The 60,948-nt window shown below is 47.4% G+C and overlaps 1 protein-coding gene across 1 annotated transcript; it reads right to left on the bottom strand.

The window, feature by feature from the left end:
* Positions 1–385: 385 nt before the first annotated feature.
* TGM3 (transglutaminase 3) lies at positions 386–40,654 on the bottom strand. Its single transcript, XM_055301897.1, has 13 exons — positions 40,586–40,654; positions 29,617–29,790; positions 28,979–29,221; positions 28,034–28,152; positions 26,632–26,760; positions 23,676–23,853; positions 23,452–23,587; positions 14,220–14,323; positions 11,378–11,623; positions 7,905–8,213; positions 5,656–5,813; positions 1,332–1,465; positions 386–994 (listed from the first exon to the last, which is right to left on the bottom strand). Exons 1-13 carry the CDS (start codon positions 40,590–40,592, stop codon positions 847–849), a joined length of 2,085 nt encoding a protein of 694 aa, XP_055157872.1. The 5' UTR covers positions 40,593–40,654; the 3' UTR covers positions 386–846.
* Between the last annotated feature and the right edge of the window lie 20,294 nt (positions 40,655–60,948).

The raw sequence follows: 60,948 nt of genomic DNA, 5'->3' as shown, positions 1-60,948 counted from the left end.
TCCTGGCTGCAGGAGGGGCCATGTGGCACGAGGAGGGAAGAGCCCAGCGTGAACAGAGGCTGGGCCACCACGGGAGCCTGCTCAGCCAAAAGGTTCCAGGAAAGACTTTGAAGTCCCTTCCCACTCTGACACCCGTAGAGCTGGCCCAGCAGCCACACGGAACTAGGCGCTCCCTCTCCAGGCAGCCTAATCTATGTTTGGACATCATATTAGAGAATGTTTTCCTTCTGCACCCGGAGCCACACAGAACGAACCCGCTCCCTTTGGACTTTAGGATGTGGGGAGCACAGTCCCTTTGGGTCATCCCTTCTCCAGGAGAACACGGCCCCCGCCCCGTTTTCTCCTCCACCTCTTCGGCAAAGCAGCAGTCTTGGAGAGCCTGTGCTGATTGTGTTCTTTTTAACCTTTATTTTGAGTGTAAAGACGTGAGTGCCACGTCAGAGAGCCAATCATCCCCATCCCTCCGCTGTGGCCCGAGGGAGGAGTAGGAATGTCCCAACTGCAGGCTTGGGATCAGCAAACAGTCCAGACTGTCCTCTCCCCGGATCCATTCCGAGAGCCGCTGGGTCAGGTGCCACTCTGTTCTGCAGCACTGATGCGCTGGGGGGCTGAGGGGGCCATGGGGCTTATGGGAATGTGCAAAAGTAAAGTCCCAGGCCCCGGTGGAGCCAGCCGGGCCTGGGAGTGCGGGCGAGGGCATGTGCCAGAGGCTGGGCGTCCAGGCCAGGCCACCGAGGGGATGTTGTGGGTTTCCCAGGCTGGACAGCATGGGCAGGGGGCTCACTCCACAGGTGCGCCCTGCCTGCTCCGTGTTACCCAAGTTTGTACGGGGGCCACGCAGGCCCTTCACTCGGCCACGTCAATGGACAGCATGGCCTTGATCGCAGGGAACTTGTTGCAGGAGAAATCGGCGAGCAGCTGCTTGGTGCCGCTCCGAGTAGGCAGGATCTCGAAACGTACCCGAGACCGCTCCTTGGGGCGCAGGGTTGGCACGCTGGTGGGGAAGGGCATAGGTCAGTGTTGATGAGGGGGTTCCCGGACCTCAGGCTAGGCAGGCCCTCTGTGGCCCTTGAGTCCTGCACTGGTGAGGTGGCTCCCTCTGGCTCCCTCCCTGGATTATGGGGCCCCTCAGCAGGGGAGGGAGGAGTTCCATGATCTCTCACATCTGCTAAGCCCTTGAGGACCAGCTCCAAGCTCTGGTGATCTGGACTTCCCGGGGGTTCAAGCCTGGCAAACCCCCAAGCCAGGTGCAAATGTGCCTCCCCACCTGCAGGTTCTCCCAGCAGCACCCCTCCAAGCATCCCACACAAGGGCCCTAGGCTGGGACTCACTCAATCCTGAGGCTTCCCAGCAGCAGACCGCTGCCCTCCACCATCAGGACGCAGTCTTTCACCGGCTCGTCCAGCGGGTTGGAGAAGAGCATCTGGACATTCACGGGCTTTTGCACTTGGGCCTGGTCCAGCACCTGTGGGGAGAATGGGTTGACGGAGTCAGAGTGCAGCTGCTCATCTCACCTGCCTCTTGCTGAGATCCCACCAGGCTGGGCAGGCCACTTGGTGATGGGAAGGCGTCTGTGCGGGGGGTTCCCGGGAAACTGTTGTCATCCCCATGCTTCGAACAGGACACCAGGCTCAGTGGGAGAGGCGGTACATTGTAGTGGCTGAGAGCACTTTACCTTCTCCCCTGGGCTCCCAGGACCTCCTGCCTGGTCATCCTGGGAAGGGAAGCTCCACCTCCCAGGGCTGCCGAGTTCCACGCGGGCAGCTCAGAGGGCTGGAGACTATTTCATTCTGAACTTAGTGGCAGTACTTTCCTTGAGGCTCTTACTCACTGGTCCTGTCTCTTTCCTCCTAGCCTAGATGTGCCCTCCTCGGGAGGCCTGACCCTGCTCAGACCTCCACCCCTGCTCAGAGCTTCAGGCTCCTGTCCAGAGGACAAGGCATTGGGCCCCCACCTCAATTCAGGCCACTCTCCTCTGATGACACCCCAGTCTATCAATGTCCTTCGATACCTCAGGGGCCCAAGGATTCTCTGTGTGCCACGTGTGGTCTAGACAGGGCTCCTGCACCCCACCTGCACCCCTCTGACTCTGGTCAGAGACCGGAGAAAAGCCACCTGGACTCTTTGCTGTCAAAGAAAAAGCTGTGCTTTTGCCAAGCAATAGTCGTGACTGAGCAGACACATCACCTCTCCTGGCCGAGCATCTGCTAACGAGGGCTCACCATCCCTCCCTGCCTTGCACGGGAGGAACTAAATGAGATCATGAGTGTAGAAGAAAACGTCTGAGAAATAGGTCTGGAAACGGTGTGGCTGCTGGCTTTCTTTTGTCCTTCTTTGGAGGATCATCTGTTGTTAGCATGGTTTTTCTTTTCTTGCCCCTCATCCACACAGCAACCCATTTGACAGCAATAAAGCTTTAGATAAATGCAACAACCAAGGCCTCTCTGGTTCTGGAGCCTTTGCTCTTTGCATCCTGGGATGTCTACCAATACTTTGTGCAAACCTAAAGCATTGAGACCATGATCTCTTTGTTAATTCTTCCCCTGGAACTCATGTACAGGTGTGACAGGATGTGAAGCACGAAGCATAATTTTATGCCACTGGGATACAACAAGGCTACGGTAATAATGCCGTATTTTTCACATTGATATTCAATTTGAGGTTTTTGTGGATTTGTTCTTTCGTTATTGCTGCTCACCGCCCTGGCCCATTGACCCAAATCTGTATATGCACCCAAAAGAGAGGGTAAGAGCCACCAGAAATCTGTGTCTGATTATCAGTGGTTCATGGGCCAACATGAAGGACATCACCCTATGGAACAAAGTTCAGATTTCATGGTCTGATTCTACAGTGTAACATCCTCAATGTCTGCTGCCAATCAGTGCCAGATAAGGTCATGGGATTTCACCTGAATTATTATCTTCTCATACAGATTACCCTCATGAGTTTTGAAATCTGTGCCCACTCTGAGTGAGCTACACATTGATTCTTTCATCAAGACAAGACTGCATTGATGCTCTCAAGGCTGAAGGTGACATTGGATTAGAAGGAGATTCACACAAAGATGTCCAAAAGAAGAAGGATCAGATGCCCTCTTTAGAGGTGGGGAGAAGGGCAGAAGGTGAGGGAGAGAGAATCTTAAGCAGATTCCACACCCAATGTGGAGCCCGATCTCACAACCCTGAGATCATGACCTGACTTGAAATCAAGAGTCAGATGCTGAACTGACTGAGCCACCCAGGTGCCCTCAGATGCCTTTTTAAAAGATTAAGCAAGAAAGTTCTTGGTGGCACCTTTTCAGCCTGTTTATATTCTGATCTTCTTTTTAAAGATATAGGCTTTTTAGAGACAAAGCTGACTTGATATGGAAATCCAAAAGGTGTAGAGCAAGTGTTGAATAAAAGATAAAGCTATAAGAATGTTTGAGGATAAAGGAATGTCATAGGGAAAAACTACCCTCATTTAAACACTGATCATTGTAACATGGAATGTCTTCATAACTGAACTGGCTGCTACTCAGCATCACCTCCCAGTCTCACGCAGGAAGCAGCTCTCCGCTGCCCATCACGTCTGCAGGGAGGAGGTGCGGGTCTAGGAAATGTCTTGGGAGGCAGGAAGAGGCTTCAGCACACAGAGGACAAGCACTGAGTGACAATGAAGATTCTTGTGAGTGGGGCAGATGCGTGCCTGGAGCCCAGTGCTCTCAGCTTACCAATTCTGATTAGCTTCTATGATATCATACGGACAACGCCCAGAACAGGGGCGGCACCTCCCCTGGTGGAGTTGACAGTCCGACAGAGGACCAAACAAGTGCACAAAAAAGGTATAAGTTCAGGGCATCTGGGTAGCTCAGGGGTTGAGCATCTGCCTTTGGCTCAGGGTGTGATCCCAGGGTCCTGGGATCAAGTTCGGCATCGGGCTCCCCACAGGGAGCCTGCTTCTCCCTCTGCCTGTCTCTCTGTGTCTCTCTCTCTGTGTCCCTCACAAATAAACAAAATCTTAAAAAATAAAAATAAAAAAGGTATAAGTTCAACCAGAGCAAATGTCACAAAATGAGAGGACACAGGCTCTCCAGGGCATATAGCTGGAGACCCTGCCTCATTTGGATGGGCAGGGAGGGGGCGCTCCAGGAAAGGCTTCTCTGAGGACATGGCACCTGCAAGGAAAGTATTCTGTTAGCCCCGTAACAGAGTTGGAACACCTGACACACAGAGATCAAGGTTTACTCAGTGTGGCTGTTGATACATGATGGGGCCTGGATACAAGGTCAGGTCCAAGGGCTGAACTGCTGCTCCTCTCTGCTCTTCCTCAAACTGCCTGTCCACTCACTGGCTCCCCCTCTGAGGTAGGGGACCGATTCCCATTCTGGAGCCCAGTCCAGACCCACCAGAAGAGCAAAAGAGCTCAGGAACAGGCAAGTGGCTCGGGAGTGGGCACCCCTTGGTCCCTGTCCTCTGAGGTCAGGAATCCTGGAGGCTAGGGTGCAGATTAGGGAAGGCTGGCACTGGGGCAGCCACAATCATCTGGCCCCTCTAGAAGCTCAGAATGCTGCTGGCACTGTGACAGGACAGAAAAGGCCAGTGTCGTCTAGGCAGCCAGGGCAGACAGTAAGTACAGGAGATGTGGGTGGACCTGACCTGTGACCTGTGAGGCTCTCTGTGGGACCCCATTGGAAGAGCCATCTCCTCTGCCATCCATCTGGCCATCCTTGCCTGCCAGCACCTCATCTCTCAGATCTGTGCTGTCTGGTTCTACTGTCTTCCACCATGGGCTAGGGGGAGGGTGCCAGCTAGGCTGGACAGGAAGAGACAGGCTTGGAGTCAGTACAAGGACGGGCCCTAGTGCTGAGAAAGGGATAGAGTGGTCCCAGGTGTTTCAGTACACCGGCAAGCCCCCCTCCCCCAACCTGGGCTCCTGGGAAGGACCCTGGGAGCCAATCAGAGCCAAAAGCAAGCCCTAAAAGCAGAGACCGAGACCCCTCATCCTCAACCACCATGAAGATGCTGTTACTGGCTGAGGACACACCCAGACACCTGGAAATGGTCCTGGGATTCCCAGCCCTGGAGGACCCCTGAGGTCTAGCCCTGGCTCTGGCAGTGATGGCAGTTCCCTTTTCTTCTCTGGGCCTCGGTTTACTCATGTGTGAAGAGGCGGGGTATGGGAGCATGAGAGTGGGCTCCTAAGAGTCCATGATTCTGTAACTCTGGCATCTTGAATGTGGAGAGATGCAAGTGAGTGGGCCTAATTCTGAAATGCTCCACAGACATGGCCAGGGGCTGGGCTGTAGGCTCCTTGCGGGCAGGACCCACCCCTTGTGACTCCTTGTGATTCCTGAGCCTGGTGGAACCCAGACCATAGCAGGTGCTCAGAGCTGACTGGGTGAGTGAGCCAAGGAGTCTCTCCAGCTGCTTCTCAGCTGACACCCCCCAGTGTATCTGGAGCCAGAACCAAAGGAGCCTGTGGGGAAATGTGCCTGTTTATCATAAGGAGCAAGGACACTGGTGTGAGTGGGAATCTTGCCAATCCATTTGGCAGAGGCTGGACCTGAGCTATGCCCAATAACCTGCCCCCTCAGCAGGGAAGGAGCTTCCTTGTGGTTTGGGGGTGCTAGCAGGGCTGGGATGGCTGGGAAGGCACCCCTTCACCCTTCTTTACCTCCAGGGTCAGGCTGGGGTTGTCCAGAATGATGTCCCTTTCTACCAACACCTCTGCCTCCTCAGAGACCTGGCACACAGCTGTAGTCCGGATCATGTTATCTGCCTTCAGGTACTTCTCATATTGAGCATATGTGATCTTCACGGGATGCTGTATTTCTGGAAGGAGAAGCCAGGGAGGGCAGAGTGAGAGGGAATGGGGTTGACTTCTGAAACCTTCAGAGCTGATGCCAAACCAAGGTGGCGGGAGCTGGCCAGGAATGTCTGCAGCCAGAGCTTGACTGAACCCTCCCTGCTGGGCTCTGTGGGAAACGTGCCCCCATTCTGTGCAGCCTCCAGAGCAGGGGCCAGGGAGGCACCAGGACGCTGACTGGCTGGGTAGCTTCCTAGGAAACTGGGCTGGTAGGGACTGAAGCTTCCTCCCATCCTGGAAAATGTCAGAGGGCAGGAAAGAATACAAATGCTAACTGATTGCTTAACGATGACAACACAGTAATAACTGGGAAGGGAAGCCAGGGATTAGCTCAATGAGAGCTCAGGATCCTCCCAGACCCACTAATGGCCTGGGATTCTGTTGTGGCAGCACCCTGAACCACTTGCCCACCTCTGGTCTCCCCTGCTTCCCAGTCACCCCCACAACCAGGCAGACATGGCTTCAGAAGCATACCACCCCCCAACATCTTACTCCCCTTCTTCCCTGTCACTTCAAAATTTTTTCTATGGCTCCTTGCTGCCTCAGAAATAAAGTTCAGACTGCTCAATCTGGCCCTGCATCACTGAAGCTAACTCAGCTCTCCCTTGAAAGTGCCCTTGGTGTTTCTCATTGGTCCTTGGACAACATGGGCACATTGTCACCTCCGTGCTTGGACACACATGGTTCCCTCAGGTGGCAATTCCTTCCCAGCTTCTGTCTCTTTACCTGGCTCCTCCCAAGACTCAGGGGCCCTCTCCCTCCTCTGTGGTCCAGGTCACTCCCACCTCTCTCTTAGTGGTCATGCTGGGTGGCCTGGGTGCCCTGATACCCACAGGGTCATATGCTCTTTGAGGAGGAAGGTGCCTCTGCTGTTTGCACTGGAGGAATTTGCCTGGCCTGCCCTGAATGGGCAGATGAATGTGCAGAATGGGTTGGCTTTTTGTTTTTGTTTGTTTTAATCATTACCCTCATGTGAACTATTTTTGACGTGCAAAAAAAGCTCTCCCCTTGGGCTTTGAAGGTAGCTAGCAGCCTGACGGTTGCTTCTGGTGTGGGGATGATTTCGGCTAAAATTCCACCAGAAGATAGACTTAGCTAGGGATGCTGCCTTCTGACAGTTATAAAACACCTGTTTCCCTACAGACAGAGCTCTTTCAAGACGGGCTGTATAATTAATCAGTTTTTATTTATGTGAAGCCAATAGCCACCCCACCCTTGTTAATCTGCTTTGTAAGGACCAACTTTTCATAACAGCTTGGAGGATTTTGCCAATGTGGACACACCTGCGTGCTAATCCTCCCAGAGCACCAGCCTCTTTCTGCTCCACCTGGCTCCCTCCCTGTCTGTGCTACCTATCTGCCTCTGTTCCTCCCAAATTCTCAGGCTTCCGAGAAAAGCCATCTCTGCCCTCGGGAATCAGGAGACTCCCCACCTGGCAGCTATGCGGGGAGGAACACAAGACAAGGGTTTAAGACCCTGCTGTATATTGCCACCTTTCCAGGGTCAAACCTGGAAGTGAAAAGTGATTCACTGTGGGATGGGGGGTGGGGAGCCCTGGGGTGAGGGCAGGTGGTGGGGAGTGACAGAGATAGAATCTAGTAGATGGGGAGTGGGCCTGGATGTAGCATTAGGAGATCCCAGTCTTGCCACTTACTAGCTATGACACTCAATCTGTTATGCAAGTCATGATCTCTCCAAGCCTCAGTTTCTGCCTCTGTAAAAGGTGATTCTAAAATCTGTCCTTTTTAGAAGGCTAAATGAGAGAGGATCTAAGGCAGCTCTCTGCGGGCTGAGCGAAGTGCTACATACTTCGGTGTGGCTAACTGCCAAAGGCTCCCTCCTTCCTCTCCCCAGGATGTCGAAGGATTTTGGTTGGCACCAACCTGATTTGCACTGTTCCCCATGACTTGCAAACCTTCAAAGCCCAAGCCTTAACCACAGCCACCATGTGTTGTTCCTGTGTAAGCTGAATCCATTCCAACAGGAACTCTCCAACCCCAAAAGAACATCGGCCACCTCGGATGCGCAGCCTCCCCACGCACCACAGGATGAGTTACCTTCATTGGGATCCAGGGATATTGTGACAGAGTCCTTCCACACCTCGTGTACCAGTGTGCCGTTGTAGACGATGGTCCAGGCCGTCATGTTCACGGTCACTGTCTTCATGTCGCTTGTCAGGTTTTTGAGTATCAGGGCCATGTTGACTTCTTTGCCCACTTCCAGTATGCCAGTGACCTTGAACTTCCCAGAAATGCTGGGTTCCCTTTCATCTTCTGCCAAGTGCCTTGCAGATGTTGCACCAAATGATGCATGGGGTTTAAGTTTCCCCAAAGCCTTTTCAAACACTTGCCTCTCCTGACTGGAACCTGTGTGGTGGGAAAAGAGGGAACCTTCTCAGGGAGGGGGTGGCAGCCCGGGTGAAGGACAGCGCTCTACCTGGAAAGGCAGCCTGGGACTAATTGGCTCTGCGGCCACGCAACGATTCTGATCCGAGCAAGTGACCACACTCTCTGGGTCTCTCCATTTCATCCTCCTTAACACGAGGCTCACAGACCAGCCAGTCTGTGCGCTTTCCCAGTCAGCTCTGCATTTCCAGCTGTAGGGAAGGCTTTACCAGCACCTGCACAAAATTACCATATGGCCTGATATTTGTCTCAGGCTAATTAGGTTAGGTTTCTTCCTTTTCTGTTTGATTGATTGATTGATTGATAAAAGTTTCCTTGTAAGAACAGATACTTTAAAAATAAGTAACAAAAATTGAATTAGAAAAAAGATTAGAATGAGTTCATTCTAAAAAGGTTATGATTTAGAATTGGCTTCACTAAAAAAATTTTTTTTCAAAACACTTTACTATGTTATTCTGCTTTGTTTTTAAGGTGCTTTGAAGTCACATAGTGGCACTTCTGGTCCTCATCAAGGAAGAACTTCCCATGGTTGGTTCAGTTCCATGTTAGGACTAGTTTAATTTGTCGAGAGACTTCAGGATTTAAAAACACAAAGGACAGATTTTCTGATGGTGGCTCAGCTTGTGAGTGCTGCTGAACGTGATGCTATAAATAGCTCCCGGAGAATGGCCGTTGTGTACCCTCAAAGTCATGGCTTTTGGGCATTAAGGCAGGTAACCACTTCTAAGCCTCTGGGCTGCACAGTTCACATAAGGCTCCCTGTCTTGACCTGAAGGCAGATCCACTAATAAGAAGGTGTGTTGACTTTCCAGGAATAAGGGCAAACATATGCAAAGAGTTACCATGTTTTTAACTGCAGACCATACTTAGAGCCCCCATCTTCCCCAACCAACTTGAAAGTTTTAAGACACCAGAGGACTTATCATAAGCACTTTACTACGAAGCGAGGTCTTTCCCATAAGTTATATGTAACAACTGGCTGAGACCTCGGAGGCCAACTCATCCAAGCCCATCATGTTAGAAGCAAGGTCCTAAGGATGAGAAGCAACCTGTCCAAGTAACTGGTCTAATCTTGGCTTAGAGGTAGAGGAGGGGGTGGCCAGTCCCCAGGCATCTACACCCATAATCCAAGCATCCCCCCAAACCTCATATTGAAAAGGAGACAGGCAGCCAGATTACCCAAGCTGATCGCTCCTGGTGGGCTGGGTTCTTTGTGGTGCCTTCCCATCATCCAGCAGAGTTCTAAGTCCACACCCAGGGCTGATGTCTGTGCCGGGAGCTGAGCCTCCTGTGCCCAGGACCTCAAAGCAGGTGTGTTTGCACAATAAGGCTCAGAGCCCAGATACCTATATAGGTCACCTGATGGGCTTACTCAGGACCAAGCTTCCTGCTACTGTTTTCTCCCTTGGTGTTGTCATTGTGTAAATGCTTGGCAACCCATTTTATAAGCTTTTCTTCCCTGGGGCCCTCGAAGACAAGCTGGCATCATTAGGTAACGAGAACTGGGTAACAGGGTGATCGGCTCTGCTGTCACGCAGAGAGGCTGGGGCATTGCCAAGAATCCTGCGGGGAATCACCCCAACCTGCCCGTGGCTTCGCCCCCCTCCATTGCTTAGAAGGTCTGGCTGGGATAGTCAGAGCCCTTTAAGGAGCAGAAGCAAGGTATGACAGTAAGAGAAGGAACCCATAGGACCTATATCCAAGTAGGCAGTGCACTTCCAAAGGCACCTTGGGAGGTCATTATTCCAGTGAAGCCGCAGATGTCCAAGTAGATACACTTCACCACAATTTAATAATAAGTCCTCCCCAGGTGCCAGGCACTGCACTTGGCACTTTCTGGAATTGACCTCCAGCCCTCAGTTATTTGTCCCCTGACCCCTATACTAGTTTCTCCATCATGACAGTGTTGAAAATACTTCTCCTATATCTGTGAGCTCAGCCCAGGGGGTGGGGGGCAGGGGCCCCATCTGCCATGCCCCTCATTGCTTCCCCAGAGCCGAGCATGGAGCAGGCCCTGGGGTGGGTCTTAGGATGTGTTTTGAGAGACACAGGCTGTCCAACCCTTGCCATAGGGAGGGCCTGCAGAGGCAAACTGGGGACCACACTAAGGCCACCAATCTTATTACCCTAAGCCCATGCCTCCAAATGTCCCCAAATATCACACCCAGAGGGGTCATCCACTTAGACTTGGAGTCAGACCCCATCTCCTGAGCTCTTTCCCAGCTCTCCTCTGCTGTGAACTGTCGCTGATGCTAACAGCCAGCAGTAGTGAGAGTGTTGGGGGTACACTTGAGGGTGTGCTCGGGGTGACTTTAGGAACACATGGCTCTTGACCCCTCAGAACCTGTGCTCTTTGAGGATCAGCCCAAGCATCTGTTTGCAGAGAAATAGACTAGAAAGAGAAATGTGACCCCTTACAGAGTGACTGGCCTGCTAGAGCCAGCGTTCATTTACTTTGGGCTATTTCTGCAAATGAACGTCACCTTTGCATGTGTAACTCTGTCACTCTGGAGAATTCCCAGCAACAAAGGCTGTTGACTCCCAAAGCAGCTTCCAGACTAGAGTAACTACTGTAATTTGCCAAGCGTCAGCTCTGTAGAAGCGAGCCTTCCCGCTGACGCAGGTGGGTGCTTCGGGCTTCTTGGGGGGCCTCTGATGCATGCCTAGCATGGACCCACATCTTCAGGGTCTTTGTCCATGTCTTTGTTCACATGGTGTTTCCTGCCTGTATTTCCTGGAGGCTAGGGGGACAGGCTGACTGAGAAATTTCTCGTAAAGCCCTGGGCAGCCTCTCCTGGGGGCGATGTTTCCTCCTGTGATGTCCCATCACAGGGCTGTCACCCCAGTTGTAGGAAAGGGACACAGCTGGGGAAGAGCCGGGTTGACAGCTGCTGTGCCCTGCAGCAGAAGTCCATGGGCGCTGGATCTGCCTGTGACGGTACTGTCCCCAGTGGAACCCCTCTGTCCCCGAGGAGCCAGGTGTTAGGTGCCAGGGAGCTCTCCCACCATTAGGCAGAACGGGCTGAGGACACGGGGGAGGATGAGCGGCTCTCCCTTCTCCACCCGCACAGCGTCCTCCCCCGGTCACGGCCGGGGTGGCACAGCCCCACCAGTGCGCCTCCTACCTTCTGGATGCTTGTACTTCTCCGTGATGTCCATGCGAGAGTTGCTGCCCACCGCCTTGGTGCTGATGTACCTGCCAATGCTGTGAGCGTCCGCGGCGTTCTGCTTCGGCGTGCTGTTGTAGACGTCGTAGATCCAGGTGATGCGGTCGGCGTTCACCTCCGCGAAGACGAAGGGCATGTCAAAGTCCAGGTTCACATCTCCCTCCCGGACAGCAGCGACCGAAGCGGGGCCGCACTGGAACACCCCTGGTGGTGAGGAGCAGAGACCGCGTGCATGCCACGGCTGGGCCCACGTGCCACAGCCCACCCCAGGACCTGTTCCCCGGGAGCCACCCACAGCGGCACCACTCCCCTGCCTCTCCCCGCCAACGCTCCCTCGGCCCCCCACCTGCCGGCCCCACTCATTCAGCACTCAGCACCGACGCTCCCTGGTCCTGTTATCTGCTGCAGTGGCACCCCACTCAGAGTGCTCTCCTGCAGAGCCTGGCCCCGTCCTGCCCTCCGTGGGCACATTGGTGGATGCTGACCTGCCGCCCTTGCACTGTCTCCTTTCTATCTCTTGTGCTCAGGGCTGCCTCTTACCTACCCCTGCAAATCATCCTTCCCAACTCCTCACTCCCTATTTCTAAAAGAATTCCCTAATCCCAGGCCACAGGAGACTTGCTCCTCTGAGCTCACAAGCCCTGCCTATCACCTTCCTCTGCTAGCACTTGGCATGGATAGATCAGCTTAATAGATAAAGTTGTAGATAGATATGTTAATGCAAAAATAGATATATAACATAGAGTTTCATTCACACAAGTCCCCAAGTGAAAAAAAGCAAGGTGCAGCAGAATAAAAAGAAGGGGGTTATTCTCTTTGTGTTTACAAGACAAATAAAAAAGACACATTTAGGGTGCCTGGGTGGCTCAGTCGGTTAAGCGTCTGACTCTTAATTTCAGCTCAGGTCATGATCTCGGGGTCATGAAATTGAGCCTCATGTCAGGCTCCGTGCTGAGGATGGAATCCACTTAAGATTCTCTCTCCTTCTCCCTCTCCCTTGCCTCCTCACTCTAAAAAAGTTTTTAAAAGACACATACATGTACTTTTATATGCTTGGAGCAGTGACTTTCAAATTTTTTTTTTACCATAATCTCTAGATCATGGCACATAGATGGTTCTGAGACAGAAGTTTTACAGGACAATACTTGTTCTTACTGTGTCCAATGCACCTGATATTTTTCTTTTCCTCTCTTCCCACCTTTCTATGACATCCTACTTTACTTCTTTCTTTTGTTTTTAAAAGATTTTATTTTTTATTTTTTTAGATTTTATTTATTTATTTATTTATTTATTTATTTATTTATTTATTTATTTATGAGAGACACACAGAGAGAGGCAGAGACACAGGCAGAGGGAGAAGCAGGCTCCAATGCATGGAGCCTGATGTGGGACTTGATCCCGGGACTCCAGGATCACGCCTTGGGCCGAAGGCAGGCACTAAACCACTGAGCCACCTAGGGGTCCCCCTAAAAGATTTTATTTTTAAGTAATTTATACACCGAGTGTGGGGCTCAAACTCACACCCCCAAGATCAAAAGTTGCATGCTTTACCAAATGAGCCAGCCAGGCACCCCCATTCTACTTCATTTCTTAAAATGATACTCATAACCCACTAACTTGATTTTATAACCATTAAAGGGTCATAGTGAAAAGTGTGAAATCCAAAGGCCTGGAAAATATCTGGAATGTTACTCCCCTCCCCAAATCCAGTAATGCTCATTGCTTCTTGTTGAGGCTGGGATAGGGGATGGGGAGTATGACTTAGTTTTTATTATAAATCATTTTAGAATGGTTTGAATTTTTTTTAACCATGTGCACATATTACTTTTATAATTAATTTTTTTTTAAAAAGTAAGCTCCATGCCCAGTGTGGTGCCCAACGTGGTGATTGAACTCACAACATTGAGATCATGACCTGAGATGAAATCAAAAGTCAGATGCTGGATCACCTGGGTGGCTCAGTGGTTGAGCATCTGCCTTTGGCTCAGGTGGTGATTCTAGAGTCCTGGGATCAGGTCCTGCACTGGGCTCCCCACAGGAAGCCTGCTTCTTTCTCTGCCTATGTCTCAGTCTCTCTCTCTGTGTCTCTTGTAAATAAATAAATAAAATCTTAAAAAAAAAGTCAGATGCTTAATTGATGGAACCACTCTGGTGCCCCATAATTTTTTTTTTTTTTTAAGTTTGAACAAACAATTTGAAAAGAAGGTGGCAAACAAGACCAGCCCTGGAGGGGGCGCTTTTCAAGAAAGAAAAGAAAAATTCCGGGAAAGTCTGAGACCCAAGCTCTGAGAGACCAGAAGTGGGAGCAGAAGCCCTGCACACAAGGACAGGGATGAGGCCAGACTACATGAAGGAGAGCTTGGCTTGGCAGAGGGACACCGTGGATGGGACAGAGGTGCTGGAGCCCTCTATCATGGAGACCTCCAGCTGAATTGGGGAATTGGGGCTAAATCCCTGGGCAATGGAGACCAGAAGCTTTCTGTGCCAGGAGACACAGGCTACTAGAGGCAGTGTGGGGAAATCTCTGTTGGCAGAGTGTGGTTTATTTCCCTTGTTGCCAGGCACGTGCCAGGGCCTCCACAGCAGTGACAACAGTTGTGTGGGCGCAGGGCAGGGAAGCCACTCATTTAAATAGCAGCGGTGCCAAGCAAAATTAGGTTGGGAAATCTACTCTGAAAATATTTTTGTTTTAATTCCTTCATGTCTTCCAGAGATGGAGAGCCCTCAGTGGCTTTCCTATGTTGCTGTCCACTGTCATGGACAGAGAAGGGGGTGGTCAGCAGGGCCAGTAGAGGGTTACCTTGGCTCCTCTCCTGGGGCGTGGCGTCCAGAACCTGCCATCCATTGTACGAGGGGCCCAGGTCAGTCCGCACAAACCAGGCTTCATTCCAGACGTGGAAATTCCTGCAGACAGAATCACAGACTGCAGAGCTTGCCCAAGGCCACACAGCAGGAGGTAGCAAAATACCACATGTCCAGCCCAAAAGTGTAGCGTCCAGTACTCATTGAACGAGTTTACTCTGCACCAGCTACTAGGCTTAACCTTGCTGAGCACTCTCTCATGAGTCCTCATGGCACTATGAAACAGGTACTATTTTTATGCCAATCTCAGAAAAGGAGAAACTGAGGCTCAGAAAAGTTAAGCAGCTTATGATGGCAGAATCAAAGTTTGGACCCAGTTATATGCCTACCCCCCAAATCTGCATCCTTGACCACCACATTCTACTGCCTTCCTGAGGAGCAGAATGGCTCCAGGTTAGAGCCAGCAACCAAGCAGGCAAACCCACACCGCTTTCTCTTGCATGTCCTACTGGGGCACATGTCTGTATCTCATGTTGGCCGAGGATGGATGAGGCTGCAGCAAGAGTGACAGCTCTGCAGAAGAGCCATGTGCTTCCGGGCTGAGGTCTAGATTGAAGAATGACATATGCTAGCCCTAGAATGTTCTTCATTGTTAGGATCCCTTCGTCTCCCAATCTGTACTCAGTCACGTCTCCAGGGATAACCTCTTAGCTAAAGTGTTAGTCATTCCACCTCATGGTTCTGCCCTCTGGGTCTGGTTCTCTTCTCCACACCCAATGCAACTGCATTAGCAGTGGCTCTGGCAGCTTTGATCCGATTAGAAGATGCTATACGTGTGACATGAATCTAAGTTCTATACAACTTGAAAACAATTTTTTTTAATATTCATGAGGTGGGGAAGTTAGTTCAAAGCAGAGCACCAACTTGGAAACCATAAAGAAAACGACTGAAAATTTTGGCTAGGTAAAAAAATTAAACTTGCATATACAAACCAGCCAGTCAACCAAACTGTAGCTCTATTTCCTGTATGTTAGAGTAAGCTCATAACAGATGGTCCCTTCTGCAGATAACAATCAACTCCAAGAGAAAAACAAAACAAAACAAAAACCAAAAAAAAACAAAAAACAAAAAACAAGGTAATTACTCAAGAGTGAACAAAACAGGAGGATTTTGGAAAGGAGACAAAACTTGGAGAAAGGAGCCATCATGGGGCAAATTGCACTTTCAGTGGCTGGGCCCTAAGGATAGGTCACGGTTGGGGTAAAGTGCTGGGCAATAAAAACTGTAACAGACATTCCACATTTTCCTGACCGGAGGAGCCAAGAAACAGCCCAGGTCAACCAGGACCATTAGACAGTGAAGAGGAAGCTCTGGAAAGGAAGGAGTCAGGGAAAGAAAATCCCAAATTTGTACATAAACTGCACCCAAGCCTCTGAGCAACTCTGACCCATGCAGTATGTGGCAGACAACAATCAGTCTGACTGAAGATAAAAGAAGTGAGCTGAGATTTGAGTTGTTGCTGGTCACACGTGAGACAGAGGTCAAGGTCACAGTCTGGGTCCACCTTAGGCAGGCTGCTAAAATAACCTAACAGCGTCCTGACATACCCAATGCCTAGGATACGGTCCCAGATGACTCAACATATGAAGAACCAGAAAAACGTGATCTATCTTTCAAGGGAAAAGACAATCAACAGAGTAACCTTAAAATAGTACAGATGCTGGAATGATTGAACCAAGACTTTAAAGCAGCTATTGTAACCATGCTCAGTGAAATAAAGGAAAATATGGCAATAACAAGTGAAAAGAGGGGAACTCTTAGTAGAGCAAGAGAAGGGCAGCCCAGGTGGCTCAGCGGTTTAGCGCCACCTTTAGCCTAGGGCGTGATCCTGGAGACCCGGAATCGAGTCCCACGTCAGGCTCCCTTGCATGGAGCCTGCTTCTCCCTCTGCCTGTGTCTCTGCCTCCCTCTCTCTCTGTGTCTCTCATGAATAAATAAATAGAATCTTAAAAAAAAAAAAAGTAGAGCAAGAGAAAAGATGAAAAAAAAAAAGGAAATTTTCAACTGGAAAAAAAGACCACTATCTTAAATGAAATAATTCAGTGGATAGGCTTAGAATGGAGAGGACGGTGGGAAAAATCTGTAAACTTGAAGATAGATCAGTAGAAATTGCCCGAGCTGAAGAAGAAAGAAAAAATGATTGAAAAAAAATCAATAAAATAGGAAAGACATATACAACATATACATAGAGATTTACTGTAATTAATAGTATAAAGTACTTACAAATCAGTAAGAAAAACACACAAAAGAACAAGTGAAACACACCAATAAAGGACGATGAGCAGGCAATTTTTATAAAAAATACAAGGGATCACTGAATGTATGAAAATAGTTTTAATCTCACTGCTGTGAAAAGAAAATTAAAGTGACAAAGAGATACCATTACACCCATAAGATGACAAAGATGAAAGCCCAGGATGATACACATAATTGTGTGACAGTCATTTCTAAGTGTGAGAAAACAAGCATGGTCAAAGGCCACTAGTGGGAGTTTAAATTGGTGTGATATTTATGGAGGGCCATTTGGCAATGAGCATGAAAAACCTTTAAAAATCTACATATCCACTGAGCCAGTAATTCCACTTCTAGGAATTTCTTCTGTAAAATAATTTACACGAGTGCACACAGGTGTACATGGAAAGATGTTCACTGTAGCATCGTTTGTAACAGCAAAAACAATGGAGGAAAAATCCACCAATAGGAAAATTGTCAGGCAAGTTATGGCACAGCCATGCAACAGAGTATCCAACGCTGTCCAAAAGAATGAGCAAAATCAATCTAGCACTCACAGGGAAAGATGTGTAAAGATAGCAAGTAAGAAATAGTGCAGGGTCTCTGATTTTAACCACCAAACTATAGTGTCACTCTAAATTTTTATTTATTGGCATAGAAAGATACAAAAAATTATAAAACAGACTGTTTAAATTTATCCTATTTGGCTATTTAAAACTCATTACACATACATCCAATGTGTGTCACTATAAACAGAACGAAAGTCTGGGAGGATCTATCTCAAAATGTTATTAGTGTTTTGGATAGCTATATTATTAATGACTCTCCTTATATATTTGTTGTTATTATTTTTAAAGATTTATTTGAGAGAGAGTGAATAAGTGAGTCGGGGGAGGGGCAGAGGGAGAGACTCTTCAAGTAGACTCCCTGCTGAGCATGGAGCCTGCTCATGATCCCACCACCCTGAGATCACAACCCAAGCTGAAACCAAGAGTTGGAGGCTTAACTGACTGTGCCACCCAGGCGCCCCTACTTTTTATTATTTTATAATCAGGAAAAATTTGTTCTCATTTTGTATGTTTGGAAGAGGCTCCCCACAGGGCCAGATAGGATCTATGTGCATGAGGGGTTTGTACACTCTACAGCTATTGGAGGAGTTATAAGTGCCCATCAGTACTTCTGGGGTGCAACATGACCCTGGCAGTCCTTCAGGAAACAAGGGGAGATACAAAAAGTCAGCTTCAAAACAAGGCAGAAGGGGATAAGGCCCTAAGAGGTGAACAGATGATTAAGAAAGGCATCAACCAACTATATGAGTGGAGAAAAAGAATACTCTTTTCACTACTGCGATGAAACACAGATCATCACAATTTTTCTGGAAGCCATAAGCCTTTAAAAATGTTCATTCTCTTTAACCCAGGACATACCATTTCTCGGAATCTTTCTTACAAGACTAATCACAGATGTGTTCAAGACTTACATGTAAGAATGCCCATTACTGCGTTATGTGTAACAGGGAAAAGAAGGGAAATAAGTAACCTGGGGAATAGGGAATGGTAATAGTAACAGCAGGAAAAGAAATAATGGTTCAACCATATAAGGGAATATGATGCATTTAAAATCTTATTTTTGATGATTATTTAATGACATAGGGAAAATGCTTATAATATGACATTTCAGTATAAACACACAATTTAAAATTGCAAAGTTGATTTCCAGATGTGGGAAAAAGTAGGGTATACCTGTTATATACTCTGCCTTGTATCCATGCCTTATAAAATGTATAATCTCAATTCCATAGACGACAGAAACTGATAAGAGAAAAGATTGGCTGGAAAACTATCAAATATTAAAAGTATGTGAACAATAGGATTTCAGATGACTTTTACTTCTTTATCCTGAAATTTCCTATAATTGTGTGTGTGGGGGGAAAGTCATCATAAAAAAAGTTATTACTAGTGGGGGTGCCTGGGCAGTTAAGCATTGGACTCTTGATTTCAGGGTTGTGAGATGGAGCACGGTGTCAGGCTCCGTGCTGGGCGTGGAGCCTGCTTAAAGTCTCTCTCCCTCGCCCTTTGCTCCTCCCCACAAAACCCCACTGGTGTGCTCTCTCTCTCTTAAAAAAAAAATATTATCCCTAGGAAGACCGACAAAAATATCTTTTTGAATGGGCCTTCAAGATCAGTGAGAAATCACCACCAGGAGAAAGCAGGTGGTGTGAGTAATGATCAAGGTACAAGACAAGGATGAGAAAACAGTAAAAACACCCAAGTTTCACGTTCATCTAGTCCCAGACAGAGAACCCCAGGGCAAGGGTGGGTTGGTAGCAAAAACAAAAATAAAAATTAGCTCTGTTTTAATACTTATTTGCAAGGCGGGAATTTATGGCAGAGCAGATAACAGATACATCCTGGCCCTCCCTCCTTTGGAAGCCAGCACTTTACTGGCAGCTATTTGGGATGCAGATGCCTTTCAAATGCCCAAGGGTGCACCATGGAAATTCTGCTTTGTTTCTGATTGGATGACATGCTCTGTCTCACCTCCCACTTGGGCTCTGTTTCAGTCTGGAGGGGTTTCAGGAGGAGGACCTCAAGAAAAGGACACTGTAGGTCTCAGAACTACTCCAGATATCTACTAACAGATGTGGCTTCCCCTCTCTCCCTCCACCTAAATCAATTCTAATGTGATCTTGAAAGTTGATAAACCACAGCCCTAGAGACAGCATCTGAGTTATGCTTACCTTTGAAATCACGGGGTCAGGAGACCCTGTCTAGAAAGTGACCTCCCAACTCCTACCCCTTCTACTGGTAAATAGCAGTCCAGCTACTACTTTCGCCACAAAAGCCTTTCCCTGACGTATTGGAAGAGTACCAACCATATGTCTGTGCTACCTCTGAATTTTGCACACGATTCAGTTATTTGATGTTTTCTACTCCATAATTACCTGTCTTCTCATGCAGCTGTGAGCTCCTCAGGCATAGTTCCTACATCTCCCCCCTCTTGGTACCAGGTGCCAGTGGCAGGGTCCTGGGGCAGAGTACATACTTAATTATGTTTTCTGGAGCTTGAGCCACTCTTAGAGTCTTGGATTCCTTGCTGCAGGTCTGAGCCAGGTACATTGGGGTGGCTAAGTATGAGTGGAGTCTGGTAGCCATGGAGAGATTGCATCAGGAGCCAGGAGCTCCGGCTCAGGTGTGGTTGCCCACAGCTCTTCCCCAGAATTAGTCAACTCTACCTCCCTGCGATGGGGCAGGGCAACCTCCACGTGCCTGCCATCTCGGAGCTATAGAGCTATATAAAGTCTACAAGTAGAGTCAGGTCTGTGACTCTGGAAATTGGGGAATCAAGTCAAACAAATTAAGAAAACAAGCCAGAAATGGCAAGAATAACCTTGGTCCTACTGTTCCAAATCATTTGCTTACTGCTCAGTGACTGAACAAGGAAGGCCCTGGAGTTCTCCTTTACAGTGGCTCAGAAAAAGAGTTGTGTAAAAGAAGCATTCCAAACTAAGCCCCCCACCCCCACCCCAAAGCAGCCTGATTCTCAAGAAGCAAATACTCCAGGGGCTTGGGCCTCCTAAGCCAAATCACTGGTATGAGCTGGATGGCTAAGAAGAGGGGCATCTGCATGGCTCAGTGGTTGAGCATCTTCCTTTTGGCTCAGGTCATGATCCTGGGGTCCTGGGATTGAGTCCCATATTGGGCTTCCCACGGGGAGCCTGCCTCTCTCTATGTCTCTCATGAATAAATAAATAAAATGTTAAAAAAAAAGAATAGTTAAGAAGAACATGTACCCCAGTAGAAGCAGTGAATGTGATTGAAAGAAAGAAGATCTAGAAGAAATTGCTGAGGTCCCTTGATCTAGCCCTTCTTTGGACAGATGGGAAACTGAGGCACATAAAAGCTCATTTTCTCATTCATGAAATCAGCAGGTCCCTCCCCGAGATCCTTCCAGTCCTAAGGTTTTCTGATTTGGGAGAGTACTATCTGTGGGAATCTGTGTTCCACCCCTAGCTTGGACACAAATTCACAGTTTGACTTCAGGCAAGTCATTTCCCCCTGCTGAGCCCGTGAGGTACTGCTTAGCCTTGACAGAGAAGTACCATCTGCTGCCCAGGCATGAACCAAAAAGCCTCGCTCCGCCATCTGCATGGGTTGGACAGCACCCAACCTCACCTGGTTCGTATCCAGCCAACCAGGAAAATCTCAAGGTAAGCAATGTTCTATTGCTCAAGGTAACATCAATCAGAAATAATAACAACATTCTCTGGCATCTCTCTGGTGCTTTATAGTTTACAAAGCTGCCTGGGTTCAAATCCCAACTCCACCATTTGCTAGTTGAGTGCCCTTGGGTGAGTGACTCTGTGTCTCAGTTGCCTCAATTGTAAAATGGGGTGATGATAATAGTGCCTACCTCATCATTTCTGACGAGTAAGTGGAAGCACTTAGGATAGTGCCTGGTACACAACAGTTGCTCAGCAAACTATGCACTGCTGCTATTATCAACAACTTTCAGATGCTTAACCTCACTTGATCCCTACTTTCTATTACTTTAGGCAAACTGGGCAAGGTCCTAAACGCTTTCAACATGTGCAACACAGAAAGATTCACATCGAAGTGTTTCTGTCCAAACCCAAATTGTCCTTATAATAAGGGCTAGGAAAGTCATGCCAGGCAGAGAATGACTCGTAGTTTTTCTCCCCCTGGGTGGAATCTATGCAGAAGGAACCATATAGGTCCCTTGGGAAGGGTAGTTCTCATACAAAAGGGAAGATGAGAATAAAAATAAATTAAAGCCAGTAAGAGCAAGATGGTAGTGGGGCTGGAACCAGGACTCAGGACTCCCTGTCCTCAGGTTCTCTACCTGCAGCTGGTAGGCAGTGGGTTGGGTAGGGAACCGCTGGTTGCCACTGCTTTCTGAGAGGGCTCAGAAAGCCTGGTGGGGGGTGAGAGGGTAAGAAATGAGGAGACCTCCAGCAATAATCAGAGCTTTGGGGCCTGACACCCTCCAATGAGGCCAAAAAATGACAGTGGAGACGCCCTGGAATGTCTCCACGGGCCCATGCTTGTCCCTACATGATTATTTTTGGAATGAATTATAAAGCTAATGTGGGTGATAGTGTGAACCAGTAACCAAGAGGTCTGGGTCCTAATTCCAAATTCAGTTTAAAAGCCCCACATTTCTGTTCCCAGGGAGCCTTCCTCCATGACTCCTTCCCTGAGCTCCCACAGGGCTTACTGCCTGATGCACTTCCCTGGCATACCACACACTGTCCCACGACACACTAAACAGCTTTGACTAATGGCTTCCCATTCCCTGTCTTCTAACAGAACCAGAATGTTTTCAGTAAAGGATGGAGGCTCCAGGTTTCTGGTCCCTCTCTGGATCCTGGCAAGGAGGATAATCCCAGAGGTGTTACGCCCCAACGGACCTCCCCTCCCAAATGATGTTGGATCAATCATCTCCTCTTGCAAGGAAACCAAGGTCAGGAATGGCATTTTCACCCAGTGGTGAAAACAGGTTGCAATGGGATTTTGGACACAACAACAAAAGAAAAAAACAGGGAGGAGAAAAAGAAAATACTCATTTATGAGCAGCTGGGAAACAACATCTTGCTATGTAGCAATGTCATTAGAGAAAAAGTTGTATATGTGCAGATCAGGAAGGAATGTCCTGAAACAAGCCTTCTCTGTCTCATTACACCCTAGAAGCCACGTGACCTTGGGTGAGTTATGTAAGTCTTACTCTCTCTCGGAGGTGAGGGGATATTTATCTTAGTTCCATTGTCGGTATGGGGTTGTTGTTTACCTGTTTTAACAACTTTTCTGTTTGCGTTTATTTTCCTTCAACTTTATTCAATTGATTACATTAAGCACATTTCAGAAAAGTTGGACCTACTTATACTGGGAATATTAAGTAATAGGAAATATCTTATACAGACTATCTCAAAATTGGACATCCGGAAATAAGATGGCATCCGCTATCAGGTTATCTAGCCCTATATGTGTGTGAGTGATTGTGTGTTTGGTGGAGGGATAGTCTTTGAAATGGATTAAAACCAGTAGATTGTTAAAAAAACAAAACAAAACAGTAGATTGTTGACATATGCATGTAGTTCTTTGCATATATAGGCACATAGATATCTATGTAATACATGTGGGTATAGACGTAACCATTTTCAGTTACCACGTGGTAATAAACTGGCATTTAGTATGATCTCAGATAGCTGTAATAATATTTATTTTATGCATTTTTATACTGCTATATGAAGTTATAGATATATGTCTATAAGTTTTATACAACTGACTTCCAGTTGCCACCTATTACATATTACATACTTATGTGTAGATACATACATGTGCACATGGCATGTTGATGGTTAGAAATATATATGTTCAAATACACACAAAGCTTCTTTTTTTTTCAGTAGGAATCCAGAATAAATTGACTTTTTGTTCTATCAATCAAAGTACATAAAAGGTACACATGCATAAGAGAAAATGTGTTGCCTTTCTTTAAGCAAACCGTAAGTCATATGGGTTGCCTGATATAAGATAAATTTATATTTGTTACTGGAAAATCAAGAGTGTCATCATTTATATTCTTAAGTAGCTTAGGGTCTAGTGGACCCTATAAATTCAGGGCAGTTGTGCAGAGCCCGTGAGCCACTATCTTTCACTGGTATCAGACCCTTCACCCTAAGGCAAGACACTGGACTTCCAGTCTTTACAGAGCCCTGGAAAGAGTGGTTTTGGATCGTACTAGAAGTCTAATAAGCATGGCCAACATTCCCATTCTAAAGCTTGTGCTGACTTATCACTTGTCTCTCAGCTCCTGTTTGGAGTCTGGTCCCAGGACCTGTCGGGGGTTGGGGGTGGGGGTTGGGAGGTGGACTAAGAAGCTGCTCCGGTTTGGTGCTCAGAAAGTCAGTTACTCACCAGACGCTATCACTGCCTTTGTCCATGGGCCTCCCATAGGGGTCGTAGTACACATCCACGCTGAGGTTTCGGTCTGTGTCATGAGCTGAGTTGAAGTTGGTGACCACCCGGGAGGGAATCCCAAAAGACCTCAGCACTGCAAGTCAAGGGGCAGCATAAGGACCCAGGCTGCGATGGAAATGGCACCTTGGGGTCCCTCACTGTTGTCCACCAACCCCGAGTACCTGTGTTGAGGGTTCCAGCAAAGACCCAGCACTGGCCAAAGCGCACTGGCCTGAAGCCAGATTTTTTCCACTCCTTGAGGATCTCCACACTGCCATTCCAGTTCCGTGGGTCCCGGCCACCTGTGTAGTTGCCACTCCAATTTCCTGAGATCACACCGTTGTCATCATTGCCGTTGACCTGGGCAGGGGGAGCCCCAGATGAATCAGCATAGAGGGGGACAAGGTGGGGACATGTGGAAGGAAACCATGAAGATGTCAAGAGAATTTTCTGTGTCTTTCTGGGTGACTTGGGAATGATAATTGTAATAATGATCTTCTAGGGGTATTAAACAGTGTATTAATTTAAAAGTGTTTTGCTTAACAGGCCATGATCAATTGCCCCTAACCCATCTATCAATCCCACGAGCAGGCTCACATGGCAACCTGAGAATTCACGGCTTGTCAGTGGCACTGCAGGGTCAGACAGGCAACGTGCAGATAACTTCCTGCCAGCACGTATGGGCTGTCATTCATGTCTGACTTGGGAGTCTGTATTTTGAAACTCAGTTTTGGTGTACTGGTCTAAAAAGGTGCCTTTAGAACTTTAGCTGCTAACTTCTTGGAACATTTAAAGATGGAATACTGCTTTTCATTCATTCATTCACTCACTCATTCATTCAACTGAAGATCTGATTCTCTTATAAGTAGTACAAGCAGGATGCAGTGTGAACAGAGCACCAGATTAGGAATCAAGAGACTTGAGTTCCATTGTATTTTAGAGACACATATTGTAATATTTATAGATGAAGTGATTTAATGTCTGGGATTTATCAAATAATCTGTAAAGGAGGGGGTCAGAGCTGAAACCAGACTGGCCTCAAGGAGGTGACCACAAAAGCTGATGGTGGGTAACCTGGGAGTTCGTTGTACTGTTTCCTCTATTTTTGTGAAGGTCTGAGCTTTTCCACAATAAAAAGTTTACAAGAGATGGGGATCCCTGGGTGGCTCAGTAGTTTGGCGCCTGCCTTTGGCCCAGGGCGTGATCCTGGAGTCCCGGGATCGAGTCCCACGTCGGGCTCTCGGATGGAGCCTGCTTCTCCCTCCTGTGTCTCTGCCTCTCTCTCTCTCTCTCTCTCTCTATGTCTATCATAAATAAATAAATAAATCTTTAAAAAAAAAGTTTACAAGAGAAAGAAAAGAGAAACCAGGGTATAAGCCCAGCTTTGTCACTTGTCAACTGGGTGACTGTGGGCAGGTCAGTTCCCCTCTCTGGGCCTTTTGTTCTTCACCTTCCTTCCCTTACTAGGAGAGTTAGAAACAAATGAGCCTCTAGGAGCCAAGTGTTCAGAGTTCATGAAACTTCGGCCAGCACTTATCCCAACTGTCCAGTGAGAGGCTGTGAGCCCTGCTCCCTCTCTGTGGGCTCTGCAAGGGCCGAGACTAAGGAGAACAGAGCCTGGACACAGAAGAGTCCTTGCCCCACAAGGGTGGAGCCACCTTCCACAGCCCCTCCCCCCACTTCCAGCAAAGTCTGGGCTCTCATCGCAAAATCAGGCAAGACAGGCCTTCTCCATGATGGAACATTCTGTGGCCCATCCCATCTCTGAGTCACACAGGCTCCAGCCACTGAAATGGTAATCAGCAAGGTCATCTCTGGCTGAAAGCTGAGCATTTCAAAGCCCCGTACAGACCATAATTAGCTGCAGGCCCAGCCCGACCAAGAGGCCTGGAGAGAACGGTGGGGAGGAGCAGCTAAGGAACTTGGTGCTACCATAACCTGCTTTGTGCCCAAGGTCAGAGTGAGTCAGCAGCTGCTGGAGCCGGCTGGCCTCCCCCACCCTCTCCTGGGCCTACGATGCTCAGCCTCCCTTAACCTCAGCCTCAGCACCATCCTGCTGCTCCCAGGCCACTCCACTGGCAAGATTCAGCCCAGGCCTTCCCTCCTTGGTTCCTGCCCCTGCCTCAGTGGCTCCACATCCTCTGGGCCTCCCGCCTCCTTTCCCCACAAGCTCCGACTCAGCCTGCACTTTTTCGGAAAACAGAGGATTGCTCCAATGTCTAACAACATAACTAACTCGTTAACTCAGGCTCCAACCTCAAAGTAAAGAGACAGAGAAATGCCTCGGCCATTAACAACAAAAAAGTTAGACGCTTCCAGGCCATTGGTTTGAGAGGATTCAAGTTCAAGAACTCCTTGACTTTCAGCTTTGTAATTCATAACTTTTAAGCAGGTTGATACCATGTTTGGACACTTTGTGATGGGGGCCTTGTCAGTGCATTGAGTACCAGGAGATAGATTCCTCCAGGATCTAGTGTGTGTGTGTGTGTGTGTGTGTGTGTGTGTGTGTGTGTGTGTGTTCAGGGAGGGGGCAGGTCCCATGTGGAAGGACTGAGTGGATGCAAGAGGCCCTGGGCAGGCCGTTTGAGGACTTGTTCTGGTTTGACTCATTGGCCATGGGCTGTGAGCCAGTCACTTCAGCTCTGCGGGTTTCCCATCTAGATACTGAGTGGGTCAGCTCACTGCCTGCCCAGTCTGACATGTGAGTGCTCTGCTGAGGAGGGGATGGAGCAAAGCAGAGGAGGTTAATACCTCAGGCTTACTTGGGAACTTACCCTTTTCTTGAGAAGCCCAGTGATGGAGCAGTTTCACCTTTGTCTCCTCCTAGCCTAGTAGACACCAAAAGGGCAAGTTCCCTTATCATCCAAGAAAGGCCTCAAAATACAGGGGCCAGGGCCTTGGAGCCAGGCCAGACCTGGGGCCAGTGCCGCCTCTGCCATTCACTCACCATGTGTCTGAGGCAAGTCCTTTAATTTAGAGAAGTCTCATAGTCCTTGTGTGCAGAGCAGGGTGGTAATGGCCACCGACTATATTTTGTGAGGCTTCAATGAGATGATATAGTAAAGAAACACAGACCTAACCCATTGTTGAGTTTGATCGATGGTAACAAACAGTTATGATGGTATTCCTATCACTCACCATGGCACTGAGCACTCGGCCAACATATTTGGGGTCATTTCTGCGGGCCACATCCGTAGCAGGGTCACGGCGGAAATTCAGGCTGTGATCCAGGATCGAGAGGCAAATGTTCAGAATGCCTTCTTCAAACTGTTCCAAAAGACACCATAGATGATGATGAAAGAAATGACAAGGAGTGTTGGCTAATTAAGGGTACAGGAGCTATGCTGGTGAGAACCACAGGCATGACTTGGGTCCTTTCACCCTGTGGCTTCCAGGACAGAGAGCTCCCAAGGAGCAGCCGCCTCACCCAGCCTTGAACCCGCAAACTCAGCCAGAAGCCCTGGCTATGCACAGAGCCCTGTGCCAAAGTCCCTAAAGTGAACCAGACTCCCTCACTGTCAGGGCAAATTGGGAACAAATCACTTAGCCTGCCTGGGCCTCGATTTCTCCATCTGTATAACAGGGGAGCAGGCCAAGCTCATCTCAAAGTTTCCAGCTGGCTCTACAATCTTGAGCACATTATTTCGACTTCTGGGAAACTAATTATGCAGATATAATATCTCACTAAATGAAGATTTTGAGGCCATTTTCTCAAAATAAGGCTTGTTTTTAGTTACCACTTCTCAAATGGAGAAGGCCATGCTTCCTCTTGCCTTAGGGTCTTTGCATGTGCTGTTCCTTCGGCCTCTAATGCGCTTCCCCAAGACACCTATCTAACTCCTTTGCCTCCTTCAGGTTTCTGATTCCAGACCATGCCATTAAAATTAGCCTCCTTTCTACCCCGAGGTACACCCTATGCCCTTACACTTTTTTTTCTTTTTTCTTCCTTCCAGTGAAATTTGGCCCAAAACCTCCAACATATAAAATATACAGCTGCCTTGCTCTAGTTGACTATATGCTGAGAAGAAAAGGTGGAGGGGGTCCCCTAATATGTTCTAGGCTAAGCACACCTGAGAGCTCTGTGGACTCAGATGGGGTGGTCAGAGTAACGAAGGACAAAAGGCTAAGGCTTTGAGAGGCCAAACTTCCTTCCAGGAAGTTCTGTCACATTCTTAGATGGAATGAGTAACAGAAAGTACATTATTGCCCAAGTGTCTCATCTAGGCCTTATCCTCATCTGTGTATCATGGCACCAAGAAAACCTCATTGTATCGATTTAATGATATATTTGTTTTGTACACTAGATCACGACCTTCTCAATGACAGAAAATGTGTCTTATCTCTCTTCCGTGTGCAAAAGTGTGCAGCTGGGGCCTGGTACATAGTAGGTGGTCAGTAAATGTCTTCTGAATGAGTAAATGAATGAACAGAAGGGCAGGCAAATAGACAGAGTTGGGAACTTCCACCTCTCTGCAGGGCCAGGCACAGAGCTTCGTGGGTAATAGGAACAGTATGCCCAGCCTCCTTATGACCCTTTTACCTGTCCGAAGTTCCAGCCAACCATGCCGATTCGATTTGTACTCCCCACATAGATGATGCCGGCATCTTCCAGAACGTACTCCTCTCTTTCCACATGGTTACTCATAAAAACACCATCCTCTGTTCAATACAAAAATCAGATGTAACAAACTAAAATCTTACAGAGGACTTCAAAGATCAGTCCTTCTTCCATTCCTAAGTACTCGCCTTGTGGCTGGAACAAACCATACTTGCAGCCCTTCTACCAATCTCCACTAAGGAATGAAGCCTCATATTGTGGGAACTATGAACTTGAAAGAGAAGCTGGGGTGACCTGAGGGTCTGAAAATGAGACTCTTACAGAGGACTTCAGAGATCAGTCCTTCTTCCATTCCTAAGTACTCACCTTGTGGCTGGAACAAACCATACTTGCAGCCCTTCTACCAATCTCCACTAAGGAATGAAGCCTCATATTGTGGGAACTATGAACTTGAAAGAGAAGCTGGGGTGACCTGAGGGTCTGAAAATGAGACTCCAGGAATGAGACACTTGCTCCTTCAGGCAGGAAGCCATCTCCATGCTGTAGAATTACACTGTGGTCATTGTCTCTTATAGTTATACCATATTATGCACTTTGTAAAAGCTCATGAGGTCCCTGCAATAGCTGCAGAGGAAATAGCAGGGTATCCATTTAATGGTAAGGAATTTGAAGCTCAGAAAGATAGATTGACTGCCAAGACTTACAGAGCTGGTTAGGTAGCAGAACTGGGACTCAGATCTATGGCTTCTGGAGGAGCCCAGTGATGGAGCCGTTTCACCTTTGTCTCCTCCTAGCCTCCTCCTGGCTTCTATTTCCATAGCCCACAAACCTCCCCTAATAGAACTTGAGCCTGTAAAAATCATTCCCCCAGCTTCTTTCCATTGGTATTGCTTAGCTGATGGCTGGGAGTGTGGGTTACGTGCCTACCTTGCAACCAGGGGTTAAAGAGCAGAATGAACATCCCAAGTTTCAGAATGAAGTCTTTGCCCTGGGAGGAGATCTGAGTGCTCAGTGTGTACCATCCTACAGGTGCATTGACAGGACTGGAGATGGAGATGGTCAGAATATTGTCCTTGTTGGACACAAGCTCTGCACTCCAGCCACCACGACTTGTCCTATTGGAAAGTGGAAACACAGCCTTTGTCCTGGCTGACTCTGAGGGTTGAGGTCCTATAAAAGAAGACAGAGGACAATGAAAACCAAGGTGTACTGGCCATACTGTGGGGAGAGACCAGATCTCAATACAACCACAGGGGTGTTTTGTGAGGACATCATCCACTGAGGTACCAATAATAACACTGGACACCACTGACACAACCAGAGAGGCCAGGTAGGCCAAATCTCTCTGGTTTGAAAAGTTGGACTCTCAGGCTCAAAGACATGCAGAAACTTGCCCAAAGTCACACCAAGTCAATGGCAGAGCTGGGTTAGAGCCCAGAGCCTAGTGACCCCAGTGTCACACCACCACTCCCAGGAATGCACAGCCCCAGGGCTGCTCAGGTGTGTGTGTGTGTGTGTGTGTGTGTGTGTGTGTGTGTGTGTGTGTGTGAAGGATGAGCAGGTACCTGTGGAGACTACGAAACCCAGACTTTCTCCAGTGCCAAGACTTCGGTTCAAGCTCAATGAGAAATTGAAGGATTGGCCTCTCCGCAAGATGAGCTCCTGGCTGGAGAACCTGTCTGTGTGATGTGCACGCCGGTTGGAGGTCGCCTGCCAGTTGATACTCTGGGGTTCTAAAGCTGTAAGACAGAAGAGGGGAACTGAGGTCCTGGAAGGCAAGGGATGGTGGCTTAGGGAAAGGTGTAAGTTACCTAAAGGACAGCTTTTGGGTGGCGCTAGTTGGGAAAGAGCCAAACTTCTAGGAAGAATCACATTAAAATTCAAAGACCTTGACAGCATAGCAAGCACTTCATAACCTATTCCTCCTCATGCTGTCCTTTCAGGCAGCTGAACCTCTGCACACACTACTCAAGGAGCTGAGAATATCTTCCCTTCTACTTGGTCAACTGTCATTCAGCCCTTAAGGAACAGGCCATGTGCTCAGGGTACTTTCACCCAACCAGCCAGGAGAACCATGCGATCAGTTCTGTGTAACCACATTTTGTCGCTTTAGCATCATTGCTTTGGTGGGGGGAGAGGGGCTCGGACAGAACTGGGAGGAGGTTATGTCTCTCAAATCCCATCATCCCAGTTTGACTTGCTTGCTTTTCTCTTTGTACCTTCCCAGATACCACATGTTTTGTTTGTTTTGTTTTGTTTTGTTTTTTACCACTGCAACATCCAGCAAATGCGTACTAGTGTAGTGTATTCCTTACTTTCTCTAGATGTGCAATACCTGGATGTCAGCTGGGCCTCTGCTGCTGGCTAGGGAGGATAGCATGACTCTGAGGAGCATTTCTAGGCCTAGAGATTGGGTGATCACTGGCCTGGAGGGGGCTTTCAAATGCTCACTAGCAAGAGTGGAATATGGGAACCAGTCAAAGCCCCATGAGATTTCTGGATAAGACCCAGAGGTTAAACACTTCGAACCTCCACCCAACCTTCTTCTTATGTGGTTGTGGAGTTAAATTGAGAAGGATTTATGACAGATGCCATGATGTATAAAGAGGGTAGCCTAGACAAACCTGAGAAATTGTATTCCTCAAAGTTGCATAAGAGATTTTTATCACTCATTCCTCTGCAAACCAAACTGGTTTCTGGCTATATGATGAGAGTGTGGTGACACGTCCCAGTGCCAGACACAACTTTTTTTTTTTTAATGTGTATCTGTCTCTCACCATCAGAATGGGCCTTCTTGATCTTCATATTCTTATGCCTAAGCACATCACTTGATAGTGTTAGGACAGGTAGATAGACAAATGGATGAAGGAATAAGTGAACAAATAAAGTCTCATCATGCAATGATCATCATGACTGCAGCTCAAAATTTAGCCCATAGGGAAAGTTGAGTGTGGCGCATTCATCCAGTAAACATACATAAAGTATCTATTATTTGTAGGACACTACATTAGGTGCGATGTTGGAAGTGTAAAAATGTATGAAAAGGGGTTTTAACCCTCAAAGAGTTTCAGCCATGGGTAAGACAAGCGCAAGTGGAAATGAATGATATAATGGGGTAAGTCCACTGTCTCTCCATAAAAGGTGTCCTGGAGATGCAGGCAGAAAAGAATCACTTTCAATTGTAAGGATTAGGAAAAGCTTCACTGAAAATGCCAGGTCTTGAAGAGAGTTTTCTTTGATGCAAAGGGAATAGCCTGCATTCCAGAAGATAGGGAGAGAATCCCAAGGCAGGGCAAGCAGATGTGTTGTTTGGCTAGTGTGGAGGCTCTGCACACAAGAGAAAGTTGAGGTGGGAGGGAGTGGGGCTCCAGGGCAGGCCTGGGGCCACGGGCTCCCACCCAATTAGCTGGGGAAATGGGCAGAAGCTCCTCATAGATACTCTATCAAGTGAAATGCAGACTGTCTGGGGTAGTGAGCCAAAGAATGTGAGTGGAGAGAGGGGGTTCAGGAAGTGATCTTGCCACCAGCTCAGGGCATGAAAGATTCATTCATTTACATCTGTCCATTCATTCATTCATTCATTCAACAGGTAAGTATTGAAAGAATAAAGTGATAAGCTTTGGCACAAACTCAGGGAAATGAAAACATTCCTGCAATCCATAAGTATCTATTGAATAAAGGTAAGAGCAGAGGAAGAGCAGAAAGGAGATGAATGTTCCTGTACATAAATATTGAATGGTGACAGCCCAGATCTTAGACCTTCTTTATACTCCCACAAAACTGGGCAAACATTGAGCTCTTTAGGGCTTGTACAGAGCTAACTTGTTAGTTCCTTGGTCTTTCTAGGGCAATGTTCCCATGTTTTTGAACCCCTGCCTCTTGACAGCTTGTTTACTACCTTCCGTGCATCCCTGACAGTTGTGATTTGGTAGAGCTTTACACTGTCTTGTTTTAGAAAGAAGAGCTCTAAGGAACATGTAGCCTCAGATCTTATGAGTCTCCAGAGATTCCTCACCCTCCTCCTAAACCCAAAAGGAAGCATACCTTTCTCCCCCAGATGAAGCTCACTACTTTAGATCATGAACTTTTTGAGAGTAGAAAGTGTATAGTCTTCTGCAAAGCTCAGGGGGAGGGAAAGAGGGGTTCGTGTCTGTAGCTGGCATCTGCCTCCCCTCCAACAGGCCCAAACATCCTTCTTTACTCCACCAAGGGTTATGCACTATTTGCTGAGTCCAGAATAGGGCCTTCTCCCTTTCACTCCAGAAACCAATGGTTTGTTCATAGAGAAGATGATGAAGAAAAGGCTGAGCTCCAGGTGCATTGACTACAGAGACACTGAAAGGAGATGAGGAGCACTGTGCATGCCCCGGGAGGCAAGACCTCGCTCAGAGTGACTGTGACAGTCATTTCTGCATTTCCTGACACGAAGCGTGAGCCCCAGCATGAAGGAGCCAAGCTCCCCATTAGGACATCTGTGAGACACACAGGGCTTCTCTGAACTGGAAGGTGAGGAGAAGCAAGCCTTACATTTGACATCAGTCTACTGGAAGTCAATTGCTATTAACAATATACAGAGCACTTTGCATACATCATGGGTGGAATCCTTCTACAAATTGGAAACTGACGCTCAGGGGGATCAAAGTCTTATTTGAGGTCGTATACCTAGTAACCGACAGGGTCAGGTTTTTACTGGCACTCTCCTGTTGCTGTGATCCCCAGTTCTCTGCCTGGAATGGGGGGCCTACAAGATCTTAGCCCAGAAATTACCCACGTGGTGAGTGGACCTCATTACGCATTGTTTTTCCCACTGGCATTTGCATTCTGACCAAGAGGAAAGAGTGAATACCTGGAAGAGAAACATGTTCAAAAAAAAAAAAATCCACAAAACAAAAAGGCATTCCTTCTACATGAGAGGTGAATAAAAGGGGAGCAGCCTGCCCCTGCATCCCTGAGTGGGATGGGCAGGTTGGGTGCATACTCATAAAGCCTCTGGTGTGGTTTCTGAAACTTTTCTCCTTGCCACCTTCAATCACTGTCCTTTCTCTGAACCCTAGGATTGGCTCTACCAGCCCCCTAATCAAGGATCTGATGATCCTGTCCGTGGATTTCCTAGTTTCCTTTGTTTTCCCCCACCCTCCATCCCTTGACATATCACTCATCACAGCCCCCTCTGCCAGAAGGGAAGGGGAAGGAAAGGGACAGGCAGGGAGTGAGGTAGGGACACAACTATGTAAGGTTCTCCACAAGGTTGAGTTTACTACAACCTCAGGGCTGTATCTTGCCCCAGTCTGGATGGAAGGGAGGGAGGAAGGGAGAGTTGCATGACTTCCAATTGACTCATGAACATATACTCGTAAAAAACATCAGAGGGAAAGAAACTTTGGAGACAGATCATACACTCACACTCACACTCTGGATGTGAGCTCATGGAGGCCTGGAATGTGGCTTTCCCACAGCAGGACATCTCTGGACTCTCATCCCAGGGTTCTCTCATTTCCATGCCACCTCCTGGAGTTACTGCTTAACTCCGGTGGCAGGCTTGGGGCAATTTCTCCAATTCTATTTCCTGAGAATATCAGTGGCTCCAGCAGTCCCAGTGTGGCAGAGACTATTCTAAGTGTCTACCCCTATATTCCTTCACCCCTTCTTTTTTTCTTTTTTTTTGAAGATTTTATTTATTTATTTATTCATGAGAGACACAGAGAGAGGCAGAAATACAGGCAGAGGGAGACGCAGGCTCTATGTAGGGAACCTGATGCGAGACTCGATCCCAGGACTCCAGGATCACGCCCTGGGCTGAAGGCAGGCGCTAAATCGCTGAGCCACCCAGGGATCCCTCTCCCCTTCTTTCTTGGTAATAAAATCCCCCATATAACTGGGCATTACATTTCCCGGTCTCCCCTGCAGCAGGGGAGGGGAAGGGGAGGGGGTGTCACGTGAATGAGTTCTGGCCAATGACCTGTAGGCAGAAGTTATAAAGCTGCCAGGAAACCTCTTTTTTTTTTTTAATTGAGCTAAAAGTCACAGAACATAAAATTTCCCAGTGTAGCCTTTTTAAAGTGTACAATTCAGTGGCCTGTAGTACATTCACTATGTTGTGAAACCATCACCATGGTCTGGTTTCAGATCTGCTCATCACCCCTATTAACAATCATTCCTCATTCCCCCTGGCAACTATGAACCTGTTTTCTGTTCCCACAGATTTGCCTAACCTGGACATTTCATATAGGAGGAATCACACAGCTATGTGGCCTTCAGGGTTGGTTTCTTTCACTTAGCATAACGTTTTCAAGGTTTGTCCATGAGGTAGCATTTATCAGAAGTTCATTCCTGCTTACGGCTGCAAAATATTCTGTGATATGGCGGTACTGTATTTTGTTTACACATTCATCAGTTGAGGGGCATTTGGGTTGTTTCTACCTTTTGGCTCTTGTGAATAGTATTGCTAGGAATGTTCTTTTGCAAGTCGTTGTTTGAATACCTATTTTCAATTCTTTTGAGAAAAATCTCTTTTTAAAAATGGTTGGCAAATGCCCTTAATTTGCTTACCTCCCTCTTCTTCCATCCTGCTGCCCAGAGTGTGGGTGTGATGTGGATAGATGTGCAGGCCCATGCCCTGGGAATGGCAGAGTGGGAGCCTGGTTGGGGTCGGGCCCCTGGGCACTGTGCAGCTGCCTCACTCTCCCAGAATGGCCCACATCTCAACCCACTGTTTAAGGAAGAAGTAAACTTCTGTTTTGTTTCTCTAAGCCATTCCTATTTGGGAGTTCACCGTCGTTCATAACCAAACCTAATCACATATACCTAAAACATAACTCCCACTCTGTGGTCCATCTTTGGCAGAGATAACATGAGAAGCGCAGAACAGATTCTGGACTGTGATACTAGTCAGCTGTCTCAATCTTTATCAGCCTGGCTCTATACCTGAATCATCTGCCATAGACAGGATAGCAGCAGACAGGGATTGCCAGGTGTATGCCTGGGGTTCTCCGCTTCCCATTCCCAGCCAGACCACACCATACAGTTGCTGGCACGTGGTCCAGCATGACATAACTAATACTCCAGTGGCTGGGTCTTCCCCACCTGTCCAGACCCTATTCCCCAAGTCCCCTCTCTAGGCAAAGATTTGTATCTTACAGATTTCTAGAGCTAATTAGGGCTGATTGTTGAACTAAAAACCATCCAGTCAAGTGTCTTCAAGTATTTTTTTAGAGACCACATTAAGAAATCAGAGTGTTTAAATACATGAGTCTATAACAGATATAAAGTTTCACAAAATACTAACCTTTACTATTTACAATGTACTGATATTTTCTCTCCTCTTTTTTTTTTTTTGATTGCTGGTCACAATCGACAATGTGATTATAAACTGATTTTATAATCTTCTAATGAGTGACAGCTGATAGCTTGAAAAGCAGTGATGTAATCCAATATTCTCATATTACAGGAAGAGCACTGAACCCCCAAAAGGATTACGAAGTAGTTTAGAAGCAGAGCGTGGCCCAGAAACCAGGTCTGGAAGCCTGGTCACTCACTGAGGGGCTGTGAGCCATTCCCAATTCCTACCCTCTCCTGCCACTCCCCTCTGGACGCCCGGAACACCCCAGCTCCTGGCCAGCCCCCCACTGGCCCCAGGCACACAGGGCTTTCCTCTCAGCTCTCAGCTCTCTTGAGCCCGGGTCATTCATTTCCTTTTGTCCTTCACCCGTGTTCAGACATGTTCGATCCCCATGCAGCACGGGAAGTACAGTTTCTTGGCACGCAGGTGGTGGGGAAGATGGGGTTCCACTGGCCAGCTGAGCAAGGGGCTGGCGAGGCCCCCTGAGGTCATGTGGAATGCACCCTGCACTGGTGGTCTGAAGGGTCCTGGGGTCTTGGGCAAGCTCGCCACATCTCTGGGTGGTGCTTTCTCCTTCTATAGAAGGGGAAAGTGAGGCCCCAACATCCTCTCTTGTAGGGTAATTATCGGGATCCCATCACTAACACCTGGGCCCCCAGAGGTGGGGGCAGGGAAGGGGACAAGTCCCTTGGGATCCGACATGTTATGCCAATAGTGACATAAGATAAAGGAGAGTTTGAGCTTTTTTATGGACTGCCATTGGGGACCTCGGACACACCAGGCACCGTGTATCTTATTGACATTATGTCCTTCAATAGTAACAAAACTCCCATGATGTTGTTATTCCCCTGTCACAGATGAGAGATTTGAAAGTCCAGTTGGTGACGTCACTGGCCAAATAGCACATACTCAGACAGAGAGCCTGGCCCCAGCCCAGACTGGAAGCCAGTTTTGCCTGACCACACATGCCTCCAAGCTGCCAGCCTACAGCCCATCCAGGTGACTGTGGTGTCAATGACTTGGGCACGGGTCCAGGAAGCTGTTGAGGAGAAAGGGCCACCCCTAGCTTACTCCCTACCTTGACAATATGAGGTCAGGGAGAGAGGAAGGAAGAAGGACTCCTCAGCCCCCTCGTTTCCAAAAGGAGCTGTTAGAAGTCCCTAAACCAGTGGTTCTCCACCCTGGCTGCACATAAGTATTGTCTAGAGAGTGTTAGATTGGGCCGGGGCCCCCTTCCTAGAAAGATTCAATTAGAATCTCAGGGTTAGGGTCAGCACTAGGGGGTTGTTGTTTTAACCCCCCTCCATGATTCTAATATGCAGGGTGTACTGAGGGTCCCTCCCTTGGGCCTGGTTACCATTTTACGCTCATCAGCAGCACGCTCTGCTGCCACCTGTCTCACCTGAGCCACGTGGCCATTCTAGGGCATGGAGTGGGGGGGGGGTGGGGAGATCACAGCTCCTCATCACAAAAGAAGAACTAAGCTAAGAGCAAGGAAGGCAGAGCCTTCTGAACCCATCCCTCAGTTCCTGCTAGAACCCCTGGAGCCTTGTTCCCTCCACTCCCCAGCGATGGGGAAAAGGATTTCCTATTTGAGCTCTCACCCCAGTGGCAGGGGAGCCTTGAGGGGGATCAACTGCCCCATCTGTGCAGCCCAGCCCAACAGGGTGGACACAGATGGAGAAATCATGGGAGGTGAATACAGATAGCCCACATACAGATGAGAACTGGGGACTCCAGAGGCTGATGAGGAGGCTGGAGGGGGAGAGGGTCCTTGGAAATCCTCCTCAATAGAAAAACAAAATGCTCTTTATCTCATAGGGGGGGTTTTTCTTCAGACTCCAAGACAAGGAGAAAACAGGCTCAGGAAATAAGTTCCCAAGTGATAATAAGCTATGTGGCCTGAGCTCCTATGAAGTGGACACTAAAATGCCATGTGTTATTTTACTTTATTTTAGATTTATTTATTTATTTGAGAGAGAGAGAGAGAGAGAGAGAGAGAGAAAAACAGCATGAATAGGGGAAGGAGCAGAGGCAGAAGGAGGGAGAGAATCTTCAAGCAGACTCCCCACTTCACTGAGTGTGGAGCCTGATGGGGGTCTCCATCTCACAACCCTGAGATCATGACCTGAGCTGAAATCAAGAGTTGGATGCTTAACCAACTGGACCCACCCAGGCTCCCCTAAAAGCACTCCGTCTTAGAGATGAGAAAACTGAGACACAGGGTTAAGTAGCCTGCCCAAAGTCACTCAGCTAGTAGGGACAGAGCTGAGATGCAACCCAGGACACGTCTGACATGCACTTGTCACCCCGAGGCTGTCCTATCTCTGTAGGTGGAATCCTTGGGTGGCAAAAGTGGAATCCTGGGTGGCCCTCCCTGCAGGTGGTTGCAGCCACTGGGTGACAGGAAGCTGGGGGGTAGGTGGGGTCCTCAGGCAGAGAAGGGGCAGCTCATCCTCTTACAGGTGCTAAGAGGGTATAGCCCTGAGCCCCTGAGCCCAAGGAGTGATCTGCCTGCAGAGGTAGCCTCGGTGTCGCTCTGGTCCAGGGGGCTGAGACAGAAGCTAGTACCCCCTGTTCCAGGAGAGCCCTGGACTCTCTGAGTTTACAGAAGGAGGCAGACCCCTGCTTCAGGGGCAGAGAGAGCCACTGGTGTCCCAGCTCCAAGGAAAAATTTTCTGTGGCAGATCTACAGCCCAAAATGGCACAGGTCCTCTGCAGATCGGGAATGAGGCTGAGGAAGGTGAGCACACTGCCCCATGAAGCAGGTGGCAAGAAAAGCTCACCGCCCCACGGAGGACGGAGAATTAGTCCTGGCCTCCTGCAGGTTTAGACTTTGGGGGTTCTGTCTCTGACTCAGACCCCCCAAGGGGCTTTGGGGAATGTTTGGGGGTGGGGAACAAGGCTTTCCCCCCTCACAGAGGGCCCTAGGACGCTGCACCACTTTGTGCAGAGCATTGCCAGCCAGGCCTTCCTCTGCCATCGTCATCCCCACCACCCCCCGGGCAGCTCCCTCCAGTAGGAGAAGAATAACCAAGCCCTTGCTGATTCCAGTTAGAACCTTAAGTCAGGAGCGGGACACAGAGTCCTTTCAAACCAGCACACATGGGACCCTGCTTGTTCCCTGGGTTATACCTGCCGACTCATCCCCATTTATTTTCCTGTTTCCTGTGCCCCAAACACTCCTCACCCCACAAGGCTCCTGACCATGCCTAACTCATCGTCTGTGACCAAATGCCATCTGCTTCCCGGGGCCTCCCCTATCCTAAACCCTGGTTGCACTTAATCCCCTCCTCCTCTCGGCGCCCCACAGCGCTGGGTTTGGATTTGCTAAGCAATCTCATGGCCGTCCACCTTGTGGGTCACTTGCCTAGGAACTGGTGTTTCCAAGCAGTGTCAGGCAGTGAGTGCAAGCTCACTGAGGGCATATACTACAGCTCATGTATCTGTGTCCCCCACCCGCACCCGCACCTGCCATGGCTCTATTCCCTAGGTGTCCCACAAGTAAAGCCATTCATTCCAGAAACATTTGCTGAGCACTACCTGGCTTGGCTGATGCTAAGCTAGGAACCACCTGTGTGACAATGCCACAAATCGAAGGGAATGAAGGTACTCACCCTGCCTTTTTAAAAACGGATTTTTTTCCCTCAACTGGCTACTGTCTACATTCTGTTGTGACCTTAGGATGGCTCTGGTTAATTTAGATACTGAACTTTGAAAGCTCAGTGTCTCCATGAGTCACAGGCCCTGAAACACGGGCCTGCTGAAGTGGCGTGGTCTCACCACGGGCAGGCTATGCTGGGGTCCCTGCAGGCCTGCAGAGTGATGCCATGCACTCGCCACTGGGGTGAGCATGTGCCAGGACCCGTGCTCCCTGATCCTGGTTTCCTCTCATGGCCAGGGCGGCCAGTACCAGAAGGAGCCTGAGCCTGTCTACTGCAGGCCTTTCATCTTGCAAACGGGAGCTTGAAGCTTGGTGATGCCAAGGAACACAGAGCAGTGGGGAAGAGAGCTCAGCCAAGCAACCAAGGTCTGTACTGTTTTCCTGCGTCCCAGATGTCACATATGCTCATCTCTGAGCTCAGCTCTGATAACAGGACAGAGCAGAAAGGCCACTGCTGGGACCAAGTTTGGGCTGTGTGGCCCCAGGAAGACTGTCCCCCTTCGGCCGCTGCCCTTCCCACCTGGAGGGAGGGGGATGGCCTAGAGGACACTTATCTCCTCATGCTAGAGTCTATAAGGTCCAGAGTTCTTCTTAGCAACCCAGTGTGAATGCATGTTCCCAGGAGGATACAGAGGACAAGGGAGGGTTTCGTGCTTGCAGCCACCCTGTCCTGGGCTTTGGGATTACCAAGGTAACCAGCATTTGCCTTTTGCATCAGGCTGAAGGATTTCTCTGGCAGACCTTCCTGAGGTCCTAACTACCATTCACCATTTTTACAGGTTTGACTCATGCCTTGTTTGGGTTTGGCGTCACTGTCAACCCACGAGGCTGAGCACCCCTGACACGCAATAATTAGCACGCTGCCTGGCAGGGGCACTGGCTAATGAGAACCCAAACCCTCAGCAGTGACTGCAGAGCTCAAGAACCTGTGCTCCTTAGAGCTCTTTCCCACCGGTCCTCCCCTGGTGCTGCTAGAAGGGACCCTCTTGCGGCACACCTGCTCTTTCTGCCACGGAGGTTTCAGCTCATCAAGTCGCTTTTCAAAGAGCCTGCGGTGCTTCCGGATGTGTGGTTTACTTAGGAGCATTCCAGCTGTGCTAATGAGTTTTTTTTTTTTAAATCAACTTACAGGCTGTCACTCTCCCTCTCCCTTGTAGCTCTGCGATGTGCTTTTCTTTGCCTATGTTTACTGACAGCTGGAACAAGCGCACTGAGAAATAAGAGAGGCGGGTCTCACTGGGCTAGAAAAGGCGAGACTTGTCCATCTAAGGGACAGGACGTCCAGCTGAGTGGAATACTGTGCCCATCACTCAGGACTACATTCCAAACATGTTCTACCCCCGGCATCATGCTGGAGGGGTGAGGCAGCCAGTGAGAAAGAGGCGCCGGAGAATACCATCCCACGGTACTAAGATCTAGCCTTCAGAGCCCCCATGGCAACCGTCGGGGGTTGAACACTGGCCCGTTGGGCTGGCCCAGGAGAAGCACGGGCTTCCAGCGAGGACCTGTAGGGAAGATGCCATGCACTCACCCGTCATGTTGGCCTTCCTCTGCCTCTTCTCTGGGAATGGCACAGACAGACGGATGGAAGGTGTGGGGAGCCGGCTGGGGATGTCCTTACCATTTATAGCAGCCTCTCCTACACACCTAATTAGAATTCTAATGAAGTGGGCGAGGCACCAGGTCATTCCTGTAGTGCTTGTAAACGTTTCCCTTACTACATATTTGTCACCCAATGGAAGGTCATCCTGCTTGTGCAAGACCAGCTTGGGCAGAAGAAGGGAGATAAGAAATGCCAGGAGTTCGCTTTTATGATTTTTTTTCCTTCTAAGACGAACTTCCTGGATTGTAGAGTTTAGGAAATGATGTCATGCTTTTCTCGAAGTATCTCGTCTACAGCTGGTGCTCAGAAGTCCTTTGGGAGGTCAAGGGAATGGGCCTACAGAACCAAGAAATAGAAAACAGCTTGGTCCTTTCTCAGTGTATGTGATGTTGGTGTTTTCTGCTGGCATGAGAGGTAGGAGATGCTCATCACAGCCAGCTTGTTCAGGTTGCTGTGCTGTAGAAAGAGCACTTGGTTTGGGGCATGAGGCATGAAGCAGTAGTAGGTTCTGATGCTGACAGGGCCCTGGTCATCACTGGACCTCACAGCCCTGGAAGCCCTGTCTGCGATAGGGGGTGATCGTGTCTACCCTTCTCTGCCCCCTAAGTGGTGGGAACAGTCAAATGAGGTGGTACAGGGATGTGGACTGTACTGTAATGGTGTAAATCCAGACTGAGGGGAGACTGTTCTTTCCAAAGAGACAGCAGGGACAGCCGCAGAACCAGCCATGGTGATGCAGTTTCATCCCAGTTCTGCCCCGCAGTCTCTGCAAAAGAGGGGATCAGTCTCGGTCTCTCTCTGGGCCAGGCTCCAGGACATTTTGAAAAGAAGGGTGGGGAGAGGGGGATGACCCTGACAATCTACATTTTGTGCTGGCTGGTTTGTCATTTACATTTTTTTTTAAAAGCCCTAGTGTGGAAATTTACAAGTACTGAGCTTTCCCGTGATGGACAAAGGAGTTTTAAAACATCCTAAGGCTCCGAGGAGTCACAAAGGAGTAGAGAGTGCTTGAGGCCTCCCCCAGGGGTGGAGAGGGAATGAAGACCTAGCACCAGGATGACAAGATCGGGTCTAGAGAGAAGGGGGGAAGAAGGCCTCGAGAAAGGTGAGATGGAAGAGACAGGCGGCAGACAGTTCTCCCTCCATCCTCTGGGCTCCCGCCGCATTTTGCCCCTGGCCCACTTGGGGACCCTGATTGCAGGATGCATCTCACTGCACTGGTCCATCTGCTCAGGTCTGCCCCCATCCCTAGACTGAGCTCTTGAGAATATAGGCTGCGTAGGATTCGCATCTTCTCAGAGCCAGGCGGAGGGCCTGCTGACGGCAGGAGCACACGTATTTTTGAATAAGTGAATCAATCAATCACCATAAACACGGAAATATTAACTATCATCAATTTAGTACTCACCATGGGCAGGTCAAACACTTCACATCTATTACCTTTTTTTAAATCTTTATAGCAATCCCATGACATCAGTACTATTATTGCTATCTTGCAGCGGGGAGAAATGGGTTAACTCGAGCCTCTGCAAGCTGGAGATTCACACCCATATGTGAGTGATTCCAGAGCCTCTTCAAGGAAGTTGGCTGGCCAAGTGAGGTGGGAAAGACTGAGTTCTCTGGTGGCTCCAAGTAAGGTGGCACCGCACCTATGCCAAGCAGAATGTGATCCCCTCTTGGCTCTGGAAGATGACCAAGAAGAGAGCGGAAGGCAGAGGGGTATGTGGCATGGAGTGTTGGACCCCAGTTAGGAGGTGTGAGTCTTAGCCCCTGCCATGGCACTGGCTGTGACTCTGAGCAAAGCCCTCCTTTCCTGCGGAAACCCCGAGAACTGAGTGCGTTGTTTTGATTGAATGGGTGCAAAAGTGTTCTGTACACTCTCGAGTGTGGCATCAAGAGGAGTTGTTTTTTTTTTTTTTTAAGATTTTATTTATTTATTCATGAGAGACAGAGACGCAGGCAGAGGGGGAAGCAGGTTCCTTTCAGGGAGCCAGATGTGGGACTCGAACCTGGGACTCTGGGATCATGCCCTGGGCCAAAGGCAGATGTTCAACCGCTGAACCACCCAGGCGTCCCAAGAGGAGTTTGTTTGTTATTACTACTGTTGTTGCTGTTGGCTGGGAGCTGAGAAGAACTGGACCCTGGGCACTCCTTCTAGAATGAGTCGACCTAAGATGTGCTACTTTGGATGGGGATCATTTTGAACTGAAAATAATCAAGGCCCACGAGTCTCAGAAAGAAACTTTCACCTCCCTGCTTCCCCATCTGCCTAAAATGTTTCTTTCTTTCTTTCTTTTTTTTTTTTTTAATAGAGGACCTGCTCCAGTTAGGGAGCTATCACCATACATAATGGCAGTATGACATGAACTAGGTTTGGTGGACAGGGAGAAGCCCAACAAGGCTAGTCTGATCCAAGTCCTCCCTTTGTCCCATTGTTCCGGGATGGCCCAGGAATGATCTGCTCACCAAATCTTTACCTTCCCATTCTTCCTTTACATTACTTTCCTTCCCTCTGAAGCCCCAGGCCCCTGAGTCCTTAGTCTAGAACAACACAGATACCTCATTTTGCCTGTCTTTGGTATCTCTCACATTTATGTGGGTTCTCTGCATGTATGTAATTAAATTTGATTTTCTCTTGTTCATCTGTCTCATATCAATTTAATTCATAGGCCAGCCAGAAGAACCTCGAGGGGCAGAGGAAGATTTTTCCTCCTGAGTAGTTGGCCTCACTGGTCAGAGATGCTGCAGAGGAGAGATCTGAGGACAAACAGCCAGTAGAAATAAGAATTCTTACCATGTCAGCAGCCCAGAATCTCTGTCTGCACTGTCTGATGGAGCCAAAGTTGGGTGGGGAGCGTCCTTTTTCTCTCTCTAAATTGAGATTAGCAGGAAAAAGAAATATTTGTGGAAGTAGTTCCTTGGGTGTAGTGACAGGTAAATTTGGTTTTACTGATCCATTTCCTCTCAAAGAGAGTACACTGCTTTTCTCTTCCCGTGTCTTCCATGTCATTTGTCATAAGAAGGAAAACCATAGGATGCAAACTCTGGCCTAGGTCCCATAAGTCTGCTGCTGGAGCAGCCTCATGGCCTTGGGGAGCTCACAGTTCTCTCCAGACCAGCGTCTATTTAAAGAAACTTGCTGCAGGTCAATGGGCACACGAGGTAAAGGCTGTCGCTAAGGGATGTCTTGGAAGCCAAAGTCACAGAATTGGTGGGCATAGGTGGAGCACTTAAGAGCTGTTAGAGTGCTTGCAACCTAACCCAGAGACTCCCTTGTTAGGACAAGTGAGTCACAGAATGGGTTGGAGGACACAAGGTCACCTGCTAACCTCAGAAAAACTTCGGTGCAACGAGGTACTCTGTAAAACAACACACAGTCCCTTCACCCCACAGCACATGCCTCTGAGGTGTCAGTGTGGTTCGGGGGGGAAACCCAGGACTTAGCTAAAGCTGTTAATGTGCATATAAAAAAAAACTGGGTGAGGTTTTTCCTTTCATCTTGTTCTGTGTTCTGAGAGCTTAATTTTATGACCAGTGAGGACACTCTCTCTGGTCTCCATCATCTAGAGGTGGAAGAGGCTGGCACTTCAAGATCTCCTCTTTGCCCAGCTGTGCCAGCTCTCAAGGGGGAAAAATATGTCAGGGGTGCCTGGCTGGCTCAGTCGGTAGAGCATGTGACTCTTGATCTTGGTGTTGCAAATCTGAGCCCAAGTTGAGTGAGAGATGATTTAAAAATAAAATCTTAAAAAAAAAAAAGGGACTTTAGGGTGCCCGGGTGGCTCAGTTGCTTAAATGTCTGCCTTTGGCTCAGGTTATGATCCCATGGTCCTGGGATGGAGCCCCAAGTGGGGCTCCCTGCTGAGCAGGGAATCTACTTCTCCTTCTCCCTCTGCCCTTCCCCCTCACTCATGCAGACACACTCTCTCTCCTAAAGTAAATTAATTAATTAATTAATTAAAACAAAAAAAATATATAAAGCAATGGTTCTTGCTTTTGCAACCTGCATCTTTAGAAAGGCAAAAGTGTAACACTGAGAGCATGCAAATCCCATTCCCTATATGCCTCCAGACAATTGCAGATGGTGCAAGAACCTAGAACATTAAAAGAAAAATTGTGTTGGACTTAAGAAAAAGGGAAGTTTAAGAAGCAATTTCCCTAAATCCCATTATCAACCTCAGAAAGTTCATTTTTCTCCTCAAGAGGGACGATTTCCCCTCCAGTTGAACCTCAGCCGTACCCCAGAGCCTACCATTAAACCTAAAATAGAGGATGGGGAAGTGGATTTCTTAATTGACACTGGTGAGGTTTTCTTTACCGTCTGCTCAGAGGATTTCCTTCCACCTGTCCCTACTGATTCTATACAGGATTGTTTGAGTCCCTGGGCAGCGCATTTTGTTGCCCATGTCCCAGGCCACCCCAATATCTTAGGCTCTCTTAACACGGTTCATGCCTTTCGAGTTTCAAACCACTCATCAGCTGGCCTTTTTGATAGAGCTGTGTTATGTAAATTTAATGCCACTATAATGTAGTGAAAGGGCATTTTTCTCTCCCTTTCCTCAGACCAAGCCCTAAATCTCCTACTTCCTTTGCTAGAAACTCAGTTTGATTTTAATTCATCTGAAAAGAATTTTTTTTAATTTATTTATTTGAGAGACAGAAAGAGTATGGTGGGGTGGGGGGAGGTGGTGCAGAAGGAGAAGGAGACTTCTCACTAAGTGCAAAGCCCAATATGGGGCTCGATCCTAGGACCCTGGGATCATGACCTGAGCCAAAGGCAGCTGCTTAACTGACTGAGCCACACAGGTGCCCTGAAGAGGATGTCTTTAAAAGATATTCCAATTAGTCCCTGGGCTACACATGCAAGTGGAGTTGGGTCGAATGCCAAGTCTGTGTGCACTGCATTACTTTGGAGAAGGAATAAATAGGTTCCATCAGTGGCTCAATATAGATTTTCCCTGCTACACATAAGTAGAGCATCCCTATGAAATCTTTCACAAGCCCAAGTGGCAGAAAGTAAAGAAGCAATTACTATCAATTCATATGGAAAATTTTTTTTGACCATTTCCAGACCCAAAATTAACCTCTCTTTGGCTTTGGTGATACCTTAGGACACATCTTGCTAAGAGATGCACAGAATAAACCAAGACAAAGCACAGATGCTCACAGACACGCTTCAAAGCTATGATGCTGAGACGCTGAAGGAGCTTCTTCGGGGAAGGAGCTTGGCAGGACCACTCTCAGCCCTGGGGTGTGTGTGTGCTGCCTCTGTGAAGGCCCACTGCAAAACAAACGCTGAATGCTATTTTTGCTTTTTGCCCTTTTTTTTTTTCGTAAAAACGAAAATCCTTTTGAGATTTCTTTCAGTTAGAGAAAGTGGAGACCAATGTAGATCTTTCATAAAAGCCAAGTGGTGTAAGGCAAACTTGTGAAAAGCGGGGGACACCTGGATCTTCTCTCCAGACATAGAGAGTGAGGAGTTGAATTTATAATAGACTTTCTCTCGTAGGAGGGTGTACTTTTCTTTACTTCTTCACCCTGTAGCTCTCCAATCTTGCCAGTAAAAAAAGAAGGTAAGTTTGATTGAGACTAAAATAAAATCTACCTATTTGTGCAGATCTTAGGGCCAAAAACCTTTGTACTTCCTCTGCATCCTGTAGTCGCAAATCTGGCTATTATTCTTAGCTCCATTCCTGCTGATGCAGCCTGGTTTATAGCAATTGATCTCTGCTCAGCTTTCTTTTCAATCCCATTGCACCCTGACTCACAATTTCTTTTTGCATCTGCATTCAGAGGGAGAAAATGAACACTGGCTTGCATATTTCAGGAATATTGTGAGTCTCCCTCAACATTTTCTGAGAATTTAAAGCAGACTTAGATTCTGTAGCCTTTACCCAAGGCTGCATGCTTGTTCACTATGTTGATGATGTTTTACTTTGTGATCAAACTAAAGCTCTTACAGACTCTCATTCTCCTAAAGGCCCTAGCTGAACCAGGCCAGAGAGCCTCCAGATTTAACTGCAATGGGTGCAAACAACTATTATCTACTTAGGACATGAGATAATCTCGGGGCATTTGAAAGCTCACCCTAAAATGCCTGAAGTCAATTTTGTCTTTCTTCCCAAAATGAGAAAGCAGTTACATACTTTTTTAGGGGCAGCTGGCTATTGCTGCCGGTGGATCCTTAATTTTGCAACCCTTGCTAAACATCTGTATACCCTTCTCCTAGACAACACCTCAGAGCGTATATCCTGGCCCTCAGTGACATTAACCTCCTTCAAAGCCTTGGAACTAACATGCCAACACCCCTAGCTCTGGGCTTACTGAATTTTTAACAAGCTTTTTCAACTATATTGCCATAAAAATTGTGGAATTTGCTACCGGCATTTTAGGACAAACTTGTGCCTCTCAGATATATCTTACGGCATATTTTTTGTGCTAGTAGACCTTGTTGCATCAGGTACAGCCCCATGCTTCCATGCAGCAGTGGCTTCTGCCAGTTGGTTGACAAAGCCGATGCTCTGCTATTAGGCTTCCACATTCACCTCTGTGTTCTCGTGCAATGTCTTATAAGTTCACAAAACCCAGCATCCCTCTATACAGTGACAGACCACTTGTGAACAAGCTCTTGACTAGCCCTTCCATCATCTTACATGGTCCTACTACTTGAAATCCAGCTACCTTACTACCTCCTGATGATGGAGAGCCCACTCTATTGCCCAGGATTGCCTTACAAGTATAGAAATGGCCTCAAAACTACAAGAGGCTCTCTCAGACATCCCTTTAAACATCCAGACTGACTTCTATTTTGTGGTGGCTCCTATAAATGATATTTCTGGGGAAACATAATAACTGGGTATGCCATAGATTCCCCCACATGAACAGTAGAGGCATATTCTTTTCCCATTTAAATCAGCCCGAGCTACTGAACTCTTAGCTCTTACTACAGCTTGCACATTGCCAGGAGGGAAAACTGCCACTATTTACACAGACTGCAAATATGCTTTTGGAGGCTGCCATGCTGTTGGCACAATTTGGAAATCCTGTGGATTCTTAACCTCTGCTGGTACTCCAGTTGCTAATGGGCCTATAATAGCCTGCTACAAGCTATTCACCTTCCTTCTAAAGTCACCATGGTTCATTTGTTCATTGTTCCCATACAAAGGAAACTGATGCTATATCCTTAGGAAATGATAGGACTAACACACCTTCTAAATACGCCGCTCAGAATGGACCCCTTTAACCTCTCTCCACCCAATTTTCAAATCTGCCTTCATCCTTGACCGATACTATTAACTTGCAGATAGATGCTCCACAATCTGAAAAAGACAGTAGCATACGAAAGGATGCCAAACAAGCATCAGATGGATTATATATTTATTGGGCCAAATGGACTTCCTATGGCCTCCTTGTCTTTTTTTTTTAAGATTTTATTTATTTATTCATGAGAGACACACAGAGAGAAGCAGAGACATAGGCAGAGGGAGAGGCTCCCCTTTAGGGAGCCTAATGCAGGACTCGATCCCAGGATCCTGGGATCATGACCTGAGCCAAAGGCAGATACTCAACCACTGAGCCACCCAGGTGCCCACCCCCTTTTTTACCCTTTGGTTTGTCCTTTTCTTCCACCAAATGGGACATATGTGCAGACAGGGGATAGTAAAGGAACTAAAAGCCAATTGGTTTCACCTTGGCATCTGCAAAATTTCTGACCAAATTATTTCCCTGTGTACTACTTGTGAATCTCACCAAATTTCTGGAAGAAATTGATATGCCCCAGGAAGTCCTCCTAGGCTCACACTGCCCTTGGCTATATTTCAGATGGATTTTGTACATTTGCCCTCAGCCTTGGGCTATCACTGTCTGGTTATTGTCTGAACATTTAGTGGATGGACTGAAGACATCCGGCTAGATAAGCTCATGCCACAACAGTGGTAAAAAAATTAATAACTGAGATTGTTTCTCATTTCCTCATCCCTTGATGGACTGAATCAGACCAAGGAACTCATTTTACAGCAGAGATAAACCACTTGCTTGTAAAAACTCTGGGGTACTCATTAGATTTCATGCCCTATATCATCCTCAATCATCAGAGCAAGTGGAAAGTAACGATCTAGACAGAAAAAGGACTTTAGGAAAAATCTGTCAAGAAACCAGACTTAAATGTCCAGAAGCATTGTCCTTAGTGCTTGTAAAGATCCAGAATACTCCAAGTAAGGGACATGGATTGACTCCTTTTGAAGGAGCATTTGGTTACCCAATACCTGTGGGCATCTCTCAAACTTCTGTGTTTAGTTAACTGAACATTATGGGAACAGAAGTGAATAATTTAATGCTTGACTAGCTAACTGTGAGAACTAAATAGTATACTTGAAACATATCTATCACCCACAGGTAAAAGAGGCATGGCGACTGTCAGATAAGTATTGCCATCCCTTTCAACTGGGAGACCAGGCATATATCAAGGTCTTTAGAAGCAAATGTGCTATCACCTCGCTGGGAAAGATCTTTTGAGGTACTGCTAACCCCTTACACTGCTATCAAAATAAAAGAAAAATCCTCCTGGGTTCATGCAAACCATGTCGACTCAGACCCAGATCACTGCTGTCAAGACCATTGGAGACAAGCCTACAGGTGACCTTAAAGTGAGGACTTCTGGGGCCAATTCCAGGTACCAGAAGTGGTCAGCACCATGAAGTAGACAATTTTTCCCAAGATCATGGAGCAGGCAACTTTCCTTTCACCTATCCCTCCTTCAAAACAAATGAGCAGGTGAACAAACAAAAACACCCTACCTTCACACTACAAGCCAGCCTCAACGACAAAACCAAACACTCTCTTTCTTATTAATACTTTTCCATGTTTATGAATCAGAAATCTGGTTGGAGAGCACATGTCTCTATTGTTGCACTTCCTGCCTCTGAGTCGCCACTATGGGTGCCTTTGCAATCTGCATCTTGCCTGTATTGGCTCTCTTTTTTATCAGGTGGAGTGCGGACCACACACCCCCTTATGCCAGGTCACAACATCTGGCCCCACTGCTGGATGACCCCACTCCTGGAACTGGGATATGCTTTAAGAAGCTGTGGGGACACGTGGCTCCATTTGTTCTTTCCTGTTTGTCTTTGCTATAATCCATGTCTTCCCTCCCGTGGCAGCTCCCTTGCTAGTTTTCTCTCTTCACAGTCCCAGACTCAGCTTTTTTTTTTTTTTTTAAGATTTTATTTATTTATTTGACAGAGAGAGAGAGTGTGTGTGTATGAATGAGCACAAGCAGGGGAATGTGAGGGGGAGGGAGAGAGAGAAGCAGACTCCCCACTAGGCAGGGAGCCCAACCTGGGGCTCTATCCCAGGACCATGAGATCATGACCTGAGCTGAAGGCAGATGCTTAACCAACTGAGCCACCCAGGAGCCCATGGCCTCAGTTTTTAATATGCGAAACTTCCAGGGAGGTTTTAGAGGAGGGAACTGTCAGGGTTCAGAACAAGTTGCCCTAAGCTGTGCTACTTTGGCATGTGGATTATTTCAAGCTAAAAACAATCAAGGCCCACAAGACTCAAGAAGAAATTTTGACCTCCCCCCTTCCCCAACTGCCTAAAATGTGTTTTTTTGTTTGTTTGTTTGTTTTTATACAGGACCTGCTCTAGTTAGGGGGCTATCACCATAGATAATGGCGATATGAAATGAACTAGGTATGGTGAACAAGAATGAGCCTAACAAGGCCAGTCTGATCCAAGCCCTCCCTTTGTCCCTTTGTCCATTGTTCCTGGGTGGCCTAGCAAAGATCTGCTCGCCAAACCTTTACCCTTCTCATTCTTCCTATACATTGCCTTCCTTCCCTCTGAAGCACCAGACCCCTGAGTCTGGAGTCCAGAATGACATAGATACCTCATTTTGGCTGACTTTGGAATCTCTCACATTTACATGGGTTCTCTGCATGTATGTAATTAAATTTGATTTTCTCCTGTTCATCTGTCTCATATCAATTTAATTAATAGACCAACCAGAAGAACCTCGAGGGGCAAAGGACATTTTTCTTCCCCAACACTTTCAATGACCTGGCAAGGCCACCTGCAGAGGTGACAAAGAGGTGGTACTTTAGACATCACACAGATGTGGGGCCAAATTCTGGTCCTGTCAAGTCACCTCACTTCTCAGAGCCTCCATTTCTTCATCTGTAAAGTTGAGGTTGAGGTTGAGGTGCAGCAAAAATTGAAATAGACAATGAATAGAAAGTACTGAGCACAGTGTCTACCTGGCATAGCCCAGTGCAATCTGTTAGTGGACATTATTAGCATTCTTATTACTCCTTCGGAACCCCTCTGTTCCTGAGTGGTGCAGATTTTGCCATGGGACCCACAAGCATGGACAGTGGTGCCTGACTACTTGGCAAGTTCTGTGGCTGATCAGTCTTAGCCCTAGTGTGGTAGGAAGGAACCCAGGTTGGACTCAGAAGACCCAAAGGAAAGCCAGACCTTGTGGCTTGCCCACCCTGTGACCTTGATGGAATTCTTTGACTTCTCTGAGCCTCAGTTCCCTTACTGGCCTATCTACACACTTCCTAGGGCTGTAGCAAGGCTCAACACTGCAAAATCCCAGATATGACACTCCTTTGTAGATAAGGTGGTATTGCACAGATGTCAATGTTGGCTTTTTTCTTCCCCTCCCTGCTGCTCTGTCAGCTCCCCAGCAACCTGCTGACAGCCCAGCAGCAGGGCCCTGCCTGTGCCACAGAGTCTGCCTTGAGTTGGCCTAATGTTAGCTGCTGGAGGATTGCACCATGGTGGTAGCCACAGCCCAAATAATTTGCATGCTTATGTCACAATTTTAGCTAAATGACTTTCAATTCATAGGTGGAGTCACCCAGCTACATGCAGGATGAAATTCCTGCTTGGCCACGCTCTGCATCTTGGACTCCAGTTAAGATGGAACATACACATATGTTTGTTTGTTTGTTTGTTTGTTTAAGATTTAATTTATTTGAGAGAGAAAGAGTGGGGGACGGGCAGAGGGAGAGGGAGAGAATCTCAAATAGACTTTTCACTAAGTGAGTAGCTGGGTGTGGGGCTCAATCTCAACCCTGAGATCATAACCTGAGTCAAAACAAAGAGTTGGATGCTCAACCAACTGTGCCACCCAGGCACCCCCAAAGATGTGTTTTTTTTTTAAAAAGGCAACCTTAATTGTCTGTCTTTATTCTCCCTCCAATAAAGGGATTTAAGGCCGCTGGAGATTTGTAACCTGAGAAGAGGCACAGAATCTTCTGAGATGTCATCGACTCAGCCTTTCTTGAAGCACAAGAATCCCCTTTTCTGGCAAATCTTTCTTGAAAACTCCAGTGGTGGGGAACTTGCACTTCTCAAAATAGCCCACGCTCACACTAGATGGCCCTCCCTGGAACAGTCACTTCTGGGGTGCCTCTGTGCAAGGAGTATCTTCCCTCATTTCCTAGGAGTTCCATGAGGGTAGAAACTGTCTGCATCCATCATTGTTCCATGCCCCATGTGCTTGGGGCATGGCATGAACTCTCAGTAAACTGGGGTTCAAGTGCATTGAAAAGACCAAAAAGTTCTTCCTCATTTGAACTGAGAATTTGTCCCCCAGAGCATCTATGCACTGATCCTCATTGCTTGCCCCCAATCCCTCATTGAGCTTATATGAACTAAGAGCATGTTCTCCCTCAACACGGGGGCAAATCTGGCAAACACCTTCCCCATACCCACAAGTTTTCTCTTTTCCAGGTTCCAGGTCAGTTTCATCAACCATTCCTGATGAGTCATGATTTAGAGACCCTTCCCCATCTTGGTGAGATCATGTTACTTGCCTCCTCTGAAACCTTTAATGGCTCCCCATGGCCTCCTGCAGCCCAAATTCCTTAGTCTGAATATACACTTAGTCCCTCCAGTGTCTGTTCAATCTTAATTCCATTGTTTTCTCCTACTCAGCAAAACACATCTAATCCTATTTCCTAGAACCCAACCTACTGGACCCTGCCTCTACCCTAAAATGCCATTGCCTGAAACACCTTCCTCATTCCTTCTGACTCCCCATCTCATCATTACCAAGGTCCAAAGCAAGTCCCACCCTCCCTCCTGATCCTCCCAGTGTATCGTGGAAAGAGGATATGCAACGAAGCAAATCTAGGTATAAGTCTCAGAGACAGATATCACAGATCAGTGATAAGTCTCACTGATCACAAGCGTGTGCTTTTATAATCACACCGACCCTGGGCAAATCCCTTATACTCTCTAAGCCTAAGATTTCTTCTTTCAAAAATGTAATGACCCCAGCCCCCCTCCCCATTTAGAGCAGTCTGAGGAATCATGAGACGATGTCTGGAAAGCCTTCTGTAAATGACAAGATGTACCAACTCCCCACCTTGGAGCCTCTTAGATGTGCCCTGTGCCATTCACCAGGCACTGACAATACACGATCTAGATGTGTTAGTGATACTTCTTCAGGGCAGGAGTATGCCAGTCCACATGGCTGGCTGTCATTTCCTGATGCCAGGCTCCATGCTAAGAGTTTCACAGGAGTTAACTTTTAAGCCTCATGGCAACCCCAGGAGGGAGATACTCCTATTCCGTTGCATAGATAAGAAACCAGAGGCTGGGAGAAGCTCGGAGTTTGTCAAGGTTACAGAGCTAACCATCCAGGGTCTGAATCCAGGTCTGCCTGACAGCAGAGGCCCTGTTTCTATCACTCTGTCTCTGACAAATTCTCCAGTTCAGTGAAACCTGGGTCTTTCGTTTGGGAGACTGATGATAGTATTAATAACAGGGCTGAATGGGAAGACGAGGCCATCTCCAGGATTAATATCAAAGGCTCCACTTTAGGAGCATCTGGGTGGCTCAGTGCTTGTCTGCCTTTGGCTTAGATCATGATCCCGGGGTCCTGGGATCGAGTCATGCATCAGGGTCCCCGGAGGGAGCCTGCTTCTCCCTCTGCCTATGTCTCTGCCTCCCTCTCTGTGTCTCTCATGAATAAATAAATAAAATCTAAAAACAAAACAACAAAAAGCTCCGCTTTAATAAATTTATGCTCAAATTTTCCACTCCCTCCAGACAAACTCTTGAAGGAAGAGTAGATGTGTCAAAGTCCTTATAACTCATGTTGTTCTCATCCTGTCAAATGCTTGCTTGCATGATGTGGGGAGTCAGTGATAAGAGATACCCCACCCCTGAGAAGATAGAGACGGGGAGCAGCAGAACTTTTTTTTTAAAGACAGAAACCGATAAGAACTAAAAAGATGTGCATACTGCTCATGGAAAGGGTTCAGAAGGAATGATTTATGCCACTGTGGAGATAAGAGATATTTCTTGAGGAGGATGCCTCTCGGGCATACGCTGAAGGAGGAGATCATGGGGAGACATTCCAGGCAGGAGGAAAAAGAGTGGAAGACAGCACACAGCCCTGCCCAGGACATCTGCAAATGAGTTTATCTGGAGCACTCAGTGCCCAAGGACAGTGGGAATGGGCCAGAGAGGCCCTGCTCCACCCTAGACAGAATCAAGGTGCTTAATCCTGAGGTATGGGGAAGGTAGAGCAGGGGGCAGCTCCTGCTTGCCAGGTGTCTGATGCCTCTTGACAGAAGGGTGGTTTACTCTGCCAAGCTGTCACTCAGCTGTGAGGGAGCAACGGAAAAGCCAACCAGAGAGGAGAGGAGACACCACAGCCCATCCCTTGTGAGCTCCAAGGTCATTACTGGGAAGGCCAAGTGGTGGTTTGAGAAGGAATGCTGGGGGACAGCGCAGTCAGAGGGCAGGTCGCTGGGGTTGTGTAAACTTCCAGAAAGGAAACGATCAGAGAGGTCATCCAGCCTGATTGGTCTTTTAGAGATGAGACAACAGGCCTTCTGAGAAAAGACTTGCCTGAGGTCACCAAATAATCAACTGACCTGCGTCTCAGAGCCAGAAGAGGGTTTAGAGGTCATGTTGTCCAACTTCTCCTTTTCCTGGTGAGGACACCGAAGTCCAAATCACCTGGGACGAGAAAGCCTCCTTTCAGGCCCTCTGTAAAGCCTTTCAGGCTTTCCTCTGCGTGGGCTTAGTCCATCCCTGTCTTTCAGTGGAGAAACCCATCTTAGAAAGGCCTAAGGGATGGCCTACAAGAGTAAGGAAATATTTTTCTGTGTTATCAATAGCAGCAAATTTTATTAACATCGCTAAACACTTGTACAACGGTCACAAAATTGGCTCTTATATTCGCGCTCTCACCTGATTCTTACCCAGCTCCTAGGAAGCAGATTTTAACAGCACCACTGCCGTGTTCCAGGGGAGCAAGTGAATGCTTGGGTGGACCACAGCATCTTAGGAGAAGCCAGACTCAAATGGGAGACTTTGGGTCCTAAATTCAGTGCCCCCTCCCCACTTCATGTTAGGGCTAATAACAAATAGGTTTCAGAAAAAAAGTCTGTTTGGATTACACCGGTGCTGCCTGCTTTATAGTAACTTTTACGTATAGTGCTTTGCCGTATTTTTTTGCCATACAACAGAGCATAAGCTGCTTGAGTATAAGTGTGATTTATGAAGAAACCTGAAAGCTTGGGAAGAGGTGCAGGGCTGCCTGGGGGAGCGTGGTTGGGCTGGGCTGGGAGTCTGCTCTCGTGGGGAGCTCAGTCTGGCTTCAGCCCCGAGGCTCCCTACAGGCAGACTCAGAACCAGGCACTCCCTCTCAGGGCCCATCTCTTTAGGTGATAAGAGAACACAGGTGGCTCGTTTTTTTCCCACTCCCTGCTCTGATCTGGGTCCTTCCCCTGGGGGCCTGAAGAATCAGTAGATCTTCCTCTGAGGTCTCCAAAGAAAAAAGATCTGCGGAAGGGCAGACAATTGCTTCTGAATTCTATTCATTCATCCACCCAACATTTGTTATGTCCATTGTGCGCAGGGCTCTGTTTTGACATTTTTGGGAAATTAAAAATGAATACATTTTATGGAGGGCAATGCCTGCCCAAACCTGGACAAGTGTACATATACAGATACATACAAAACAGTAGTTGATAACATTTTTTAATAAAAGGAAACATTTTGGGGGGATCCCTGGGTGGCTCAGCGGTTTAGTGCCTGCCTTTGGCCTAGGGTGTGATCCTGGAGACCTGGGATCAAGTCCCACGTCGGGTTCCCTGCATGGAGCCTGCTTCTCCCTCTGCCTGTGTCTCTGCCTCTCTCTCTCTCTCTCTCTCTGTATGTCTATCATGAATAAATAAATATCTTTAAAAAAGGAAACATTTTGGAAAAAATGTGTTCGGTAAAAGGAAGCTTATTAAATCTCGGCAGATCCACACATTCAGATATTAGAAAGGATAATGTAGATATTTATGTATTTGACATTGAAGGATATCCATGATATGTTCGGTAAAAAACAAAATTGTGTGTATGAATGAACATACTTAAATAAATGTATATGAATGTGATACACATATACATACTTGATCTCACAAAAAAAATCTACTCTGTCTGGTATACAGAAGACTAGGTACTAAGACATAAACAGTAGTCTCTAAGGTGTGATTAAAAGATAATCTCGAGGGTACCTGTGTGGCTCAGCAGTTGAGCGTCTGGCTTTGGCTCAGGTTGTGATCCCTGGAGTCCTGGGATCGAGTCCCACATCATGTGGGGCTCCCTGCTCAGCAGGGAGTCTGCTTCTCCCTGTCCCCACACCCCCTCAAATAACTAAATAAAACTTTTAAAAAAATGATGAGATAATAACAGATGTTAATGATTTATGGAAATATAAAAGTAGATTCAAAAACTAAGTATAGGATGATCCAATTTTGATGCATCTTTATAATGAAAATAGGAATTTTAAAAGCCTAGGATGTCATTCAACAAAAGGGAAATGGTTTGTTTCTTGATTCTGCTTTGCTGTATTATCTGGTCTCTATAACGAATATGTATAAACTGGGTAACAAGAAAGAAAAAGGAGTTTTTATTTTCCTAAGAAAGCATTAATAAAATAGAGTCCCTGCCTTTAAGATTTGATAATTTAACAGAGAAGGTGAGAGCAGTACACCCAGTGAAGTATATACCAGGCCTCTGTAGGTTCACTTTCTGTAAGAGGTGAATAACTAAAATTGGGCAAGGGCTCAAGAGAAGATTTATGGAAGAGAGGACATTTGGGCCCTAGCTTCAGAGGTAAATTTGAACAAACTAAAATTGGAAGAAAAGCATTCTCAGCCGAGAAAAGGCTGGGGAGCTGCACACTGGATCAACTCTTCCTTATGAGCCACCTGCCAGGCCCACCTGAGCATCATGCTTCATGCTGGAGCTAGCTCATACCTTTTCAAACGAGGCAACTAGGAATGGGTGCCAATCGTCCACTTTCCATTCTGATTTGATCTTGTTACATATCAAATAGCTAAGTAAAAATGGGTTCAGCACCAACCAGGTAACTTCCTAATGAATTATTTCATAATTTGATAAATCATCAAATTTCTTTAAGTCTCAGGGACAAGTAGGAATATCCTGTGCAGCAGATTAAGATCCCGGTTACATGCACCTATTAAAAAAAAAAAAAAGCTATAAGCTTGTCCTGGCACAACACAGGTCTTCTTAGCAAGGATGTTAGTAACTTTGCACCGGCAGAGTAACTTGCAAATGATTCTAGAATGCTCTGTCCCAGAAGAGAGTTGAGATAACTGGAAGGGTGGGGGATAAGTTCTGAGAATGGATTTGTTCACCTCTCTGGAATGTAAAGGTCCAGAAAGTCCTAATACGTCTGCTCTTAGAGATGTAGGAATATCAGCCTAAATCTCAGTAGAAACAGTACAGTCTGTGATGTTTGAGTCACGACCCTCTCCCCTCTGGCTCCGTGTGATGAGAGCTCTGCTCCAGGCAGGTGACTGGTTCTTCCCCCAGTGCCCATTCATCTGTGTCATGGAACAACTGGGACCTTGACCTTCGAGAGTCTGGACTTTAGAGGTATTCAACACATAGCATTTGCTTTTGTTTTGTCTTTAATAGCAGAGCCCATTTTTAAAGGCAAACTTTGGTTCTTCCAGGACTGTAAAGCCCAGATTCCCCAGTATGGCAGAAAGCCAGGAAACAGGACTAAGAACCAAGATATTTAGTGTTAGGTGCTTACTGGTTTCTTGGGCAAGTCACTTTCCCTTTCTGGACTTCCACTCCTGAGAGAGAGAGAGAGAGAGAGAGAGAGAGAGAGAGAGAGAGAAAGCCTACTTAGGAAGACAACATGGTACTATCCCAAAGGCTCAAAAGTCATGATCAGACTCTACTGTCCCCACAACCCCTCCCCTCCTAAGCTGTTCCTCTCTCCTCCATTTCTGTCTCTCTGTCTCTGTTTCTTTGTCTCTGTCTCTCTATCTCTGTTTCTCTGTCTCCGTCTCTCTATATCGGTTTCTCTCATGTCTATTACAATGTTTATCTCCCAAAAAGCTCTCCGGGAGATGTTTTGGAGTGTGTTAGAGATGAGGATTGCCTATAGGTAGTTAGAGCCTTTGACACCTGAGGGCATCTGAAGTCTTAAGGCAAAAAGAATGTCCTGATGGGAGAGATGAGAATGGGGTAAGGGAAGCAATTTGTACATAAAGGGAAACTTGGAACAAGAAGAGTAGGCTGAAGTAGACTTAAAAGTTAAGTAGGTAGGTAAGTAAGTAGGTTTGCTTCCCCTCTCATTCCTCCCTCCCTTTTCTCGTCTCCTTCCCTTCCAATCCCAAAAAAGAAAGGAGGAAATGACCCTCAGTGCTTGCCATGTGGCAGCTGCCATTTTTGGTCCTGTATCAACTCAGAGTTCCCATACTTCAGCCATTTATGTAGCATGTTCATGGGTTTTGCTATGTCTATACTCCAGCTATACCATTGTCTACTTAAAATTTTTCTTTAAATCTGTCTTTTCTTTTCTTTCTTTGACTTACATACCTACTCTAGCTTTGCATCTATTGGCAATATCTCTAAAAGGGTTGGGTATGTTAGCTATTTTTCTAAGGTATATTTAGACTGATATACAACTATTAGAATTTAAAGATGTTTGTCCCCATGTTACAGCCACATGTGCCACACTTTAAGGTATATCTAGATTAGCTCATTTGGTCTTCCCAGCCGCCCTAGGAAGTAGAGATGATTGCTTATCCTACACATGAGGAAACTCATCCCAGAGGAGTCAAATAACACACCCAATATCACGAAACTAGCAAAGACAAAGTAACACTTGAAGCTACTTATATCTCTAAGGCCCATGGTTCTTCTCTGAACACTGCCCAACAGTGAGAAGGGAGGAAGAAAAGAGCTATACAAAAACAAGATCAGTCCAAAGACATCCCAATGCATTTGATACAACCAGCTTGTTCAGTTTCCATAAACCAAGCCCCATCACCCGTTCTTGCCTCCCTGGCAGACTCCTGGTTTCCTCCTCCACAAGCAAGCCCCGTGTCTGGCACAAACCTGGTGCTTGCTTTATGTTTGTCAGGTGGTGGCTTTGGTCCAAGGGCAGATCCTGCAATGGCTGTCCTGGTGCCAAGGCTACTAGAGGTCACTCCGAACCCTGCCCTTTTTGCTTGCCAGCACTCAGATCACTACTTTTGTTTCAGTTTCTTGCCCAGGCAAACAAGCCAAGGCTCTGCCCTCAAGTTGAGGCTTGAGAAGAGTTTGCTATTTTAGGTAGCACGTTTATGACAGTGGGTGTTCATTCTGGAACAGTTTGAAAGGATTCTTTCATCTTCTCTCTTAACCAACAGCGTCTAGCTGCTTAGCACAGATACCTTGTTTGGCAAAGAAGGGCAAGATTTGCTGCCACTTCCCCCTTGGCCTCTTCACCTTAGTCCTTTCGGGGGTGCAGTCCTTCTGTGAACCTGAGAGAATGTGGCCAGGCTCATGTGAGGAAGACCTGGACTTGACATACCCCTCTGTTACATTCTCTGCCCTTCCAGTCGCTGGATCTGGGGTTGTGGGTGTTGGGGGAAGAGATGGAAGAAGAGTGTCAGGAGTAATGGAGCAAAGGAACTGATATTTCTTATAAGCCTATTGTGTATCAAACACTATACTAGATACTTGATATCTGTTATCTCATTTGATACTTTTAATAGCCTACAAGCTTAACTAAAAGGGTTATCATGCTCATTTTGCAGATGAAGAAATCCAAGCCGGGAAGATTAAGTAACTTGCTTGTAGGCCACACAGCTATTAAAAAGCAGAGCCAGGGGGCACTTGGGTGGGTCAGTGGTTGAGCATCTGCCTTTGGCTCAGGTTGTGATCCCAGGGTTCTGGGACTGAGTCCCGCCTCAGGCTCCTCAGGGAGAGCCTGCTTCTCCTTCTGCCTATGTCTCTGCCTCTTTCTGTGTCTGTCATGAATAAATAAATAACATCTTTTAAAAATAATAAAAAATAAAAAGCAGAGCCAAGATTGGAGCCCAGGTCTATCTGCCTCCAAAACCTCAGTCTTTTCACTATACCAGGTTACCTTGTCTCTAGATGAGATATAGTTTACAGGGGACTAGGAAATCATTTAGTGCAGGATTTCTCAGGCTATGTGCGTCATAACACCAGTTCCTTAGATAGGAGGAGACCAGAGCATTTTGGAGAAAGTTGGTTTAAATAAAATTAAGTAAGTGTCTTTACTGTAGGACTTTTGGAGTTTTCAATATTCTGTGTACATAAATCTCCAAGAGGGAGCGGTAATGTGCAACAAAGTACCTAAGGAGACTGTTTATTTTCACACCAACTACCCAAGAAACCAGTATTTTACAGAACAGTTTGGAAAGTATTCATCAAATCAGACTCCCTTATTTGAGTATTAAAAAAGGAGGCAGGAGACTTGCCCAAATAATATGACAAGCAGAAGCAGAGTAATTCCAAACACCCTGCAATCTCACTCTTGTCTTGCCTTCCCGTCTCAGTAGAGAGGCTCTGCCCATTTCCTCAGTCATTAGGAATGGAGTAAATACCCACCCCGTGCCAGGCACTGGGGTAAACAAGACACAGGGGAAAGGCAGCCACACAGCAGTGCAGAAATGATGTAGTGAATGGCACTGCCCTTAAGCCAGGCTTGGGGGGGCAGAGGAGAGCTTCTTGGGAGACTGAGCAGGTCCAAGAACTCTGTTCCTGCTGGGTGCCAGCATACCTCACAAGAACTGGAGCATATGCCTCCAATCCCTGACATACATTATGGATAGCAGGGTCATTTTAAGACTTCACCTCCTGTCACTTCCTCAAAATACTTCCTTCCCCTAGGGTGCCTGACCACAGAACAATCATAGAAAATCAGAGCTAGAAGAGATCTTGGTGTCTAGTTAATCCCCACCATACTACAAACAGGGGAAGTGAAGCTTGGAAGCCAGCCA

Source organism: Nyctereutes procyonoides, unplaced genomic scaffold, assembly GCF_905146905.1.
Source record: "Nyctereutes procyonoides isolate TBG_1078 unplaced genomic scaffold, NYPRO_anot_genome, whole genome shotgun sequence".
NCBI lineage: Eukaryota > Metazoa > Chordata > Mammalia > Carnivora > Canidae > Nyctereutes > Nyctereutes procyonoides.
This window is presented reverse-complemented; position numbering and strand designations above follow the sequence as displayed.

Coding starts and splice junctions, on each gene's coding strand:
- TGM3 (XM_055301897.1), bottom strand. Junction 23,854..26,631: donor GCCGAGTGCTCAGTGCCATG/GTGAGTGATAGG, acceptor CCCCCTGCCCAG/GTCAACGGCAATGATGACAA. Junction 1,466..5,655: donor ACCCCAGCCTGACCCTGGAG/GTAAAGAAGGGT, acceptor TTCTCCCCACAG/GTGCTGGACCAGGCCCAAGT.